The 72,089-nt window shown below is 41.5% G+C and overlaps 1 protein-coding gene across 1 annotated transcript; it reads left to right on the forward strand.

Moving 5' to 3' along the window:
• Nucleotides 1-17,317: 17,317 nt before the first annotated feature.
• Nucleotides 17,318-57,718, forward strand: ELL2 (elongation factor for RNA polymerase II 2). Its single transcript, XM_035099692.2, has 12 exons — nucleotides 17,318-17,494; nucleotides 25,386-25,433; nucleotides 31,957-32,078; nucleotides 33,721-33,884; nucleotides 37,609-37,868; nucleotides 40,659-40,783; nucleotides 40,914-41,007; nucleotides 43,204-43,777; nucleotides 46,810-46,876; nucleotides 50,945-51,116; nucleotides 53,314-53,358; nucleotides 56,279-57,718. The coding sequence occupies exons 1-12, from the start codon at nucleotides 17,363-17,365 to the stop codon at nucleotides 56,393-56,395; spliced, it is 1,920 nt and encodes a 639-aa protein (XP_034955583.2). The 5' UTR covers nucleotides 17,318-17,362; the 3' UTR covers nucleotides 56,396-57,718.
• Nucleotides 57,719-72,089: the final 14,371 nt, after the last annotated feature.

Consider the following 72,089-nt stretch of genomic DNA (forward strand, 5'->3'; position numbering starts at 1 on the left):
GGCAAAAGGGTTTTACCTTAAAACCAACTTGAAACAACATTGGACATGACTGGTCCCATCCCCATCACCAGAGTTGCTCTTTGCTGATCTAATAAAAAGGGTTCCACCCCCCCCCCCACACCACCACACCACACACAATGTTGCTTGTCAACTAGAGGTGTGTAAATAAGCCTTCTCCAAAAACCTGCTTGGAACAACAGAACTTCAAAGGTGGTTATTATTAAAATGCTAATATGGTGGAACAGCAAGCAGTGACACAGAGAGCACTGCCAAGGCGAAAAACAAGGTACTGAAAGTTTTGTTTTCCTCATTCAGGACTGGCTATGTCACTCTTGTGTTAACAGATGAACAAAATAAAAGGGCAACTCAGGACCCTGAGCAGTGCATGTAAGGACCTATTTCGGATTCTATCCCATTTGTCTCTACCCCAGATTACTCCACCTTATAACAAGCAAGAAACTGCGTAAGCAACCAAAGTAAAAACAAAACACAAAACCTGACTTGCATTATTGTTATTGTTATTATAGCGCCCTTCACCTGAAGATCCCAGGGTGGTTCACAACAGAAAAATACAAAATGAGAATACAAAATACATAATAAGACAAAAACAAACCAATAAACTCTCTCCCACAAACACATTTTAAAAGCCACAAAATGTTAATGAGCCAAATTCATGGTTGAAGAGAAACATTTTCTTCTGACGCATAAAGATCCAGAATGAAGGCACCAGGTGAGCCTCCCTGGGAAGAGTCTATCAAAAGATTAAACTTGGGCTACAGGTTGCTAGTGATATAGTGGCATCTTGAGCAATATAGATTTCCAAAGACGCTCTGGTACAAATTGATTATATCACAAAGATTATGTTTGCACAGACACAACGAATGCTCTACTTCGCTCACGACAGAAAGCTGAGGTCGAACAATAGGAAGGGGATAATTACAGGGCCTAAGCATGTATTGCAACGTCTGTTCAATACAGAGTTATGCTGAGGTGTGCCCTTGAGGTAATAGGCACACCCATGCTGCCAATTAATACTCTTACATGCTGCCAGCTTCCATGGTTGGTGAGAGAACTTCTAGGGACAGCATCGCCTAGTTTTGTTTCCTTCAGGTGAGAGAGCACCGGAGACACGTGAGGTATGACTTCATAAAAAAACATACTGTAAAACGTCACCCCACTCTCTGAGCAGTGTAAAATTCCGGGAGTCTTGGCACTTATCCAGGGTTCCTGTTTCCTTTGGAAATCAGGCACTACAGAGACTGCCTTTATAATATATGGTTTATCTACAAATTGCACATATTTACAACCTGAGTCTACTGTGAGGGGATTTCCGGCATTCGCATCTCCTGATGATTCTTTGCTCCGCTCTTAGGAGCAACAGGCTTAGGTCTACAAGCGGAGAAAACACCCATGCTGCCTGTCCCTTTTGTTACAAGAGTTCTGCCGGCCCACCTTCTCTCCCACTTTTCTAACCTATTGAAAAGCATCACTATTTTCCTTCAGGCCACGTCATCCAGCACTTAAACCTTTTATTCCCTTGCCCACTAACATATGCACCGGGAGGAAGAGCCCCTCCCTTCCTTGTCTTGCTGTCTTGCACTCTGATGATTGCCCCATGCTGATGGCTCATCTTAGAGGCTAGGCCAAGTTGGCCTGGGTTGTTAAGGTAAAGGTAAAGGTACCCCTGACAGTTAAGTCCAGTCGCGAACGACTCTGGGGTTGCAGCGCTCCTCTCGCTCTACAGGCCGAGGGAGCCAGCGTTTGTCCACTTCTGCAGACAGTTTTTCTGGGTCATGTGGCCAGCCATGACTAAGCCGCTTTTGGCGAAGCCAGAGCAGCGCATGGAAACGCCATTATCTACTTGCACTGGGTTGTTAGCACAAACTAAATCCATGGCAGGGGAGTGTGTGTGTCAGGGTTTGGCACAGTTCAATCAAACCTTGATTAATTCTAACATTTACCAAATCTTATGGGGAGTCTGCCCCCTAAAAAACTCATAACAATACAAGTGGAACATAAGTGGATGCAAAGAGGCACTCTTACAAAGGAGTAGGTCCAAAGTCCATTTGGGGGGCCTAATCTGGCCCACGGGTCGATTTAATCCAGCCCCCCATGACATTATATGTCCTGGGGGTAAATCCTAAAAAAAGCTCAGCAACTTCAATCCTAAAACAAAAACAAAAAAACTCAACAATGTTCACTTCATCAAATCTGGCCCTCTTTGAAAAACGTTTGGGCACCCCTAGTCTAGTCTACCCCATATTAGATTCAAAGTACTTTATATTCAGCCAGCTAACAGGTTTTCTTCTCTGTTTCTGCCCTAAACTACTACGCTTGAATATAATCTGCTGTGCCTTTGTCTCAGGCCTCACCTCTGCAGGTAAATTGCCCCTTTTAGCAAACATCCATTAAGAAACATTAACATTTTTTTTAATCCAGGAAGTGAACGGCCAATTCACAGTAACCAGCAAAGTCAGTAAACTCTTATTGAAATGTTATCCCCTCTTACTATGCCATGAAGGTAGGCATTTTTAAAAAACGCAGTGAATGTTTCCTTTTAAATACACATTAACTACAAAACATCGTAAATAAAACTCCAGTGGTATCAATAAATTGGAGTAAGATTTAGCAATTGACAAAACAGCTGTTGAATACTTTGCCATTGTCACTGTGTGACTTTGAAACTGAAAAACACAGGTGCGAGGAGAAAGCAATTGGCTGTGTCAGGGTAATAGCTCTCAGACTTTTAACAGGTACTGTAGCTTATTACCTGGAACGTTTCCTGTTGTTGTTCTTTTCAGACAATGAAGAAAGCTAAAAGCAAATTATTAAACCATAGATCTTGAAAAGAGGTCACTTGGCTCATTGCTGTTTAATGCCCCTTTGGCATTCCTGAGCACCGAGCTGTAGACTTTGCCACCTATTTAAAATGAAAAAGAGTTGTTATGGGGGTTTTCCTCTCATTTTTTTATGTATGTATAAAAGTCAGTGGTACAAAGTGGTCACATTGCCTTTCTGATGCATGTACCCTTATATCATATAATGTGTGGACATCAGATGCCTAGTTTAAGCAGCAGTGTGCAACTACTGTCCACCAACACAGGAAGAATGAGGGAAGAATGCATTTTTCTTTAATTCTTCTTGAGCTTCAGGTGCTGAGAAGAGCTATCTTCCTTCTGTGTGGGGACCCTGGTCTAAGTAGCTTCAGGATTTTGAGGGCTTCTCTGTCATGAAACCCCTGAACCTGGTAGAGATAGGACATGAGCCCTGAGAATTCTCTTAAGTTGTATCTGATCTTCTTGGATGCTCTGTGCAAAGTGGAAATGGCAGCACTGTTAGGGTTAGTGGGACTTCTGATATTATTGTGACAAGTCCTGTCCAGCATTTGTCACCATCTGGAGCCGGTCCTCGAGCTAAGTCTAATGTGTTGAGTGTTTTGCTTTACATTTTGTATGCAGCAAGACAACTTATTTCATTTCTCATATACAAGTTTTTAACAGGCTACTTTTTCTGTCAGGAGGTATCAGCTATTTAATGTGGGTGAAAATCAGCACCATCTGTTTAATTCTGAACATGCATGTGCCACCTTGCATCTCTCGTTCAAGAACGTTCGTCCAGTCAACTACAGTAGAGCTGGGGTTGAGGGATCAAAATAAATACATAAGCAGCCTTTAACACATTAATCCAAATGTCTCCACCGAAGTCAGGAGGCACTTCCTCATGTAGCCGTGTGGCTGCCAATCACTTATGTAAATACAGGTTTTTTAATTAAATCCAATGGTATAATAGCAAGAAACAATTAATAGTGTGAATAATGAATGTTTGTTTAATCATTGTTTGTTTAATCATTTCAATCTGTGAATAATGAATGTTTGTTTAATCATTTCAATCATTTCAATCTAGTGTATAATTCAATAATAATAGCATTAAAATGCAAGCTAGATACAAAGTATTCCAGAGTAAACTAGACAGCCAAGGAGACAATCAGGACTAAAGAATGGGGCCAATAATATACTCACACTCATTTTTATTTTATATATAAACTGAATATCTAAAGACGTTTAAGAAACATTATAAAATCGGTATACTACCGTAGAAACACACAAACAAGTTTTTAAAAAAGAAATGGATAAAATATTTCACTCTCCTCAAGAGATCCAAAACACTAGTAGAGCAATGCTTTATCAGAGAAACCATTATTTCCTTATCCCTGGTCAGAGGTGCAAGGTTGAATAAAATATTGGGGGGCACGTAAGCCCCACCATGCATAATCAATCACATGATGCAGTACATGCCAATCAACTGGGGGGCTGGACCCCCTCAAATATTTTATTGGAGGCCTCAAATACCCCTCAGCCTCAACCTGGAGTTGGCTCTTATGGCCCTGGTGAACTTGTGCCACCAGATTAGAAGATGGAGGAAGGAAGAAGGAAGAAGGAGGGGGAGGAGGAGGAGGAGGAGGAGGAGGAGGAAGCAGCTTTCCTCCCTGTTCCTATTTTTTAAAACTTATTTAATCCTTTCTTTTAAAAAAAAACACCCTCCCATTGGTTTCAATAGGAGGAAAATTAACAATGCAAGAGGGAGGAACATTTTTAATTGGGAAAATGGTGCAAAACAGAAAGTCTTCAAAATAACCCTTCTCTAGCATCATGGTCTTATAGCTGCTACTAACTTAAAAACAAACAAAAATCCAAGGAGCATCCTGCATGTCATCTCCTGCATCCCTAAGGAAGTGGCCTGGCGGGCCTTCTTGGAGAGAAAGTATTCTTAATGGTAGTGGTACTCCTGGGAAGTCGCTGCTGAAAGTCATGAAGGCTCTCACGTCCTGCCTAAAAGGGACCCGGGGGCGGGGGAATCCCTTTCCACCCAATCCTTGCACAGATTTTAAGACCAGTGCGGGGCCAGGATGAATAAGTGTGGTGTCTTTATGAAGTGCTTGTTGCTGATAAGTGTTGCAGAACATCATGAAGCGATGGCATCTAGCCCAGAACTCACTGTCCGTTCTTTCCGTGTTTCATAACCAAAATATATATTAGGAATCAATTTGTATGCTTCAAATGCCCATGTGGATGGAACTTGGGCATAGCAATGGGTAAATGGAAAATTGTCAGAACTGTGCAAGGACTCGCAAATTTCTTAAATTAAACTGCAGAGAATCCTGTGACTCTCCTTTTTGAGACGTGCACTTAGACTTGAGTCTTGATTAGTCTTGTGTATTTCTCAATATTAGATATGCAGTTCTGAGTACTGCCAAAGAGGTCATGCCACTAAGTGAATAGGTCTATTAGGCAACAAATATTCATATAACTCTTTCAGGAAGAGCAGAACAGATGTTTCTTCAGAATTCCCTATGCCATAAAAAGTTTCCCACTTGTGATGTCCTTGGCTGCTTGTTGCATAGATTTTTGCATTGTTGTAGATGTTTCATATTGCTGTCCCCTAGAAGAAAATACAAAAAACTACATTTCAAGACTATATATATATATATAACAATATTACTTAACATGATTTGAAACTATTTTCATATGTGAAAGTGTTGCTAAATGTTGTCATTGTTTTTATATACAAAACTCTGTGATTGTTTTTATTGCAGATGTTTTAAATTGTGAAATTGCTTCTGGATATTTTATGGGAAGCGATTCATAAATGAAATAAATATGTAACTATATATTTGAGACTACCACAAGGCTAACATTCTGTGATGAATGGATGGGTGATGGACAGAGGCCGACAAAAAGCAGTGAATCTTCTCAGGTCATTCTCACGTGATTACCCATTTAAAAAGACACTTTAAGCAAGAAAGAACACCCCTCCCCAAATTTTATAGCCATGTGTCCTTGTAATCCCTTAATCTGGTCCTGATTACAATGTGAACTCAAACAATGTTGTCTTCTGATCTAATTCTAGTTCAGATAAAAACAGCAGCTGTAGAATGTGCATGTTCCTCCCATTCATGAAAGTTAACTTTGAAGTCCTGTTATTGCCTCTTATATGATAACGCTGTTAACTATCTCACAGCCCATATTTATATAATAACAAGCCCATTTATTAAGCAAGCAAGACACACCTGTTAAGTAAATGCCCTCCCCCCTTACATTCCTTTGAAGGGGCATTCAGACTAAGTACACTTAGACTGCACTCCTATATGCTTTACCTGATACAGATCGCACTGTTAAAGCTCCTATAACGGAGCAGATCTTTTTGCAACCTAGATTTTTTTTTTTTACAATTTACCCTTGAAACTAGCAAAAAGGCAAACTGAATGTATGCATGTTTAAATCATTTAATATGTACAGTTATTAAACAATTACAAATCCTAGCAAATATACTAGGATTTTACACACACACACACAAATATAAAACAAGAGAAACATTGGAAATTGGTGGACTGTCAAAGTTGCCATTATTATTATTATTATTATTATTATTATTAGAATTTATATACCGCCTTATACCCGGTGGATTTATTATATCATCTGTAAAGAATGGCATGGATAAAAAATTCTGGGACCAGTGGTTAAACTCTCTGATTTCAACCTAGAAGGTTTAGGAATGTGAGCTAAAACTAAGTGGTTTTAACAATCAATCCCTCTTAACAGAGAACTCTTGGAATTGAACTTCTGCATGGGAAACACTGTAGCAGCCTCATACCAACTCTCAGCACCCTTCCAAAACTGCAGCTCCCGGTATTCTTTGTTTAAAATGTTTAGTGTGAATATGGCCTCAAAGAGGCTAGGCTAGCCTGATTCAGTCTGCATACTGTACTTGCTAGAGATTAAGTCCTATTGATCTTAACTGGGTTTACCAGAGTAGACATGTATAAGGTGTACACTTGCAGTGTAAGCAGTTTTTGCTTACTGTAAGGAGGTAGACCTAAAATTGTATTGAAAACTTCACACAAATCTTATCTTCGGCAATTGGCTAGCTAAACATATTCCAACATTCTGAGATACCCATTATGAATTGAATACTGGTTGCTAATAACCAGCAAAACATCTAATTCCCTAAACCCATAAGATCTATAAGAAAAAGCAAAATTACACTGAAAGGAAAGCTAAAAGACCGGATTTAGCTGTGGAAACAGAGACATGCATCTGCAGCATGCTGGTTTTGCTTTAATATCTTGTGTCCTTGCATGGGCAAGGTTCTTATCTTAAGTAAGCTTTCTGGTTGGAGCACTTCTGGCAAACCTTCCAGGTTAACACCACAAAGTTAATTAGAGTCACTCCTCAGTTGCTAAAATTCTGAACAAGGGTTACTTAGCTATTGGATTTGCTTGTAGTCAATTTCTTTGCAAGAATCAGGTGAGATACCTTAGGGATTTCACATTGTCCAAGGCAGGCTATGCAATTCATTGCATAAATACCCTACATCATCGGTTTCAAATTGGTGGTCCGTGGATCCCAAGGCATCTGCATAACCCACCCAGGGGGTCCGTGACACCATTCACATTTTTTTTTAAAAAAAAAAACCTACCATAGAGATACCAAAATTTTCGAAAGTAGGGGGTCCATGGCTTGGCTTTTGAAAAGCAGGGGTTCTGCAGTACTTAGCTAACTGGGAACCACTGTCCTACATGGTGAAAATGTGCAATATTTATGTAGGTGAAAGTCTGCAAGCATAGTGGGGGGGGGAACCCCACACACTTAATAGACATTAAAGGTAAAGGTAAAGGGACCCCTGACCATTATGTCCAGTCGCATTGGGGAGCCTAATACATATAGAACACTCCATACACTTGTAGTGACTACCAAGTTCCAAGAGTTAGTACAGCTGCCTGTAGCTTCAAGGAGAGACTAACAAAGAGTACCAGCTTTGGCACTATTTGGGTTCTCAATAACAAGAAAATGCAACGCTAATGCCAAAGCGAGCAAATGCTAAACTCTGTCCTTCCTGGGAGCCCAGAGCAAGAGATAGCTAGAGGGAGGCTTCTGTAGTATTGAAACTAGTGGCCGTTACAGGTGCATGGAGGCTCTCCCCATTTAATGCATCTTTCAGAGACTTAACATTCATCATATCTGTCAGTGAATCAGCTCTAATATGCAATATTTCATTCACATAACCTTCTCTAGCCTCCTGAAATACAATAGTCTGACTCTGGATTCCTCAGCTGACAAGTCAGCTGTTGCACATAGATAGCATGGTTTTTGAACGATATTCCACTGATATTTGTGTGCCAGTGGTGCAGTCTGCAATGATTTATATGATATTACTAAGTGCTCCACTTGCAGCCTGAAGAAGTACAAACCTTTCTGTGTTTTGCTGTCTGTCTTCCTTGCCATCGTCTCATCCCTCTTCTTTAATCATCAGATCCATTCCTATTATGAGTTTGCACTATTGTCCCATGTGGAAATTTCACCCGGCCCATCTGAAGTCTCCCCATCCTCCATTTTTCCACCAATGTGCAATGCATCAGACTCATCTGGCACACATCTCCTGAGGATGCAAATATAATTGCACAAATTCAGTGGTGTTGTTTAAAAAAAAAACCCTGAGCCAACATTGCCAAGTGGTGAAAGCATGTTTATATTCATAAGAACAAAAAGTGAAAGTGCTGTCCAGGATGCATCCAGACTTTTAATATGTTTGGGGCCTCTTAACCTAATTTCAAAATTGTTTCTCAAACTTCTGTACACTTGGGCTGAGCAAAACTCTTAACATTTGCTAGATGAACTTTGATATATTTGTTTTACATTAGGTGAGACATAGCTGGCTAGTGAGTAAGCCTTAGCTAAGGGTTCCAACGGCTGAAATTTTTTAGAAAGCCTTATTTTGAAATACGTATTTCCACACAAGTCAAGAAAGAAATGACATTAAAATATCACAAATCTCCATATTTGTAAACTTGGCATATACAACAATGATTAGATCCAGCATTAAATCATGAAAAGTGGTATTCCTCAAGCCAAAGGGGGGGACTTTTGGATAAAATACTTCAAGCATTTTGAGTATACAAACATTGTGTAAATAGTAGGGCTGCCATACATCTGAATTTTCCCGGACACGTCCAAGATTTCAATTTCCGAAAGGTGGCACTTCATCCAGGATCTTAGGCAAGTCAATTAAAAAATTGTGGGTTTTTTGGAGTTTCTGTAAAATAAAGCTCAACGACTTTGGGGGTGTCCTGGTTTTTCCTTTTTGAAATATAGCAACCCTACAAATAGTTAATTAATTACAAAATCACATTGGAATCACTTTACGTAGGCATATAGCCCAGGTGAGGGCAGAACTTGGGTACAGAGGCATGACAGAAAGGTGCATAAAGTCTACATATGCACATGTATATAAATGTATACACAATGTATATGTATAGATTGTCTCTGGGGTAGTGAAATGCTATATTCTGGTTTTAGATGGTTTGTGTTTTATCAACACAATGGTTTGCAGTGCACACAGCGAAACTATAAGCAGCATTAAAAAAATTAATGCCACACTTTGCAACTTACATTTTAAATAGGCATTGTACCACTTTCATGGCTTCCCCAAAAGAATCCTGGGAACTGTAGTTTGTTAAGCGTGGTGAGAATTGTTAGGCAACTCCTATTCCCTTCACAGAGCTATAATTCTCGGAGTTTCCTGTGAAGAGGGATTGATGGTTAAAAGGCCAATTTGTGAGGCATGGAAAGGTGGGAGGGATGTAGAGTTTAGTCCCACTGCATTCAAATGGTCTTAGAAAGTGCATTTAAAGACTGTGCCCTAACAGCACAATCCTATAGATGTTTTTAGTATGGCTCACTCCCAAGTAAGTGTGTACAAGATTGCAGCCTAAACTTCACTCCGGTGTAATAAAATATTCACATAAAAGAAGGTCCACATTTTATTTTCAAGTACTCCATTTTGCTGGCTACTGTGTTCATAGTGTTTATGAAAGATAAGAAATGCCCCTTTTTACAAGCGTCAGTTCTATAAATAATGACAAAACTTAGTCTTCCTAGAAAACACGGCAGTTATAGTGTTTTGACAGAACTAATGGGGGCTTAAGTGGTGACTTCCAGCAAAAGAAACAAAAATGCTATTGCTTCAACAACAACAGAGACTTTCAAATACAAAACCAGAACAGCAGGGCTCCTATTTAAGGAACAATATCTAAACACTGGGCACAATTATATATTTTAAAATGGAATAGTAAACTGAACCTGTTGCTACGTGCTAAATTACCTACCTGCAGTCCACCAGACTTAAGCAATTATAGTTTTAAACAAATTCCTTCCCCTCTAATTGGTTTAATGATTTTCTGGTGGGGACACATTGTACCGAAAAAAACAAATTCGCATTTTTGATCCAGAGGGCTGAGGGATGTACAAGGTTTTTTTTTAAGGCTACAATCCTAGCCTGGTTCTCATAGCATGCTAAACCAAGGCTTGGCTGGACAACATACCTGTGGGCCCTTAGAAAGGAGCTTGCAGCTGCTTTGCTGCTCCCAAGCCCTTTTTGCCACCACACCATGATGAGCTAATGTCATGAACTGTCTGGATACAGAAGAGTGGTGGGACTCAGAGCCAGGGGATTGGTGGTGGGACGATGATGAGTGGTCAGCAGGAGAAGACAGGGGGTGGAGAGGTGTTGGAAGATGGAGGGGCAACAGGGTTTAGTGAGCAGGAAGAGTCTGTGGCTGAATGCAGCTCAGACTCTGAGGCAGAAGCAGAGGCTGGAGAGGAGGGGGGTCAAGAGGCTCCTGATGAAGCCAGGGATTCTCTGCCTCCTGCAGTGACAATCTCCCCAAGAAGGCACAGAATAATGAGGAGAGCAGAACAGAGGTGTGCAGACACCTCTGCAGACACAGTTTGAGGTTGTGTGAGGGAAACCCTGGAGAGGAGGAGCCTTAGAGAGAGGTAGGAAGGCGGGGCCCTTCAGTCCTCGCAACTATGTCATTGGGGCAAGACTTCCAAGAAAGAGGCCTGATCTGTGGTTTGTTTCCTTGGATAAAGATTTAACTTCACTGGCCCTGGGTGATTTATTGTTTTTGATTGCTGACCTACGCCTTTCTGAAGCCCTGACAGCTAAGTCAAGCTCCGAGGCAGATTTAAGAGCAGCATGACTGGCTTCCCCGCACTGGGCACTGAGCCTAAGAGGCACTGCAGAGCATTGCAACTACGGCATAGTGAACTGAACAGAAGGCCAGAGGCAGGATGGGGCGCCGAATTTTGGCCTTGAACAGGGCGCCGCTGCAATTTGAAAGACCCAAGTCCACCCCGGCTAAGCTATGGCTGAGCATATCATCCAATCCTGGGCTTGTGGTTAAGCTTTTTCCTCACTAACTACAAGCCAAAGTTTGTTCTAGGTTGCACCTCAAAAAGTGACATTTTGTCAAACAAGGTCAGTTATAACTGTCTAGCAAAGTAAGACAAAGTGAAGATCCAGCTGAAACTTCGGTTGGTTTTTGGTGTGCCTAAGGACGGGAACCTGAGGGACCCAGGTGGCGCTGTGGTTAAACCACTGAGCCTAGGGCTTGCTGATCAGAAGGTCGGCGGTTCGAATCCCTGTGACGGGGTGAGCTCCCGTTGCTTGGTCCCAGCTCCTGCTAACCTAGCAGTTCGAAAGCACATCAAAATGCAAGTAGATAAATAGGAACCGCTACAGCGGGAAGGTAAACGGCGTTTCCATGTGCTGCTCTGCTTTGCCAGAAGCGGCTTTGTCATGCTGGCCACATGACCTGGAAGCTATACAACGGCTCCCTCGGCCAATAATGCGAGATGAGCGCGCAACCCCAGAGTCGGACACGACTGGACCTAATGGTCAGGGGTCCCTTTACCTTAAGGACGGGAACCACTGATCCAAATTTGGCCCGGGAGGCAATTTCCCCAAACCACACCCAACTGCCCTACACCTTACATCATATGTGAACAGGGAGAGACACAGCTGGATTGGCTGCCCATCCATCAGACATCCTAATGATGGCAGGTGATTGATAGGTGAATTGTTACACCCAAGTTGGCCCACCTTACTCCATGTTCATATTCCCACGAAAACCAGTATGTAGTACAGGAAATAGACCAACCTTTTTCCCAACCTTAGGGCATGAGCTTCCCCAGGGTGGTGGCAGTCTACCTTACAATCTAGAGGGTCAACTGAGTGAGATGCAAATGAGTTCCAGCAGTAGCCTAACATGCTGTGAGGGCTGCTCCATGGAAACCCTTTTCACCTTTGGTGTGAACCCTCCACAAGAATGTTGCACAACGAAAATAAACAAAACAACAGCAACACTGCATTGCATTTTGTGTAGCAGGTGTTTCACAAGCTTAAAATACGATTAACCTCTCAAATCTAAGCCTAAAACCTGTGTGTATGGACACTTTGCCAGTGACCTTGGTGAGAGAAGACTCCTATCAAATGGTCTCCATTGTAAAAGTTCTTTGTATTCATTGTCTGACTTTTGAAGGTTCAATTGATCTCTTTTGTAGTGCTTATCACTGCACTTTCTGGCACCAGTGTGACTTTAACAATGCTCCCCTCCAGATGGGAACTCTCCAAATCAGATGCTAAAGTACTTTAGGAAATCCCTTTCTACAGACAAAACATGTTTCCAAAGCAGGATTCGAAGCCTTTTGTCCTGTTCTGAACAAAGTCATCCTGATTTGCAGCCATGGGACAAATGGACCACAGCAACTGCAGCCTGTTTTCAGGGAAAAAAATAAAATAAAATCAAGCGGTCTAGCAAGAAACATACATGCTATTAACAGGGATGCAGTGCAATGGACACTTCTGCCTGTTCATTAAGCTTTTACGCTTTCAAAGTCAGTGCAAGTTTTTTTTAAAAAAATGGTGCTCACTTCAGTACTTAGGAGAATTAAGGAGCAGTTGTCAGGAGGAATAAATCACAATGGCTGTAATCCAGCATGCAACTATGCATGATTCAGTCCCACTGATTGAAGCTGTTCTATCAACCTGAATGGGACTTAAGTGTGCATAATTGGGTGCAAGGCTGCTTTCATCCTATTTCAATTCTAGGAAGTAGTGTTGTTGTTGTTGTTGTTGTTGTTGTTGTTGTTGTTGTTGTTGTTGTTTGTTGCTATGGTGCTAGTATCACTGTGTACACCTAAGACTGCAGCCCTATGCACATTTACTTGAACACAGCGGAACTTCCTTCCTGGAAAATCGGCATGTTGGCCAGGCTGTAAACTGGATCCATTTTTCTTTCAGTTATCTCAGAGGCTGCGGACAGAGACCATACATTTAAAACACATTCCCAGCACCGCTCAAAGAATCCTGGGAACTGTAGTTTAGACGTCACAGAGCCACCATTCCAAGCACCCTTAACCAGTGCCTTTTTTCTATTTTTAAAAAAGAGTACTGTACTCTTGTTTTGGCTCAAGAAAATCACCATTTTATAGTTCAAATTGGCGGAAATAAATACAATAAATGGAAAAAAGTACAAAGAACATGTATTATACCGGGAAAGGAAAGGAAGCCACCACCAAGGGTGGTAACAATGAAACTGACCAATCACCGTGCTAGATTCCAACTCCTACTTCACACATTAAATGATCACTTCTGTCCAAGACTCAGGAAACACCGTGACAGGAAATAAGGCAACCATTGGGGTGGCAACAGAACTGACAATTCACCGTGGAGAAGAAACTTTTTTTAAAAAAAATTAGTTTCTTCTCCATTTAGATTCACAAAATGTTTAGGGGTATGTGTACCCCTGTGTACCCCCAGAAAAAAGCACTGCCCTTAACAAACTAGTTATCAGGATTCTTCTTGATCTCTGAGCAAGACCTCGCTCCTGTCAGCAATCGTGCTGCAGCATTCTTTGTTAAATAGCCGTTTCAGAGGTGCCTCAGACAAGAGGAGAGGGATTAAAAACAGCAGCAGCAGCCTTCTCTGTGTTTCAGATTTCCCAATCCTGATTGGATGCTAATAGCAAACAGCAGTGTTACCTGTAGTTTAGCCTTTGGAAGCCAGAGAACAAGGCTCCAGTGTCCTACATTGCTCCTGGATTATTCCTTCACAAGCAAAATAATCTTACATTAAAACACTAGCATCACAGAAACCATTCAAATGTGTTTATTTTTCCTGTAGTGGAATGTGAATAACCTGGCGCAGGCTTTTGGAAACTGAGTACATGCAGCTCTGGAGGCTACCAACTTCAGCACAAACAATTCTCTGTGATTCTTCCTTTGTTTTAATCATTGTCTGTGCCATATGCCATTGTCGTCACAGAGAGGCAGCCTTTTATCCTGGGAAGAAATTAGTGCAGAATGGTTCATCCAACTGTTTAAGACTTCATATTAAAAAGAAAACAAAAACCCTGGCAAGGAGAAATAGTACCTGACCCTGGAAGAATGGAGACAAACAGGATTATGCAACCATCTGTTGCAACCCGCCACCAAATCACACATCCTCCCTTTCTCAGTATGTGTATCAAATGCTGGAATGTACTGAATTTGTATTAAAACAGTAGCTGATTCCCCAAGCCCAGCTATTGCTAGTACTGTAGTAATCTGCCGTCTTCCTTTAACACCAGAATGTACATATTAGCTAGCATGTTAAAACAAACAAACAAACAAAAACATGCAGAATTTCAAAACGAGGACAACAAAACATGGTGCTGATAATGCCAATGTTGCAGGTTCGATCCGCGAATGGGACAGCTGCATATTCCTGCTTTGCAGAGTGTTGGACTAGATCAGGGGTGGCCAACTCCCAAGAGACTGCGATCTACTCACAGAGTTAAAAACAGGCACTGATCTACCCCATTTTGGGGGGTTCAGGTTGTTGAGCTTTTTTAGGGAGGAAAGCCTGTTTTTAGGGGTTCGGGTCAAAGTTGTTGAGCTTTTTTAGGAGAGTCAAAGTTGTTGAGCTTCTTTGAGGGGAGCCAGTGATCTACCAGTGATCTACCAGTGGATCACAACCAGTGATCTACCAGTGGATCAGTGATCTACCGGTAGATCACGACATACCTGTTGGACGTGCCTGGACTAGATGATTCTCAGGGTCCCTTCCAACTCTACAACTCTAGGATTCTAACATTACACACAGTCCTGATTTCTCAAGATATTTCCAGTTTTGGGATAAGCACACTGATGTCTCCAAAAATACGTTCCACCCGCTTTTATTCTTAGCTATCATCTATGCCCTTATATGGCAAATGTAAGAAGATTGCATGACATAAGAAACATTTGGGATTAAATTTGTAACCCCCATTGGGATTACATTCATAACACCCTTTCTGCCTTTATCCTAGATCTGAAGAGAGTCACAGTAGTGTACGGCTTCAGCTTCAGAAGAGGACCTGAGAGACCAGGGTTTAAATCTCCACTCGGCCATAAACTTTGCTGGGTGACCTTGGGCCAATCATCTCTCAGTCTATAACCTACCTCACAGAATTCTTGAGAGGATAAAAAAATGGGGAGGGGGGAATCATGAATGTACCCTTGAGAAGAGGAGAGCAACATGCATAGACCATGAGTGGTGAAACTCTGCTACTGGACCTGTAGAAGTTTACACTCAATGCATGAATGTCAAGGAGGGCAAGCCAGGGAACTGCACTTTCACAGCCAGACACACTGCCCCTTTCACACAAGGGGGATTAAGCCCTCAGTCACACATCTGATCCACGAGAAAGGGCTTTAGGTGTGATTGCCACTTCCCCAATGCACCAAGTGCAATGCTAGGAAAGCAAGGAGCTAGCCAAGCATGGGCACCTCTCATATATCCCTTGAACTCATGGAAGGGAGGGATGTCTTCCAAGCTCCCTGAGATGAGCATGAAGGGAGCTAAACTGAATAGTTAAAATGTCACTAAATGATTAACTCTAAGCCTCTTTCATTACCTGCTTACGGATACAGTGGAGATTTTTATCTGTATATGGGACAGTATGGAAACAATAAATGATGATACGTAAAATAAGAATTCTGAAGCGTTTTGCACAATTAAAAAATGAACTATATAAATCATTCCATAATATATTTATTATTCCAGATTACTTTGAGAGCTACATTTAGAGGGATGGCATCAAGCATCAAGAGTATGCCCTGCCCGGTGTGTTGGACCAATGACCATCTGAGATAGCCCCAGGGTCGTCATGAAGGCCATGAAGTCTTTAAATGTACTTTAAATATATACAACCAAGTATAAGAGACTCTCTGCTTCAGACATTTGCCCAGCATCTTGTCGAGACTGAGTGGTAATGGGGCAAAGGTAGTACATCCATTCTAGCTGCCCCCACCACACATTTACTTAACTGATATTTAGACTTTCAACGAAGAACAAATCAGGCATAGGAAACTCCTGATTTCACCCACCTATAACTAAATTCTGTGCCACCTAGCGAGTCACTTGGCTAAGCAGTGAGGATGGGAATCCTGTGATCCTCCAAACCAGCCTTCCCTCACCCAGTGCTCTCCAGTTGTTTCAAACTCCAGCACCCATCAATCCCAACCAGCATAGCTTAGATTTAGTACCGTAGCTCAAAACAGCTGTAGGTCACCAGCTTGGAGAAGGCTCTCCTCTAGAGGCTTATTTATTTGATTTTTCCTGAAAGGAGCTCAATGTGGCGAACATGTGGTATTTCCCCCCCCCACTCCCCATTTTATCCTCACAAGGACCCTGTGAGGCAGATCGTTGGACTCCAATTCCGATCAGCCCCAGCCAGCATGCATGGCCAATGGTCTGGGACAATGGAGGTTGAAAGCCTCAACATCTGGAGAACCCCAGGCTCCCTAACCCTGCAATATAAGAGCACAAGCCCCCCCCCCACACACATGCAGCCTCGTGGATCCAGATGTGGGGAGAAATAGCATCCTGGAGGAGAGCAAACACTGTTGTGGGTAAACAGGCGGCAGAGGCGGCACAGAGCACGGCCGCTGACAGCCCTGGGTACATAATGGTCCTACAGGTGACTCAACCCTAAGCGTCAATAATGATATAAACGCGCTTGAACGCCGCCTGCGCTGACGTCAGCGTGCAGCCCCGCCCCCGTCCTCTCCGGCTGACCTCGGGTAAGCCTCTTTCGCGCGGATCCCGGCTGGGGAAGCTTCGGCCAATCAGCTAGGCCGGCGGCGCGAGGCGTCTTCGCGTGGGGAGGGGGGCGTGGCGTGCGTGTCGCGGCCTGGCAGCGGGCCTGTCGCGTGGGGGGAAGAAAGGGGGCGTGGCTAACGTGTGCGTAGAGGGAGGGGAGGAGGAGAGGGAAGGGCGGCCGTTGCGCTGAGTGGGCGGGGTGCCGCGGCGGCGGCGGCGGCGCGGCGGTGGCGTCTGCGCGCTGGCGGGCTTGGCTGGTACGTCAGCGGCAGGATGGCTGTAGCTGTTGACCCAGCAGCAGCAACAGTAGCAGGCTCCGGTGGCGGCTTGGCGGCCCCAGCGGTGGCAGTGGTGGCTGTGGGGCGGGAGGTGGCGGCGGCGTTGGCGGCGGATTGGTAAGATGGCGGCGCTGCAGGAAGGGGGCAGGTATGGCGTGTCCTGCGGCAGAGTCACCCAGGACAACATCACGGTGCTACATGTCAAGCTGACCGAGACCGCCTTCCGAGCGCTGGAGAGCTACCAGGGGAGCAAGGTGAGGGGCGCCCCGGGGTCGCTGGTCGGCCTCACTCGCCCGAGGTGGGACGCCCGGGAAGGGAAGAAGAGGGACACACACCACCCGGCACAAGGGGCGCGGAGGGGCTGCTTCCTCGAGGAATTCCACGCACCCCACTCATCCCAGGGCGTGAAATCTCGCCCCCCACTGTGCTCAGTCTGGGTCCGGCTGAGGATCCCTTAGTCTGCTCTTCTCTCCCCCCCCCTTTCCATGGGACCGTCTCTCCATATGGTTCGTGCCTATTTATAGGCATGTGGGGGGGGTGGAATAAGAATACTAATTCCACATTCTTCCTCCCCACCAACTTAAGATCCCCCTCTCTTTCTTTTTTCTTTTCCTTTCGCGTAAGGGGGAAAAAAAGTTTTGCGGGGCAACAAATGCCCCAGCTGCCCTGTATGTACCTCACGCAGAAGGGAGGAGGAGGAGGAGGTTGGCCGTGGCAGAGGGCGATCCTTTGAAAATGGCATTTACACAAGAAAGTCATTTTTCTCGGTGTCGGTGCCAGCTAGTGCCTCTGGAGCTGGCGGTGACCGGAGCCAGCCGTTCCCAGATGAGGCCGATTCTGCTGAGCTGTCATTTATTTATGGGCTTAGTTCTTCTGCCTGCTGATCTCGCTCGCTCTCCCTCCCCGGGGCAGGGAGAGAGGGATGGGCTGAGCTTTTCCCTAGGCCCAGCTTCTCAGCCTGCCCACCCCGAAAATGTGAAGTGGCCTGGTTGTTGTTTTTTAAGGGACAATGGCAACTATGACAGATTTATTGTACATCTTTATCATGCTGTCAGGAAAACTTTCTCACTGTCTTCCTGTGTCCCCACCACCACCACCAATACCTTGTCCCTCTCCCACCCCCATCCATAACAGCTGCCTTGTGAGAAATCCTGATGGGGACAAATTCCACAGCACATTCCAGTGGTAACACCAGCTGTATAAATTGTTCAGCACATCGGAGATAATGTAGAAATGTTTTAAATCGGTTTATATCTGGATTGTATTCCCCTTTTCATTTATATTCTGGAGATATGTTAGATTCATGCAATGTTGTCTTTGTTTGGGGGATTAACACCCTACACTACCCCCCCCCACCAAAAGCATCATAGGGGAAGGGCATTTTAGACTTGGGGGGGAATGGGTCAGTTAAAAAGAACATGTGATAAATCTCTCTCTGTCAGGCTTCTCTTGCAAAAGTAGGGGACAGGAGAATTGATAGTCTTCTTTAGTTTTTCCTTACTGTAGCTTTCCATTGGAAACTTGAGCCTCCGCTTGTGTTTGTTCAGGGCACATTAAAAGTGGCTATATGTCCCAGCAAGGAGGATTAAGCTCTAATTAGCTGGTGTTTTAACATGGAATTTCAAATTAAATGTTGCTTGTCTCATTTTTTCCTCCCTAAGGCCCATTTGTTACTCTCTCCCCTCTCCCTTACTGTTCTGAGAAATCTTGGAGGATTGTTACTTTGAGTACAATGAATCCCAAGAAAAGGTGCTGATCGAGTCTTCTTTTTTCTTTTCTTAAAAAAAAATATTCTATGTCTTTTGTAGTGCCAGCAGGCTTTCTTCCAAAAGATTTCCTTTGAAACAGTTCTAGGAGCAATTCTTAAAAGATAAGCCAGGAACATACTAAAACCAGACAAAATTTAAATAACAGGTTCTTGACAGACAACAGTCTCTCTTCTCAGTCTCCGTGCTGCTTTCCTTATGTAGTTCTTCATGTAAAAAGATGACTCAGACATGGTTTTCCCAGAATTGACCTCCAAATTGTGCCTTTTCTTATGACTAATGGATGTTTTTCATAATAAGTAGGTGAATCTAAAATAGAGTAAGCGAGTAAGCTTCCTTCACTGAGTTTGCCCCTTCTATTCTAGTGTGTCTGGGCCATCATTCTCTCTGCCCCTTAGCCATTGAACAGAGTATTATAGCCAACACTGGGTTTTGTACTGCATAATTATGCAGTACATCAGCTGTTTCCCTTGTTAAACCTGAGTGGAAATCATTACTTCTGCCAAATGATCCTTCAAAATCAACTTCAAATTGCAGCTTTCCACTGCATATGTTTCTTGAAGAACTGCAAACTGTTATTGCTATGTCAAGCCTGCTTTAAGGCTCATATTTTGGAATGGGACAGTTTTAAACACTTGATTTCTGCTTTAAATGTAGAGAGTTGCTTGTGTTCCCCTCCCCCATCTTTTAATAATTAAGAAAAGTTAGAACTTTGGAGTGAGCAGCGTGTGGTTGGAGGTATAATTATTTTTCATACTCTGTGTTTTAAATAAATAAACTCTAACTTTTGAACCAAACTGCTTATAAAGAAAGTTTTAGAGTAAATATCTTCAGAGGATTTTTTGTTGTTCAGACTTAACCTCTTAAAGTGAGATTGAGTTATAGCAGTTCTTTAATATAAAAAATTGAGTTGCATAGTATACAAATTTTATGTTCAGTTTTAAATATCATTCTCCTGTCTTGAAACTAACTTCGGTCAATATTTAGAACATAAATATTAAATAATTTTGCCTATTTTGTAGAGTTTAAAGAAACCAAAGGCTTTCTTGAGGCTGAAATTGCTAGCTTTTAAATTTCCATAATGCTTTAGGTTTCCATAATGTAAGACATATTACTTTGTGGCACAGAATAAACTTTCTGAAGTAGTAATTGTAAAATACATAATTTTCGAATCAACTTAATTTCCTATAAAATGTAAAATATATATAAAACTGTAGATTTGAGTTTAATTTTAAGCATTCTTCTGGAGTCTCTTATGAATAGGGCCTCATGTACGTAATACGGTACCTAATTTAACCTGAACGTAGTGACACTCTTGCATGTTACAACACATGACTATTTAAAATTTGTGCTGAGTTCAGCTAGTCTACATTTTGTAGGTAAATGCATCATCGAGAAAGATAATTGCCCAAGCGGTGTAAAATCAAATGTGATTAACTTAAAAACAGGAGCTTAGCTGCAACATTTTTTAGTGATTTAGAATGTGAAATGTCACAGAGAAGGCAGTTGCAATCCTGCTTTCAGTTACATGAGAATAAATATCATTTAATTTCCTGGAGTTTACTTTACGTACAGAATTATCATGTGTATACAGATGTTATTTACCTATAATTGAGATAAATAAAATTTGAAGTAACAAACCTAGTTGCTGTTTCCTTGTCTGGTAAAATATTACTGTGCAAATACCGGTATGTCCAAAGTGAGTTCTGCAATATGCAACATACCGGGAATTTGTAACGGAAGGGAACAGAACTTGCCCACCATTTGATCAGCTGCCTGCAGAGTCATAAAGTAGCTATTAAAGTGACAGTTTGATGAACAAAAGTCAGTTTTGGCTTTTAGCTGCCTGCATTGGTAATCTTCACCAGCTTTCCCTATGCCCATTTTCCTAATTAATTAAACAGCAAAACATCTCTTAACTTGAACAGTTCTTCCAGCTGTCCAAAACACAGGGAAATTTGTAGTTAATTTCTTTTTATTCTTGCTATATCACAGTAGTTAGATATTATTGCCATTAAATTCATCCAAAAAGCACAGGGCAGTTTTACAATATGAAAACAAAACAATACTTGCCATAATAACAAAAACAATAGCGAGCGCACACACATACAGTTTAAAAGGCCATAGGTTGTTTAATTAGCTAAAGGCCTGCCTGGGAGAAGAAAAATGTTTTTGCCTGCATGAATAGCCTCCTGAAAAATAAAATAAATTCAAATATTGAAAGAAGCCATAGGCACTGTGTAAGGTATTTAAGAAATATTATCTTCAAACGCTTATAGTCATAAACTTGATGTGGGTGCAAAGCATTTGCTTGTAATGTAGGTATCATTTATAGGTACTGTCAAAACGTTTAGCTAAGCTGAAACATCATATATGCAATAAAATCTCATTATGGTGCAAACACATCTTGTGCCTTTTTAATCAGATCATTCCAGCAGCCTGTCTTTTTATTTTATTTCTTTAGTTTGAATAGGAAATTCAGAATAGTTCATGAAGCGGGTTCTTCAGAGGACCAGATTGGCTCCTGCTGCTGATCGGTGATCAGACTATAACTGCTTACAAGCTGGCACTGCCACTATTCTAAACGTGATCACTCTCTTGAAGGATGGCCTCACAACTAATACTTGCAGGAATCTGATTTGTGTCAAGGCCAGCTTTTTATGTGCCCATAAATAACCAGTAGGAACTTCGGGGTCAGGGCAGGTGTTAATAATTCTTCTAATCTACTAAAAGTCTGATCACTGTGCTACCGTAGTCCCTTTTTCTCTTCACATAACATTTTTAGAATTGTAATACTTTAATAATGTTGATGTCAAGCTTTCGTACTTGTTTCTGATTATTTATTTATTATAAATGCTCCTAGGGTGCCCTTCATTTACAGAGTTACCTGGATGGCATACAAAGGTTAATTAAAAAAATAAAAACAATATAATACTATGGAAGATAAAACAACAACATAAAAACAATGGAGACAGTTTTAAAAGCAAGCAACAGGCTGGGTACTGATCAACTTTAAAACTTTGGACTTTAAATTGCCCAGGCAAATAAATGAGTTTTAACCTGGTGCCCAAATGATTGTACCATTGTGTCATGTGGATCCTTTGGGTTCAGGCAACTTGCTTATTAGTATATAAACTACATGCAAAAGTCCTAAAGTGACCCTTTTAATACAAGTTGGGGGGGTGTTGCACTTTGTAATATATATCGTTCTTCTAGGTTGATTATGGAGCACCTAAAAATATACTGAGAGCTTTACAAAAGGTAATACAGACAGACCTCTGCCCAAAGCAGCTTAAAATCTAAAAATAAATAGGCAACAGAGTACAGGAAAATGGAGGGAATTGAGAACAATAGTATGGAGATTAAGGGGACACTTGGTTTAAAAGGTGCTTGGTTTTACTATCTCTTTTCTATGAAGAGCTGTATTTCATTTAATGCCTACCTATGTAACACAGTGAGAATACAATAGTTTAAAGGCAACAGAATTAAGCAATCAAGCTGTGGCTGATTTTTATTGTATAGTTTTTCAATATTTAATATGTTTCTAATATGTGGGTAGTTTGACACTTCACGCAGGACAAGGTTTTCAAAATGTTTCCCCATTTCAACTCCTAGGCTGATGTCTTCATTTTTCTTAATCAAAAAGTTATTTGAGTTCCTAATCAACTCAAGTGATGTAACACACCCCTTGAAGCATCAAATATAATTACAGTTTATATTGTGAATCTGAATGGAATAGAGTCTGAAAACTCTAAACAAGCATATTTGAGTTGTCATTTCATATTTAACAAATATTTGAATATGCGTCATGAATTTAAGAATTCATGTATAAAATAAAAGTATATTTTGTACTGTTGTGCTTTCCTCAAAACATGCTCCACTGAACACAGCCTTATTTCTGAGTAAGCTATAGTATTGCTTGTGTTGAAATTAAACATGCGTAGAAGATTAAGAAAATGAAGGTGGAAGCAGGTACCTGCTTCACACAAGGCTAAGACAGGCATCAGCTGCAGATATTGGTCTTGTTTGACTGTAACATTAAACTCCACATTAGTGTTATGCAAAAGAATCTTGTTTCATCAAGTCTCTTGTACAGCAGGGAGAGGGGAGCCAAAGCTTTCATTTTGATTTTTAGATAAATACATTTTAGTGTTTGGTTGAATCTGGACAAACTCTGGTTAGCCAAGCTATGGTTTATGGAAATAAGCCAACTTCAAGCCATGGTTTATTAAGTTGACTTGTTTCAATAAAATGTAGTTAAAAGATGAACCACAGTTTGTGGCTCAAATATAATTATAAAATGCAGTTAATTGAAAACTTCCCTGAAAGCTTCCAGTCTCCTTATGGCCACAGCATATATAATAGGGCAGTGCACACGCCTGAGGATTTTGAATCTCACAAAAACCATAGTTTATGCATCCACACTAGAGCAATGAATAGTGAGGTGCTTGTTGAGGAATGCAAATATGTGCAGATATGTGTTTCTGAAGATGAGTGCATGCACACAAAAGCTCATACCAATAACAAACTTAGTTGGTCTCTAAGGTGCTACTGGAAGGATTTTTTAAAATTTTGTTTCATGTACAGAAGACTTGCCCTTTTTAAAATGACTATTCCATGGCATAACTAACAGAATTGCAGAACTAGAACCTAAACTGTTTTGTCATATGTAACCTAATTTCATTTGTTGGCAGTGTTTGTTGAGGTGTCTTGAACTTGTCCACTGAGGTGCTTTTAGATTAAAGCTGAGGGGCTCTTTTCAGTTTGAAGGCCACATTTCCTCCTAGTCAACCTCAAATATTTCTACACAAACCCCCCAGGCACATCCTTCCATCCAATCAACCAGAATGTATTATCACCAACCAGACAAAAGGGCGGAAATGAGGCAGGGCTTGAAGCAGAGCTGGCAAAGGGTGTGGCCCAGGAAAAGAGGGTGTAGCTTGGGGAGAGTTGCAAAGACCAGATAAAAAGGGCTATAGGGCCACATTCAATCCTGGGCCTGAGCTTCCCCACTGGTGTTGCAAAAACAATTGCCTAAGCTGCTAAATTGGTTTGATGCAACATTGTCAAAATCAAATCTAGTTAGGTTTTGGTGGTTGTTACAAAACATCAAATAGAAAGATCCAGCTATATGAACCATTTTGAGCAATTTGGGATTGGGCTGTAGAAATTCTTTTCTTCAGTTCCTCTGCCTTTTTATGGCCTAAAGCCGAGTATTGCAACAGTAAAGCTGTAATTCATCTTATATGAGGCACCATCAAATTAGATCTTTAACAATTAGTAAAGTATCACTGTTTTTGTCGTTTTCTGCAAAGCATGTTCAGTATCCTTACAATAAAGCCATTCATTCGATTTTATTGTATTTGGATAAGTTCCAAAGGTTCCATTCGCTGTCGTAGGTTTTTCTTGTACCAAAACAAATTGGGAATAGCAGACAGCTTTTTGTTTATATATATTAAATAAGCCTGCTGAAAGGTAACAAACCATTCACTATTAAATGCTTAAAATGTTTTTCATAGTCTTTTTTCTGAATTAATGGAAAGGGATATGTGTCCCACAGTTGTGTCTTGTTTTAGTTTTTTGTGAAGAACTTTACCTGATTCATTCTGTTTACATTTTTGTGGGATCTAATGCTTTCCCAGCTAAGTTAGCTGAATCAAATTACATTTGTGTTAGACCAGCTGAGATAAAGATAATGGGTGATGTTCAGTGTGGCTATTTTGCTAAGGAGAGAGAAGGTGAGAAGGTGCTTTTCACTTCTTTCTGCTGCAGACCCCTGAAAGCCTATTCAGAGCAGTGGAGATGTTAGAGGCCAGAAGAAATGATTGAGAACTGCTTTCCCTTCACTTTACATTAGTTCCACTTGTTGCTGCAAGTGGAACAGCAACATTATGTTTCATTCAGAGTGCATACTATGGATGTAATGATCAGCCATGGTTTAGTACTACCTGAATGAGCTTGCTCCCTCTTCTTCTTTCCATGAAGCTAGAAGGTGGACCCATGTTTTGAACTTGTCATTATTTCAAACTGACCATAGGTTGGGATAAACCATAATCCTGGGTTTGAGTGTAGTGGAAGTCAGGGTTCAAGAAAACTAAAAGTCAATACTGCAGAAGTCCTCTTGACAGCATGAGAGGCAGGGATGGGCATAATGCAGAAACCCAAGCCTTGCTGCAACTCATTCCTGTAACACTAAGCCATGGTTTGACATTGCATCTGACCCTAACTAATGCCATTTCAGAGATCAGACTTAATGTGTATTAACCATTGTTTTTTTTGTATAATAATTACAAGCATGAACAAAATACTTCAGATGATTGTTGAAGTAGCTTTGCTTTTCTTCTTCTTTGAGAGCTCATTGTTCCTTGTTTTTCTTTAGAATCTGGTTCCTTCTCGACCTTCCATCCAATTTCAAGGACTCCAAGGGGTGAGTATTTACTTAAAAAAAAAAACTACTGGTATTATCATGTTAACAAAAGCTTCTCTCTTCTGGCCTGTAGTACCTCCATAAACTGTCTTTCCGGGATATGTGAGACTAGCACTCTCAGAACAGAGTGTTTGGAAGAAACGGGGGGAGAGACATTAATATATGGAAAACTGAAATATGTGAAAGTGCATTTTTCATAGTTACCTAATATTTTTGCTATAATGTTTTTCATTCAACTTTTTTGGAAATGTGGAAGGATAGACTTGGGAGGGAAGATGTATAGAGGCTTTTCCTTAGTATGTCAGATAGGTTTTGAAGTCTAAGGCAAACAAATGGGGCAGGGAGGATTGGAACTTGGGAACCTTAAGTATGTCTGCTTGGTCTTTCTGGATATAAGGTGGGGTACACATACATGCAATAAATAAAGGTGTTTCCTGAATACACTGGTCTTATGGTCAGTGTACTTACTATTCCAAACCACCAACATTGCTCTAAATGCCAGTGTGCTTTGGACTCTCCTAGTCAAATGATGGAAGGGGGGGGACTAGATTAAATATGAAGGCAAGACATGGGGAAGATTTAATAGGTGTGTTTGCTAGAATTCATGACACTCCAGTTTCAATATAGGTAAATATTAGGCTGAGAAGTGACAGCTCAGTTGTTGGTTATTCAGAGCAGGGTAGCTCCCATCAACACTGCCAGCGGTAAGGAATGATGGGAGTTTTAGTCTAACAACATCTGGAGGGCACTATGATGGCTACCCATGGATATGTCAGGTGGCTTTCTCTGATCTCTGGGACTGGTTGTTAACAACTACTACAACAATATAGACCATCATTTTAAACAGAGGGCATTCTTATACAGTGGTGCCTCGCTAGACGAAATTAATTCGTTCCAGGACTCAATTCGTCCTACGAAAATTTTGTATAACGAGGCACCGTTTCCCATAGGAATGCATTAAAAGTAAATTAATGCGTTCCTATGGGCTCCGGGGGAACTGGTGGCGGCGGCGGCGCTTGCTCTCTTGGCTCGGGGAAGGCAGGCAGGCGCTTCCCCGAGCCAAGAGAGCAAGCGCCGCTGCTGCCAGCGACAGAGCCGGATCGGACGAAGCTTCAGAAGCTTCGTCGGATCCAGCTCTGTCGGGAGGTGTGGGGGAAAGGCGAAGGAACGATCCTGCGCCTTTCCCCCACCGCCGCCAAGCCAGTGCCAGAGCCGAAGTGTGGCGCTGCCGCCGGGGGCTTTTCGCAGTTTGCCTCCCCCTTGGCTCGGGGAGGGCAAATGGCAAAAAGCCCCCCGCAGCGCCTGCCTCCCCCGACACTGAACTTCGGAGACGCCCGAAGTTGCGCTCTGTGCCGGGGGTGCGGGGCAAGAGGCGGGGGGGGGACACCTCCCGTCGCCGCCTCCCGCCTGCCTCCCCCGACACTCGGCTTTCTCAGGGAACGCAAGCGGGCGGGCTAGGTGTCCCCCGCTTGCCTTCGCTGAGAAAGCCGGGTGCCTTCTCAGGGAACGCAAGCGGGGGACACCTAGCCCGCCCGCTTGCTTTCCCTGAGAAAGTCGCAGCGCAAAGCCGGCATGGGGTGCAGTTTCGGAGGCTTCGGAGGCATTCATCTTACAGGGCACAATTTCCGTTCTCATCCTGGGGCAAAGTTCTTAACCCGAGGTACTACTACTGGGATAGTGGAGTTTGTAACCCGAAGTGTTTGTAACCCGAGGTGTTTGTAACCCGAGGTACCACTGTACTATGACTGTGGCTGCTTCATGTGATTACCTCTTATAATAGGTATGAACACTTGGAAAAATAAGGCAGTACAAAATTCTTTGCTGGCAATAGCTAGAAACACTGTATGAAACTCTGTAGATTTTGTGAATATGCATCTTAAATTTTAGCATGGAAAGTAACCACTGCTCTGCTTCTCCATAAGCCACTAGACGGTTGGCAAGTATTTTCTTTCTTTGGTTGGTCTTATCTTAAATTTTGGATTGAGTCTGAAGTTGAAGGCATGTACTTTTCTGTCCGTCTCTCTGCTTGCACATCATAGTTACTGTTTAACCACATTGGTTGGTTAGCTGAACTAAGCAGGCCGCAGTACCTAAATGTCTTCCCCAGAATTGACTTACTGATGATCTATTTACAAAGATGATGCCATCTGCTGTTTTACAGCCTTCAGAGTTTCATTAGGTTTAAAGCCAGATTTTGAGGACTGGATTGCCCTGTATATACCCAAATATTGAGAGTCTAAGAACAACTAAAGAAGTTAAGCATTTAATAGTAATTAGATACAGTTCCAATGTTGGTTCTGTTTCGACTGGCATAGATTCCTCTCAGTGGTAGATAAGATACATCTGAAGAATTTCACATACTATTTGTGAGTCATACCAAATATTATCTTTTGCAATACCACTTCTAAAATTGTTAGTAATGTATAAAGAAACTCCCCAAATTAAAAACCTTTTTGAAAATGACACCTTCTGCTGTAATTAAAGAAATGGTGTGTGAATCTCCCTGTAACGTGGTGACTAATAACTACTTCATTTTTGCTGGTATGGGAACCCCTAGCTATCCAGTTTATTGTGCCTGGCAGAAATATAAGGAATGTTGTATTTCTCTTGCCAAAGGATATACTTCTAAAAATTTCTGTACTGACCTGAAGCAGACAGTAGCAGATTCACGGCATGTTGCTCCCCCCCCCCTTTTAAATGAATATCCATCTGTCTAGTGCAGCATTGTCTCAGTTGACAAGAAGTGACTTTCCAGGGTCTCAAACAAGGTGGGATCTTCTTACAGTTCTCCTTGGAAATGGAGATTGAACATCCAGTCCTATATTTATCTACTTAGAAGTAAGTTTCCTTGAGTACAGAGGGTCTTACTCCAATAAATGTAAATAGGATTACACAGTTATACAAAGGAATACAGTTATACTCTCTTTCTCCTATGGCATTTTGCATTTTTCAAGAGAACATGCACACACACATATTCCTATGTATATGTTATTCAGAGGGTTGCCGTGGGGCTGAATGAATGGTAAGCTTTCCTCCCTTATCATTGGATCCAAGCCATTGATATTAAAAGAGGCAATACATCAATTCAATCCTTTAAGCCCATTAACATCTACCATATTTTGCAAAGTGGTTCTTTTACTGTGCATTTGAACACCCCTTAAGGTGTCATAACCAAATTGTGCATGATGATTCCCAAGATCAAGGAGCATGTTTTTGTCTCTACTTGGATACAGTTGGGTGCCATTTTGAATCAAAATGATGGACTGCACAATTGAAAACTCTACTGCCTTTAACCATTGATAAAACTGCACTGCACTGATAGTAGGAGTGTAGAATTACAGTGCAACACTGGGTACAAAACTGCTAGTTCCAAATAAAAAATGCTTCCAGGTGGTGTCTAGGTCTGGTCTTCAGCAAGTTGCCTAGAGGAGTGGGGCAGACAGGCACATAGAGTTCTTCTCTATATGCTCAGTCCTTGTTGCCTTGGAGTGCAGAGAATTACAGGAACTAGAAACATTTCCTTATATATGTTATGCCCAAATTGTATGGGAGTTTGTAAGCAAGCACATGTAGTTGCTGCTTATTTGTCCTTGTTTCTGGAAGACTTCAGTGAATATGCAGAGAACTTGAACCTTTAGGAAAATACCTTAGGAAGCAAAAAGAAAAGAGGTCCATGGAAAGAATTTTCCAAATATGCAAATTCTACACAATCATTTAAGTTACCTTAATGCTAAATTATATCACTTACAATGTGTTATTTTACACACACAATTTTTCCATTTGGTTGTAGTCATATCAGATGTCACTGTAGTCATATCAAATGGCACCTCTGATCTCCAGGAACACCTTTTGGGGAGGCAGAAGGAGCTTAATTGGGAAGGGGGCTGAAATGCCTTCATGTACTCATGGACTGTTGTGCCCTCCCCATCTTTATTAATTATTACATTTACATCCCATTTTCCTTGGAGGAAAAAGAAGGGAAGGGTGGCATACATGGTTTCTCTCATCTTACAGTGACTGGTGCAAGGTCACCCAGTGAGCATCATGACTGGGTTGCAGCCAACACTTAGTCTAAGCAGTGCACCACATTGGCTATCTTCCATGATACTTTTATAAATATTACAGGAAGCAAAATCAGATTTAACCCAAAAGATCAATGTATTGCAGAACCTGTTTAAATGTTAACCAGTAGGTGCAACTATTTATTTATACATCTGTTTGTAAAGACATTTTTATACCACTTTTTGGTCCCATTAAGAACCCCCTATTATCTTAGAAAGAGCAGTCTACAATAGTAATATTGAATGGAATTTAATCTAAAACACACACAGACGTTTTGGGAAGAGAACACACATGCAAGAAAAATATTTCAGTTGGCAATACTGCATAAAGGTTCCAAAACAAGGAGCCACAAGCACAGAGAACTATGCAACCACTGTTGTAGTTATATTCTCATAGAGTAGATCAGGGGTCAGCAAACTTTTTCAGCAGGGGGCCGGTCCACTGTCCCATAGACCTTGTGGGGGGCTGGACTATATTTTGAAAAATATATATGAATGAATTCCTATGCCCCACAAATAACCCAGAGATGCATTTTAAATAAAAGGACACATTCTACTCATGTAAAAATATGCTGATTCCCAGACCGTCCGTGGGACGGATTTAGAAGGTGTTTGGGCCGCATCCGGCCCCCAGGCCTTAGTTTGGGGAACCCTGGAGTAGATTGAAGCTGATATTCAGAAGGCTCCCAAACCCTGCCTTCCCCTCCGATAAATGCCCCAGCATATCTGCATCGTGAGGGGATTCTGAGTGAAGTCTTTTTGCCTGACACCCCAAAGAAGGGGTCTTACTCCATACCCAATTTCTGTTTCCCTAAAGAAGAGGAGCAGCCAGGGTGAACCTTCTGTGTGTCTCCCTTCCTTCTCCTGCTTCTGTTTTAGAACACATGGTTGTGCACACTCTTCTTGCTAAGCTGTGCTTAAGTGTACAAGAAAACTGTTGGGTGTGATACCCCAGGTATGGAAGAAACCCCATATAGATCACTCTTGTTAGACATAGACATCATCTTTGAAATAGATCCCATTTGCTTAATTTATTTAGACATTTTCTAGTGTTGCTTACCTATTCAAAAATACTTGCTCCATAAGATATGCCTTTGTATAGTAGACCACATGACAGAGTGTCTCCCCCCCTTTTGTATACATTATCTGTGCTTGCACAGTACAGTACTTTATAATCTCTACTAGAATACGGTATCAGTTGCAGTCAGTGGAACAGCATAGCTGCATTATGCTGGCCCCATTATGCTTTTGTACAAAAGCTGTTGATAGAAGTTGCTGGGTCCTCAGAGTGATTTTAGTAGCAGGGTTACTTGTGAACCCACTGGAATGTTTGCTGTAGTGGGCAGGTATCAATGTTTCTATCAGCCTCGTTTTAATTTCTTGGCTCTCTTGCCATTTACCTTTTGACAATAGCAACAACTACAGAGCAAGAAAGAAGATGCGATTAAAGTCCTCACCCCATTGAACTTCTGTTGGAAATACCTATCTAATTAGGCTTATAATTCCATGAAATACTGGCCTATAAATCTATGAAATGTACTGCGTTAATGAAAAATATTTTAAAAAGAAAGTAATACTGTTGACATTTATGCTAGTCAAGATTTGGAACATAGTTACCATATTTTATCTTAGCTATATCTTCAGTTTTTATTAAGAAGAAAATCCTAGCAACTTTAGCTTGGCATCTGAGTGGACATATGTCAAGTCCAAAATGGCCCTCTGGACCCAAATGAAATACTCTGGGTTTGTAGATAATGCTGAGTGGCCAAGCTGCTTGGAATCCCTACTGTTGTGTCCTATAGCCAATAAATTTGGAAGACGTCTGTTGTGCCTGCATTTATTCATTTATTTATATTTATTAAATTTGTATACCACCCTTCATCTGAAGATATCAGGCAGTTCACAGCATAAACCTACAGAATCAAAATACATAATAAAAACAAGAACAAAACAATTACAAACACCCCCCCTTGTGTGTGTACATGGGATCATTGGGACTTTAAATGTAAATGAATTATGTAAAGGTGCATTTAGGGCTACTATACCTTGCAAGAAATGTCGGGTTTGTTGTATGGCTTATTATGGATTAATAAACCAGTAAAAGGAAAATAAATTGTGAACTCTATAATATTTCTATGTGCAGAAATATTTTTCCTTGTGCTTTTGTGATTAGATTGTGGTTCTTTCTTAGACTCAGTGTGTGGGATATAGTGTTATTCATACTCGGAATAAATCTATTGAAATCAGTGAACTTTAGTCCATTGATTTCGGAAGATCTACTCTATGACTTGGTTGGATATCACTCAGTGGGTGTCCCTTTGGCAAGTTGTCATCTTTCAGTTGCATCTGTTACAATATGCGGCTGACACTGCAGGTTTGCTGTATTATTCATTATTAATGATCAAATATGGTACTTTTCCGTGAAGTAAGCATACCTGAGTCTTTTTTTATTGCTTTTTCAGCTTGTCAAGATTCCCAAAACTGATCTCCCAAATGAAGTGCATACCTTTAATTTCTATTTGTCAAATGTTGGCAAAGATAATCCTCAGGGAAGCTTTGACTGCGTCCAGCAAACTGTTTCAAGGTACGTAATGTTTATGAAAGGGAAACGAAATTGTTTGTTTTTTAATTGCTGCTATGATTTGAAGAGTAATTGCAATGAACTATTGATGAAAAATCCCTCTCCTAATTTAAACATTACTTTAAAATGTGCTACAATCTGCTGCAGAATGCAGTTACCTGTCTGTGGGAAATAATCTTGTTGAAACTTAGTGTTTGACAAAAAATGCCACTTCTTCCCCTTCTGCTATTTGATATGAAGGGGCTTTCACTCTTTATCCTATAAATGTGCCAAAGTATCCTGTCCAATTTACATTATAGAGTTCTTTTCTACCAGGCATAGACGCGTGATACTTAGAGATTATCCACAGTGCTCACACGTTTAATAAAGAGCAGACAGGAAGAGCTGTTTACTTTTGTTACTCAGCCTGCTAAATATGGCAGATGCACCCAGGATACTACCGATGAATCATGACTTTGCTATAGAATGGAATGAAAGGAATGTTAATATGTATTCTTGGCACAAATGCTTTGTGTGTATTATAAAATTCAGTACAAATTTCTAAGGCTGCAGCCTCTTATAAACTACGTACTTATTGTGGCAATTCTTGATCTTGAAGCATCTGTAAATATTACTGTGAGTTGGTGGGTTATGGAGAAGTGTACACATCTATGTATACTGATTTCTGAGAAAATGTTTAGGATCATTTTTGTAAATTTTAAGTGTCAAATCTAGTTCTTCAGTCTGGCTCAAATGCCTCTTCATAATGGGCAGCTAACTAAAAACATTGGCCCAGTCCTGCTAAACCAGGGGTCACCAAACTAAGGGCCGGGGGCCGGATGCGGCCCAATCGCCTTCTCAATCCGGTCTGCGGAATCAGCATGTTTTTACATGTGTAGAATGTGTCCTTTTATTTAAAATGCATCTCTGGGTTATTTGTAGGGCATAGGAATTCGTTCATATTTCCCCCCCCCCCCCAAAAAAATATATAGTCCGGCCCCCACAAGGTCTGAGGGACAGTGGACCGGCCCCCTGCTGAAAAAGTTTGCTGACCCCCTGTGCTAAACCATAGGTTAGCTATGTGCAGAATCAGGGATGAGCTGCTATGAGTCTTGGGCTCTGGCCGAAGAGGAAGAAGAGTTCGTCAACCCTGACTTTCAGTCACCAGGGAGGAATGAGCATTGTGTGAGACCAAGACTCATGGTGAATCTATCCTCTTTATACCCAGAGCACTTAACTATAGTTTAGCATTATGTACAAACTAGACCACTAAGAATTGTCTAGGATCAACAACAGGAGAAGACTTTTGTTTTCTAGCCCTGATTCAATTTTTGATCTGATCCATCAAGGCTGCACTTAATTTTTTCACCACATTCATTGCTTTTGCTTTAAGAAATCTATTCAATTCGCTTCCCTGCTGCAGTATATGTGTATAAACCACTATGCTGTTTTATCTTGTTGCCTGAGTTCTCTGTTACAAAAACATCTATTACAGATTTATATACAAAACTGGCAAACATGAATATGTTACAGTCCATAACTTGACTTTAAATGACCAGAAGGAAATAAAATAGTATCTTTTCATACTTAGTTTTGCTATACTGTATCTTTGCATCTACACCCAAATGTTTTAAATAAGGATTCTTTCCCCCTCATTATTGCTTAGTACCGGATCTTCCCAGCTCAATTGCTTGGGGTTTATACAGGACAAAATTACAGTATGTGCAACAAATGATTCTTACCAAATGACTAGAGAACGTATGACCCAAGCAGAAGAGGAGTCTCGCAATCGAAGTACAAAGGTCATAAAACCTGGTGGACCATATGTAGGTATGACTGTCTTCTTTTTTCTCTCCCTCTGTAACAGCCTGATGCTAACTGTTGTCACGGTTGAAGTATAATCTGTTGGTTTCAGTGTACCTTACTGCTATGTAAACATATATAGGACTGCAACGTTCATATGTTGCCTTTTTTGAAAGCATCCATGTGGCACCAGAGTATTGTACATTGTTTGAGAGGAAATGCTGGTTGACATTTATGCTATGGGAATGACTATCCGTTAGTGATGTATCTCTTGATCCTGATGGCATCATGTCAGGTTCATCTGAATTCTGCTGCTGAATACCATAGTTACCGTTTGAACAATATTTTTAATGCATTTCAGGAATCTGCAGTAGATATAAGTTGCTGTTTTAATATCTTTCTGATTTTAAGGAGTAGATAGTATCTTTAAATCATAGTACAGTACTGGAGTTAGAAGGGATCTCAGAGGTTATTTAGTTCAGTGTCCAAATTTATGTTGGAAGCAGTATTTTAACAGGATTTTAGATGACACTAGCAGCTAGAGTGTACAGTGATGGAAGAGAGAGATGAAGAAGAGAGATTGAGACACCAATGTTGCCAATTTATATTCTGTCAGATGTGTTAAATAAGTTAAACAATAATATGCAGAGATACTTTGATCCAGACATTTCTGTGTGCATTTTTTATTAAAAAGTATGTCCAGTGCCTGCAGAAGTTCTGCCAGCTGATGTTTTTGACAGCTGCATCTGACATATCAAGTGCGTAGGTATTAAGGCTAGAATATTTATGCTGGTGTCTGCTAGTTCTTATACCAGTGGTAGCTACAGGATTACTAATGACGGTAATTGTGATAATAGGTGGATTGGCATTCAGTTGTTGTGGTATGGCTTCCTTCACAATCCTATTTATGTTTATTCAGGAGTAAGACTTACTGAATTCAGTGGGGCTTGTTCTCAAGCAAGGGAGTATAGGATCTGTAGCCTGAGTGAAGGAAAATGGAGGGACTCCATATGTAATCTGTACCATTTGATACTCTTTGGCTGTTGGGTAATGTGCCAAGGAAGGCTTGGCTTCCTGAAAAACCATAGAGATAAGGTAGGATAGAGAAGGACTCTTCCTTCTCTATCCTACCTTATCTCTATGGCTCTTCAGGAGTTTGAAGGAACACAGTGGTGAGGATTAAGCTGCATAGGATAATAGGAATCAACTGCAGTTAATTCATTCGGATTAGTCCTTTTTAAAAAAATTCCCATTTATGTGGCTATTTTAATGCTCTGTAGCAGAAATTCAAGTTGCTGCATGTTGTATATGAGCTTCAGGTTATCTTTTACTTTATTGACTTTAGAAACTTGGGTTGTACATGCTCAGAATGGCATTCTTTGTAATGCGCTGTCCACTTGGCAAATCATTAAACATCTTTTGGAAGAAAAGCTAAATTTTATAAAATTAGAAATAATATTTTTGTAACTGTCTTAATTTCTAGTCACATTAGTCTTCTTTTATTTTTCTCTTTGGCAATCTGTATATTCTCACTTCACAGATGGGCAAAGGATGCCAAAACTCCAGACTTGTTCATGCAAACATATTTTTGCCAAGTGAAACCTAGAGGAATAGTAATTTTCTAGCAGTTCTCAAGCAAGCTGTGTCATGATGTAAACAGATCATTTAATCTGTATTCACTATTAGCAGTAAACATTTAACTTCCAAAGAGTGCTTTGGTTCTGGTGAATTTGTTGTTTGCAGTAGATTAGAATTAGAGAAGCATTTGGGTCTTTTTTGCAATAGTAAAATGCTAGTCAAGTTGCCAATATATTTCATAATAACTGGTAAGCTATTACGTTAACTGGGAGGAAGCTATTTCTAAAACAAGAAAATAACAACCTGATTTATGAGAGAACACTTACTGAAGTGTTATCACAGGATGGCTGAAATAAGATAATAGTTTCTTTAAATAACATAGGTTTTATCTGTGTTTGGTTAAAGTGTGTTAGATTTGTTTATAAAAACTAACAAAGGTTTTAATATAGCAGTAATAAAATCATCTAGTTTTCTGTCTTTTACCTTTAATTGGCCTCCAAAGCAGTGAGTTTCCTAGTATAATCCAGCTCTACAAAACATTGTCATCCACTTTCTCAGCAAGTCATCTCCTAACTCACAACACCAAAGAAATCTTAAATAGCCATGTTCCCAAGCATTAGTAGCTGTTCATCCCTTGTTCAAATCTGGGATCTGTGTGTATGTGGAAGGAGTTCAGATGGTTTTCATTAGAACTCCTCCTTCCACACAGTTACCAAGATTTATACAAGGGATGAAGCACTGCAGAACTTTTTTAAAAAGAGAGATCTCTTGCCAAATAATTTTGAATGCTTGTGGTGATGCAAAGCTCTTTTCCTGGAAAGATACAGCAAAGCTCCAGAACCAAAACATGCTAGTTGTGGGTTCTTCAGAGAAACTTCATAGCAACTATTTTGACTGGCTGTGGAAATCATTATGGTAGACATATTGGATTCTGTAATATTAACGAGAAACATATTTGCTTATCATCTTTAGTGCTCTGAGTGAGCAATATCATCGCAGTCATATTGTAGTAATATCAATATAGTTCACCACTTTGGGGGCCTTTGGACTAAAAACAGTATATAAATAAATCATATCCCACAATAAACTTGTTCAAAGCAACCTGGTGAGTTTAGCCATGCATGGCTTTGAACTCTTATTTCCTAGGAATAGCTTATTAGCATCTCCTTCTAGTATAAATGAAGCAGTAGAAAGTCTTTAAGTAGTATCTATCAGCTATCAAAGGATCAATTATTTTATTTATAGCTGCCAAGAAACTGCTAGTAAGAAACTGCTAGGTTATCCCTGTGACCCGTTCATTTTGCACACAATCATTCCCCCAATGTGCATGTTCTGTAAAATTTTGCCCTGTCCCAACCCTGACTCCCCTACCCCCATGTGTTATGTGAAATAACATTCTAACCAAAGGCACGGTCCTGTAAAAGGCCCATATTCAGTTGATTCTATGCTGCGGCCTATTCGCCCCCCCATCCCCCACCCAGGCAGACCCCTAAATCCACTCAGCCTAGTCTGCAAAGCCGAGGCGAGATACTGTGGAGAGGGCAGGTTTCATCCCTGTGTCTCCCCCCACCCTGTTCTGACCCATTACCTATCCCTGCCCCCTATTCGGGGACCCCAGGCAGGCCCCTACCTCCACCTGGCAATGTTGGGCCTTGTTGCTGCAAAAGGCCTGTTTTCAGTTGGTTGCTGTGGAATTTTGTGGTGTCATCTGGTGGCGCGGCTTTGCAGGCAGCAGTGGGCGATCTGCCCTTCTATTGAATGCTGCTAGAGTCTTCAGAGCTTCTGCTGATGACGTCTAATTTGGGCGCCACTTTTTGTGTTTAATCATTATTTTAGGTATGAAAGGCTTGCTTTTGGGGGGGATTATGCCAGATCCCTTACTGATGGGCATGGAACGTTGTGGCCAAATTTGTTAAATTACAGTTCAGCGGTTACGGAGAAAGGCTGTTACATCTGTGTGCACAATGCCTACATTTTTATGTATATAGATAGGTACAAAGAAGGAACACATCTCTAAAATCTAATTTTATTTTATTTTAAATCTCTAGTATGTCATAAAAACTTGAGTCAATGAACCTTTTTACTCCAGCAGTCAGTTTGGAAGTAAATGTTGGGTAACTCGTTTGTGTCTAAGGTGGAGAGAAATGAAAACAGTTGTTTATCTTGCATATAGGTAAAAGAGTACAAATTCGGAAAGCGCCACAAAGTATTCCAGATGCAGTGCCTGAGAGGAAAAGGTCCACTCCCATCAACCCAGCAAGTACAATACGCAAGATGCATACAAACAACAGTATTTCTCAGCGGCCATATAGGGACAGAGTGATTCACTTATTGGCACTGAAAACCTATAAAAAACCGGAGCTTCTTGCTCGCTTACTCAAAGATGGTGTTAGTCAAAAAGACAGGAATTCCCTTGCAATTATTCTTCAGCAGGTGAGATTATTTGTTTTACTCTCCTATCCTTTCTCATATTTCTGTTTTCAGTGGTTATGGTACGTATATTGCCATGCTTAAACTAGTGTTCTTATGCCAAATTAGTTTTTGTTTTTGTTTGTTTTTCTTTTGCATATCTTGAATATGCCTCCAGTTTTGCCAACATCCATCTATATAAAAAAACTGCAAGTTTGGGTCTAAACCTAAAGACTCTTGTGTAAAAGCTCTTGAGATAAAGCTTGTGCATCAGCTTGCTCAAATGGGAGGACTACTTTGAATCTGGGGTCACATTTTCCATGACCAAGCACATTTATGCTTGGCCAGAAAGAGCACTGGAATGTGAAAAAGTGAAGGAAGGCATCAGGAATAAACGATATATTGCAAGAACTCAGCCAAAAGAAGATGGATTCCAAAAAAATATTCACAAGGTTTTATTGATGTGATGCGGAGTTTAAATGGGAATCAATCCCAATGTTGAAGGCAAATAAAGATAAATTCCAGTAAAAATCAGGACAAGGCCCTGTTTCAACTATTCTTCGTCAGCAAAGATTCACAGGGCAAAGTGTACCAAGTATGTTTGCCAAGTATGTTACAAGCCAATGGATTTAAACAACCCAGTTAAAAAGAGCATTCCCCCCTCAAAATTCTCATTTTAAGAATTGAGAAAACAAACTCCTCAAGAAATTTTTCTCCTGGTATTTTAAAGAGGGAGAATGCTTTAAACTTGAATCAATGAGAACTTCTATAACCCCCCCAGCTAAATTAATTTAATTAGCTGAAAGAGAAATCTTACATAGGAAGTGATTATAATGGGGTCTTTAAATTGACAAGAATAAGGAAATAGAAAATAAGACTAATAAGCTACTTCCAAAAGAATTTAGAAAAAGAGTGGGTAGAATAGAACTCTTTTGCTAAATGCAAGCCTTCAAAGTGGGATCAATGAAGTAATTCCACGTGTGTAAAAATGTAGACTCTTCTTTCTGCAGGAACTACAAGGTAGCTGAGAAGTATATTTCAGAAGTCTTAACTCCTACTAATGCAGCTCTCACTGCCAGAGAGGCAACCTGGTTTTTAAGCTAAACAGCAGTTTGCTTCTTCAGAAACTGCTGCGCCAGAAACAATAAGCAAAGTTCCAGCTTCATGTGCAATTCGCTCCTGCATATGCAGATCTTTTCTTTGGAATGTAGCCATAGTTTAGGTATCTGGGATAGACAGCTATACTTGATTGGTGTTTAAAAGTGATTGCATAAAATAGTTGAATAATTTCATAGTCGGTTATCTTTTAAGCACTTATATATATATCACTCTAGACACTGGCGGGTGGGGGTGGCCCACCACTCTGAGTGTCATCCCTGAGCGTGGGTGACATTCGGTGCTCCGCCCGCCTGCCCACAACTCAGACTCCCACGCCTAACACGAGCTGTCGGGGGAAGGGGAGAGCTCCTGCACCGCTTTGCCGGTTCCTTCCTCTCCCCTTCCCGCTCGCCTGCCTGCTTGCCTCCTCCAGCCAGGAGTATGGGGCAGCAGCTTCCCCCTTCCCCTGATGGCTGGTGGTAGGCGTGGGAGTCACAGGCAGGCAGTGCGCCGTTGCTCCGTGCTCCTGGCTGGAGGAGGCAGGCAGACAGGGGAGAGGACGGGAGGGAGGCAGGCGAGCGGGAAGGGGAGATGAAGGAAGTGGGATTGGTGGGTGCGCGCACGCGGCTATCCTGCGCCTGGGAGGCCACCCTCCATACCCCTGGGCAGCGTGGGCATATGCTCCGCCACTGACTCTAGAAAGTGAAAAGATTCCATGGTTTACACAAGTTTTATGAATCTGAAATGCTCTGATGGATGGTGTAGTGATTTAGGGAAGAAAGCAGATATCTTAGGCCAGTTGAGAGATCAGTTAGGGTTAGCTAAAAATTCTGCTTTTCGTTATCTAGGAAGAATAAGGAGGGAAATAAATACTGTATATGTCTTAAAAAACAAGTGGGATAAACATAAGAAAGAACACCAGCTATTTTTTGCAATAGTTTCAGTAACCAAAGCAATTTAGGAGGATAATTAGGTAATGTCCAGGTGTAGAGAAATGCAGGATTAGACTAATATGTTGAATTGTACAGGTTAATACCTATGAAGGGAATATGCAATGTCAGCCACCTCTTTTTCAGATTACGGTAAATACATTCACACATATTTCAAAACTGTGTGACCTAGGTATGTGATAATTTGAACCAAATTTGTGCTTAGGATGGAGTCTGGATGTATTCAGTCATATCAGATCATATGTCTGTGTGTAATCATGTGTATGTATATGTTATATGTTTTGTATTTAAAACATTTCTATGAGTCTGTGTGCAAACACATACACTAAATAAGCAAAACTATTTTTAACATGGTATTTATATTCTCTCTAAACTCTTGGGATAAATCTATATGTAGCTGTTGTGGCTTTTACATCAGTCTTGCATGGTCTTACCCAAATTTTATCTGTAGCTTATTTCTTTAATAATATTTCTATACCACTTGCAAAGTGATTTACAAGAGTAAATAATACTGAGAAGCCCAATCACAGGAATAAAACTAGGAAGGGTGTAGTGCTACCAGTCAGGGAAAGTCTGATTAAGTGGGATTTTAGGAAACAATGGACAAACCCAACAGTCTGTGCCTCCCAAACATTGGAATTGGGGGAAGGCATTCTATAGAGTAGGCACCACTGTGGAGGAGACCTGCCTTCATGGTTTGTTGTGTTGAACACCAGGTTCTGTCAACTTGCTGATACTGTTTGTATTTTTATCTCTTTATCTGTAGGTAGCCAATTTGAATCCAAAGGACAACTCTTATACACTGAAAGAATATGTTTATAAGGAAGTTCAGAAAGACTGGCCTGGGTACAATGAAATAGATAAACAGTCACTGGAATTAATACTCTCCCGGTAAGTTCAATCCCTTCTTTGTAATATGTTGATTTGAAAACAAAAGCTATTTGCTTCCTACAAATAATAACTGCTAGAGCATCGTTAACTTGATATTCCTTGTAACCTGGAATGTGGGTGATCTTTACAGGAAACTAAATTCATCTCAGAATGTCACCAGCACCGGTCACTTGGAATCTCCTCTGGGTTCTCAAAAAGATGCTGCATCTGCTTCTCCTTCCCAGGTATTTTATTTGTCACTCTTTATACCCTGATTCATCCAATAAGGCAACACATGACAAATGCTGATGTATGTTTGGAAGATTCAGTTGACTAGTGGGGAAAAGCCATGTCAGTGGTAGAGCACACTCACTTGGCATGCAAAAAGGTCCTAGCTTCAATCCTGGCATCTTCTTGTCTGAAGTTTGAAAGAGCTGCTACCAGTTTTGGAGCGTATGCCCGCGCTGCCTGGGGCGGGCAGGGCACAGAGTTCAGGATTGGAAAAGGGCAGGAAGCTCCTGCCCACTCTCCTACAGCTCTCTGCCTCTGGGTCAGACGTGACTTGGCAGTGGAGCTACTGCAGCCAGGCTCGAGGCAAGTCACAGCCAAGGCGGGTGGGTGGCAGCCGCTCTCCAGAAATGACCCAGTGGCAGAGCTGTTGCTGCCAGGCTCAAGGTGTGCTGAGGAGGGTGGGCAGCAGCTCTTCCTCCCACTTGCCTGCTCTCCTTCCCCCGGTTCAGGCCTGACCCAGGGGGTGGAACTGCAACAGGCACAAGTGTTGCAGCCAAGGCATAGCTTCTTCTGGCAAGGAGCCAGGGTCTGAGGAAGGAGCCCGTTTCAAAATTGCACCCAGGTCCATGGCAGCCACGGCACCCACCACACTACGCCCCTGGCTGCTACTAGCCACTATAGACAACACTGAACTAGAAGGTTGAGTGTTCCAGTTTGATATAAGGCAGCTTCTTTTTCTCTGAAGTAATTATTTAGATATCTATATTATGGTAACACCTGTTTTGGAGAGGGAATTACAACAGTATTCCAAAATTGAAAATACTGCACTTATAGAGTGGCTTAAAATTCCTAATAAGTGTTCCAAGAGAAAAAGAATCAGGAGCAGTTCTAATCTGCCTTAAGGAGGAAGAATGACTTTTTGTGCTTGCTTTTGGGTCTTCTGGTTTCTGTCTCTTCTGTGCACTCTCTCTGACTCACATCTAATTTAAATCTGTTGTGTATATTGGTGCTGAGCCCTTCTGGTAAGATTTCCTGCACTGTACTGAAACAGTCCATGTCCTTATAGATATGAGTCATTGGACACAACCCACTTGACTACTTGAGCACACATACACCTGGCATTAGTTGTCTTTCCAGTTTGGCAGCCCTGTGCCACCAAAGCGCATTTTAAGCTTTTCAGTTTCAAAATGTGGCTTGTTGTTTCCCCGGGAAAGTGCTGATTTAGCAAAGTAGCATCTAGCTTGGGTGTGTACATGCATGCTCTTGGGCATGTATTCAGTCTGTGTTGTTGTTTTTAAAAAAAAACTCCACTATTGGGTGAGAGTGACTTTAGACAATATTGGAATTATTCTTTCCTCCCATGTGAAAAAGTCTGATCCTATCCTGCAGCAAGGTGAAGCTGACCACTTCAGATAGTATAGGTGAAAGGGATTGATAAATGCAGAAATTAATGTTTGAAGAGTGTAGCAAAACTTTTTTAAAGTGTTGGTTCTATCATGGTGGGGAGTCACGATTTGATGCTTTGCTTGAGGCAGCAAAATATTTTGGGTACTGGTAATGGCTGCATGTGGACACGAGAAATTAGGACAAGAAAAGTGTGTTTCGTGGTTACAGAAAATTAATTTAGCACCAATTGACATGTTAAGTACAAACATTGTTCCTTTAATACTGAATCAGGGGTCCCCAAACTAAGGCCTGGGGGCTGGATACGGCCCAATCACCTTCTAAATCCGGCCCGGGAATCAGCATGTTTTTACATGAGTAGAATGTGTTCTTTTATTTAAAACGCATTTCTGGGTTATTTGTGGGGCCTGCCTGGTGTTTTTACATGAGTAGAATGTGTCCTTTTATTTAAAATGCATCTCTGGGTTATTTGTGGGGCATAGGAATTCATTCATTTTTTTTTTCAAAATATAGTCCGGCTCCCCACAAGGTCTGAGAGACAGTGGACCGGCCCCCTGCTGAACAAGTTTGCTGACCCCTGATCTAAATTATCACAGTGTGAATTATTTGGTTTTCTTAAGGAATGAATCCATGTCCAATGGAGAATTCCCATGGCACCATAAATAAAATCCATTGCGGGAGCTCCCTTCTGCTCACACAACTCTTCTAAAGCTTGAAATAATGTTTCCTTTATAACTATTTCTAATTGTCATTTCTTAATAACTGCAAAAATAACAGTTCTGTTTGTGCGCCTCAATTTATTGCAGAAACGGCTTTTGGATTCTGATTTTATTGATCCTTTAATGAGCAAAAAACCAAGGATATCTCATCTTACCAATAGAGTTCAACCAACACTAAATGGTCACTTGACTGCTTCTGGTGAAAAGAATGCTGAAGCTTCTCAGCCTCCCCCTCCCCCTGCAGTTGCTGCAACACCAGCTGCTCTGCCACTTCCTCCAACTTGCCTTCCTGTTTCAAATCCTCCTCGGACTGTGAATTCTAACTCCAATTCCCCGAGCACTCCTGAAGGCCGGGGGACTCAAGACCTGCCTGTTGACACTTTGAGTCAGAATGGCAGCATTTATGGGGACCAGCATCAGAAATACACTTCTAGGACTCCGCTGGAAATCCCAGCACCTGCTGAAGATCTGTCAGTGTGCCCAAAGTCTATGGATGAGAAACATTCAGCGTTGCACAAAAAATCCAAGAAGAAGTCAAAGAAGCATAAGGAGAAGGACCAAATCAAAGACCACAACACTGGGAATGCTGCAGAGAAGGAGAGAGACCGTGAAAAGAAGGAAATTGTCAAACTGAAGAACTCCAGCCTGAAATTGATTGAAGGTATTGCCATTGCTTTTCACTTTGGACGACCAAGGCACCTATGCCCTATAATTACAATAGCACTGAAGCATGGGAGTTATTTGCCCATAGTAATACCTGCATACAGTAATACCTGCATGCAGGTAGACACAAGGGATAGTTGAATGAAGTGGTTACCTCCCATGCCAAGCCCTCCCTTGTCTCCAGGATGCAGACATTACTGTTATTAGTGCAGAATGGAGCCAGCCCACAAGCAGTTAAACCAATGCAGATGTAATACAGTGGTGCCTCGCTAGACAAATTTAATTCGTTCCACGGGTCTTTTCTTATAACGAAAAATTCGTCTAGTGAATCCCATAGGAATGCATTGAATTTTATTTTTTTTGCCCATAGGAACACATTAATTGAATTTCAATGCATTCCTATGGGAAACCGTGATTCGCTAGACGAATTTTTCATAAAACGCATTCGTCTAGCGAGGCAACCTCCGCTAGAAAAAACCTTTCGTTAAGCGGAAATTTCGTTAAGCAGGGCATTCGTTAAGCGAGGCACCACTGTACATGGAAATTCCCTGTCTCGTTCCTTTTGCCTGAATTTGAAATCTGTTGCCAATGACCAATACATATTCAGAGCCACATGAATGAAAGCCTTATACGGTGTATATATCTTGCCTCCGAACAATTTCTCTAATCAGCTGAAGTATATATTCGTAAGCCTGTTCTTGTAAGGTTGTTTTTCTCTTTATAAACGTGCATACACAGTTTCAGTGTTGGAGAGAAGTAACAGCTGCAAAAAGCTGTGGGAATGTACTCTGACCATCATTTATTCTAACCTGCCCCACAGATTTCCTTCGTATTGATTTATTTGAGATTTAATATAGTGGGTGGGACAGGAATAATATTTAAATCATTGACAGTAATGAACCCAGTATGCAGCAGTTTACAAATTTTGGCTGGCCTTTATTACCAGCCGCAAACTTACAGTCACCAGGACACTGTCTCACCTCGGAGTTGAGCTTTGAGAAGGTCTAGTGGGGTGTTATTGAAATCACATTACTTAGAGGTAAGCCCCAGCATGCTTGCAACTGAAAAGTAGGGTATTAAAGTACATAGGCATTCCATTAGTAAATAGCTAGAAAGAATACCATTCTTTTAATTTCTCAACTGTTAGATTTGACATTGTCTCAAGACACAGTACAGTGGTACCTTGGATTACAAACACTTCAGGTTACAAACGCTTCAGGTTACAGACTCCGCTAACCCAGAAATAGTACCTTGGGTTAAGAACTTTGCTTCAGGATGAGAACAGAAATTGTGCTCCGGTGGCACGGTGGCAGCAGGAGGCCCCATTAGCTAAAGTGGTGCTTCAGGTCAAGAACAGTTTCAGATTAAGAACGGACCTCCAGAACGAATGAAGTTCTTAACCAGAGGTCCCACCCTATTTAGATACAGAATTCCGGGCTTCCCCTAATAGTTGTAGTGACAGCCGCTCAGGGAACTTGAGTTGTTATCCCGAAAATTGACCACCTATCTCAGGGGTCCCCAAACTAAGGCCCAGGGGCCAGATGCGGCCCAATTGCCTTCTCAATCCGGCCCCAGGTTGGTCTGGGAATCAGCATGTTTTTACATGAGTAGAATGTGTCCTTTTATTTAAAATACATCTCTGGGTTATTTGTGGGGCATAGGAATTCGTTCATATTATTTTTCAAAATATAGTCCGGCCCCCCACCAGGTCTGAGGGACAGTGGACCGGCCCCCTGCTGAAAAAGTTTGCTGACCCCTGACCTATCTGTTGCCTTCCCTATTTTAGAAAGGATACAAAGATGCTGTGGTTAGAAAAACCCAGACAAGGAGGAAATGTAGCTGCTATTTTTTAAAAAAAGTTATTGAATATCAGCAAGGGGACTGTGATTTGTAACTTTTTCTAAAGGACCTATGACACACTTTGTAGAGCCAAATTTAGTTGTGAACTATTTTAAAACTATTTTGTGAAGTTAATAAAAAGTTGACTACATCCTTGAACAAATTCCTGTTTAAATATTATTTCTGACTAGATACAATATATTTCCAATTCACTGAGGCTCATGACATGGTTGTCCTAGTCAGGGCCTGGGACAATTTGAATTGTCTTTGTTTAGTTGCTTGGTCACACAGATTCTTGGTCTTCTTTATAAGACTAAGTCCAGCTTAAGAGGGGGTGAAACACACATTTTTTAATTATATTTTTAGGAATACAAAATAAGCTTTTCCTTTTCTAATGTGATAACTTGGATTATATATTGATATGAAATACATTAACCTACCACTATATTTGATTGTGTGTGTTTGGCAGCATTGTATGAATTCTATATGTGTATGTATGTGTGTGTATGTATGTGTGTATATATATATATATATATATATATATATATATATATATATATATATATATATATATATATGGCCTCACATGTAAGTGCAAGTTCCTTCTGTTCATACAAGAAATTCTTTACATCCAAGCAATTATTTTTAACCCTGCCATTCTGATGAGAGATAGATTCAACCCAGTAATTGCTTGTCAGCTTATTTTATAGTAAATTATTTGATTATCTTTGCATATTCATAACTTTGTTTGAAGGGGAAGTATTAGCAGAAAGAAAAGCACTTTGGCATTCCACTCCATTGTTATTTATTGTGCCCTAGTGAAAGCTGGATGTTGATGTAAAACTCCCATCTCCTTTTGTCCACCGACATCTGCCACAGAAATTCTTGAATTGCTGTGCAGATGCCACAACTTGTCTTGAAATAATAGAAGGCTGACCTTGGGTTAAGACTGAACTGCTTTTATTGTACGCAAACCAAAGTTCCTTTTGCATTTTAAGTTCCTGCCATTGGCCGATTCAGAATTTGTCATGCAACTACTATTATAAATATTCAACAGAGTGGTTTGCTCTTAATTGTCTCTTAAAGCTAATCCCTAGAAAGGAACACTCTGTGTAGGCACTTGAAAGTCAAATCCAGTTTGGTTTGGGAACAATCTCTTATCAAAGTGTGTAAACTTGTATTTCTTTATAGGTGTTGAAGAGACTTGCACTTCCACCGCAGATCCTTTGTCAACAAGTGAACTACCGGACTACTTTGTGTAAGTAGGATAATACTGGAGAAAGGGGATAGAGCGGCAGGAAACAATTTATGCAGTCCTCCCTCAAAGTGAAAAAGCACTTGGTAACTAAGAAAGTTACTAAGTAAAGAGGGGGAAGCTGCCTGGAAATGTTGCTCTGTGTAAGATTTCAAGTAGACTTATGTTATTGCAGCTCTGCCTTGACTTTCCCTCCGATTCCCGCGCTGAAGAGAAAAGTCTCTTACAGTGGTGCCTCGCTAGACGAAATTAATTCGTTCCACGGGTCTTTTCTTATAGCGAAAAATTCGTCTAGCGAATCCCATAGGAATGCATATGACCACATATGATTCGGATCTTGCAAAGTAGTATAAGCCAGCTTCTATGCAGTTTGCTCCCTTCTATGTATGTATCTTGGCTTTAGCATCAGCTGTCATAGTGATAGAGCAAAGGTTCAACTTAATTCATTCTCGGCATTTGTATGCTGCTTTTCCTACACTCAGAGAAGCGTGCAAAGTAAGTGTACTGGGAGTGGGGAGGCGGTGGCACGGTTGGGGCTGTGCGGACACACTGGTGGAGCTAATTCGCATTCCCGAAGGGGTGCGCACAGAACCTCAACCTCACCGCCATTTCACCCCTCGTAAGCAACAGTGATGCTGCTTCCCAGAGGCTGTTGCTGTGGCTCCACCCCACTCTGTGAGTCATGTCTGCTCCTTCACAACTTTGTAGTTTGCATCGTAGTATCACTTCATATCTTTCTGTTGAAAAGCACTTCATATTTTCAGTGATTTCTGACACTGTTTCTGAACTTATTTGTTTTGGGGTTTTTTTTGTTTTTTGTTTTTGTTTTTTGGTATGTTCTGCATCCATTTTGCTCCCTTGGCAGCGGCTGATTATAAACACCATTTTTTCTCCTTTCCCCTTTTGCCATTTAATTTGGCCGTGGCAATCCATGTGATTTTGTTGACAATGGCATACTAGTATGTCTTGCAATTTTGTAGCACAGATGCAAACAAAATCGCATGGGTCACCCTTGATACATGGCATCGAAAGCAAAAGGGAGTGAAAAAGAATAATGGCACACAAAAGCCATTACAGTCAAGGAAACAAATGGGCATCAAAACAACATCAAAACAACATGAATGTTTTGAAAAAGCCATTGCGATGCAGACTGGGTTATGACTGTTTGCAATAAAAATAGCAAAACTCTTCATGTAAAAAATACTATTGTTGTGACTTTTTTTTGCTCCTCTTCCCCAGAATATGTCTGTGCTTCAAAATCATTGTTGTTTTTCTAAAAGTTGACATAGATAATGTGGAGTGTGTGTGCTCCTTAGATGAGATAGTGGTGGGGGATGTAAAAAACAAAAATATTGTCCAATCAGCTAAGCTCATTTATTTTTTTAAAGCATTCCCACCCAGCTGTTCATCTGAAAAGGCTCCCAGAGTGCCTCACAAAGACCAGTGATAAGACAGTCTCTGCCCTCAGGCTTAAAAAGAGACACAAAAGAAAAAGAGATTAGGATGAAGGAAAGGGGGGGGGGAGAGAATTCAGGCATTAGTTCTCAGTTAAGAACTTTTTCTAATGACCAGCTGAGACAGAAATGGTTCAAGGAGAGGAGGAGCCAAAAGTTGCTCCTCTTCTGCTTCAGTCTTGCTCTTTCCTGCAACCTGATGGAATAGCTGCTGTCAGTTGATAGTGGAGGAAGCTGAAACATCTGGTGGAGCTGGCTTCTCAGCAGTGCCAATGGTGTGGAACTGCAGCCTGCTTGGGGTGTAAAGGTTTCTACAACTAGAAGTTTGCACTGTTCGGACATAACATCTCCTCTTGGTAGATGTCCAGTTTGCAGCAGTCACAAATTTAGCTATTAAGTAATAATTAACTGGGACGCGGGTGGTGCTGTGGATTAAACCACAGAGCCTAGGGCTTGCCGATCAGAAGGTCGGTGGTTCGAATCCCCGCAACGGGGTGAGCTCCTGTTGCTCAGTCCCAGCTCCTGCCAACCTAGCAGTTCGAAAGCATGCCAAAGTGCAAGTAGATAAATAGGAACCGCTCCAGCAGGAAGGTAAACGGTGTTTCCGTGCACTGCTCTGGTTCGCCAGAAAGCAGCTTAAGTCATGCTGTCCACATGACCCGGAAGCTGTACGCCGGCTCCCTTGGCCAATAAAGCGAAATGAGCGCCGCAACCCCAGAGTCGTCCGCGACTGGACCTAATGGTCAGGGGTCCCTTTACCTAACTAGTTAGTGCTATTGTAGAAATCATGCTGAAAAGTAACTATTTTCAAACACCTGTTTGATGATTTTCAGTATGTCCTGTTTGTAATTGTTTCTTGAGACAAAGAAAATGAAATGAACATTTTTATGAGTTACTTGAAATGCTTTTCCAACACCCGTCTGTGTTGGAAAGAGATTTACTTCTCATTCTCTAGCAAGATGTTTTAAAAAGCCATCCGTACTGGGGATTTAAATACATGCAGTAAACCTAATAACCCTTGGTGTAAAAAGAAAGAAAGAGCAGTGTGTGCTTTTGAATGTTGTGAATCAAAATGCTGACACAACCTTGCCCAGTAGTGCTACTGTACAACAGGGCGGTGAGAGTGCAATGACTCCAAGTCATGTTCACATGACCCTTGTCCCTGGAATCACGCTGCCTGCACATGTCTATCGCATATCAGCTGTATCTGGCACAGAGCCCTGTTTTGTTCTACTTGGGCAGCACACACTCCTTTTGTGCAGAAAAATCTGAGACGATGGTGTCTTGCATTCCTGTAAAAACTCATTTGATGGTGTGGCTAGCAATTTCTCTCCCAAAGGCACTGTTTGTTAGCAGTCATGCAGAAAACAGATAAAGGCTACTAAGGCCAGTGGAATAATGTTTTTTTAATGTACAGTGCTGCCTAAGTACATGGTGTTTTACAAAAAGAGAGAAAACAGGTCTTTAAGCACCTGCAGTCTAAGAATAGGCACAAGGGAAATAGAGGAAGTGGAGAGTGTTGGAGGCAGCAGTAAATGGAAGTAGAATGTACCATTATTTCTCATAAATGTAGTTTGGTTTAGTTACAATCAGCTATTGGGACTGGGGGTTTTCCCAGAGGCTTGAGAACATGGCGAAAGCAGGTTTTGAGGAAGTGCTTGGAGAGTAAACAGCATGGAGGTGTTCAGGGAGACAGTTTTGGGTAGAAGAGGCAGCAAAGAGGGAAGTTATTTCAGGTAGGAGAAGACCTTCAGATAGTTGAGGAGGGTGGAGCTGGATGAGTAATAGCTACAGTTAGGGTTGTGTCAAGATACAAGAACTGAATATGGAAAGGCGAAGGCTGTGGAGGGTTGTGAAGGTACGGATAAGAATCTTGTGCATGATCTAGGAGCAAACAGGAAGCCAGTTTAGGGAATTAAAGGGCTGTTGCATGGTCAGAGCAATGAAAAGTGAATAATGATAAAGTGAAGGATAAAACGTAGGACAATGCAAGAACAGAAAGGAGACAATCTATAATATTGTTCCTTCTAATTGCCCTAACCCAGCAGAGAGGGATGCTTGGAGATATGTAGCAATAGGCAGCAATTAGGTTGATGGCATAAAATGTATTTCCACTGAAACATCTTCAGTGAGGTGGAAGCTGTTTATCTTTTCTCCAACACAATCGTATGATACAATACTGTAACTATTTCTTAAGTCTTAGCCACCAGGGCTTTTTGTTAACTTCTTTAGTCCACCAAAGTCATGAGATTTTGCCTGATATTTAAAAGGTCCTTCAGTTGTATTAATTGTAGGAAATATAAACTATAATCAAATTCACAGAAGAATTTTAAAAATCCGCAGTCTTTGATTTTAATATCTTGGTTCCTATGTAAAAATGCATGTTGTTGTGAACATTTTTTAAAAAAGAAAATAACCGGTAACCTGGAGATTGCAGAAACTACCTTAAATTCTGACTAGTTAAAAGGTGGTTAGATCACCATGACAGTGAAGGGGGAATTAAGTAATTTATACCTCTTAATAAGTTTTAAAGGGGAAGTGAATTATGATAAACTTTTTAAAAAATTACAATACCATGAATTTTAAATCTTGTTTATTTTATTTTATTTTAAAAAAGGAAATACATAGGTATTATCTCTTATGAACAACGACAAAGTTACAAGGATGACTTCAACGCAGAATATGATGAATATAGAACCTTGCATGCAAGGATGGAGAGTGTTACTAGAAAGTTTATGAAACTAGATGCAAAGCGTAAACTGCTTTCTCCAGGATCAAAAGAATATCAGGTAAAACCTGCTTTCCACCTTCCTCTGATGTTAATGTAGCTTTAACCTTCATCCAAGTATGCCTGATGATTTGGATTAGAATTGTTGGGTGCACATTACATCTGTTCCCCATGGTATGGCCATAATTTTAAGTTCTAAAAGAACCTGACTGTACCTTGAATGTGCCAGATCCCTCCATGGAGGCCTTAAAGCAGGGGTAGGCAACCTAAGGCCTGTGGGCCGGATGCGGCCCAATCGCCATCTCAATCCGGCCCGCGGATGGTCCGGGAATCAGCATGTTTTTACATAAGTAGAATGTGTCCTTTTATTTAAAATGTATCTCTGGGTTATTTGTGGGGGTTGCCTGGTGTTTTTACATGAGTAGAAGGTGTGCTTTTATTTAAAATGCATCTCTGGGTTATTTGTGGGGCATAGGAATTCGTTTAATTTCCCCCAAAAAAATCTAGTCCGGCCCACCACATGGTCTGAGAGACGGTGGGAAAAGGTTGCTGACCCCTGCCTTATAGAGAAGAACTCCTGGGAAATGTTCCACAATTGTGATCATTCCTGTCCTGCAGACTTGGCAGAGGCTGGTTCTATTTTGTAAACCTCATCACATCTTTTTATCTTGGGAAGTGATGGATCTTTACTTTCCTTGGCAAGGCTTAAACAAGTATTGTATTATTTTAGGAGAATTATTTATATATCAATCATGAACTGATCTGCAGTGTTTACTCCCATTCTCTGGTTCAAACCAATATAGTGATAAGGGATATAGGTTCATCAGTCTTGTGCCTTCAGATTACTTTAAAATAAATGAGAAGTACTTGCTGCTGAGTCTTACAACCCAATGATTAGTGATGGCAAAGGGTTGTGCAAGAGCAGGATGACGCTCATGTTGTGATAGGATCAACAAGATATTTGTATAAACTTGGTTCTTTTGTCCTAGCCTCTAACCCCTGGAGTGTTGCTTAGCACAAACAGAACAGGAGGAGAGAAGACTTCCTAAAGTGTCTAGTCAAAAAGCTCTCTGATGCTGAAAGGCAATGCCCACATTCAGATTAGCATATCTTGGTTTAATAAACTGAGATGGACATTTGCTCACACTGCAAATGGGAGAGCAAAGGGACTGTGTGCATACAGTGTAAACCAACCAACCAGAAAGCCTCTAACTAGCCATAGCTTCCTGTTTCTTTTTTGTCAATTAATTTTATTGGTTTTCCAAATTTTAGCCTGATTATGCAAATTATACAAATTATTTCCAAATTAATTCCCGTACACCATTCTTGATGCGTCTTTATCATCTACTATTATTGGGCTTCATACTCCTATTTACCTCTGGTTACATTCCATTTTACAAAATTATCACTTATTCAACAACTGCACTCTTAATGATTTCTATTCATTGTATTATATTATTTAACTTTTCATATAACATCAAGTGAGGAGCAATTTTTCTTTTCAGTCCAGATGTGATCTGATAAATCCAGTTGTTGACATTCATTGGTCTTGTGTGTCTGCCATTGATGTTTTAAACTGCATTCTTTGCTGGCTGGTCACAATACAGTGGTACCTCAGTTTAAGAACAGTCCTGTTTACGAACGATTCAGTTTACAAACTCCCGGTTTGCGAACTTTACCTCGGTCTAAGAACAGAATCCGAACAGTGGAAGGGCACCAGCAGCGGGAGGCCTCATTAGGGAAAGTCTGCCTCGGTTTAAGAACGGTTTTGGTTTAAGAATGGACTTCCACAACGGATTAAGTTCGTAAACTGAGGTACCACTGTATTGTTGTTCCGTTGTGATTGGGGTGGATACCAGCTCCAGAACAAGCCAAGACATTAAGCAACAGTTTGAAGTTGGTTTAAAGTCTTATTCATATTTCAGCCTAGTAAGCTGAGATATGATTGTCTGAACTGGCTCAGTAACTCTTTGTTACTGACTGTTCTTCTCCATTAGTGAGCGATTATTTTTCTCTGCAGAGAAGGCAGAAATGAGGGGCTCTACAAATTGGGTTTTCAAACTACAATACCAGATTCACACCATCCCAATTCTTGAGGGGAGAGTGGGAGTTTTTGGTAAAATGAATGTGTGATCCAGGGATGTGTAAGATGGATGTTCTTACTGTACAGGTGTGGTACACTGTCTTCAGTTAATCTTAAGGTAATTGTTAATTGCTAGCTGTACTTAGTAACCATAAATTTATCCTTAAACTTGTAGATCCTTCATGACGAAGTTTTACAAGAATATCGGAAGATCAAACAGGTTTGTATAACTTATACTTAATTATTGTGTATGGTGTATGTATAAAACTATGCCATTCCAGCTGAATAGGATTAATCAGAGCTCAAAGTTAACATCAAAAAGACCTAATTCCTGTACTCATATTGGCTTCACTGTATATAATTCTAGCACTTCTAATTTTACAGTGAAATGGATTAAAACACATATTTAGGTGACGTGTATTTAAATACTGAAACCATGTTGGATCATTGCCTCTTGGATTCTCATTGCATTGCGCTTGCTTTTCAGTCTGGACAAATGCTTCTATTTGTCTGTTTTTAATATGTTTGGGGCAAATGTTTTGTTTTGGCTTCTATGATCATTGTGAATTGAGAATCTTCATATGAGTGAAGTACATTTTTGTCCTGCCTTCTATAGCATTTCACTTTCCAACTGAATCCTCTAGCCATAGTGACAAGCCAAGATTTGGTATTGATCCCAGATATTCAGAATTATAAATAGTGCTCTTAAAACAATGAGAATTTTAGAAATGTGACTTAGAAGTGAGGCTCTAATTGACCATATGCCTCTTATGTGCTCTCCCTCATTTGCTGCTTAAAACTGAAGGAGTAATTGCTAATGTGGTACTGAGCAGCTGTATGCCTTATGTGGCTGCATCACTTTCTGAGCCTGGGCACATAACTTAGGAAGCAGAGCAGAGCAGAGCTGGGAAGGGAAGTGACAGTCACTCGGGCCTTAGAAGAACTATCTGTTGAGGATTGGGGAGGAGTCTTCTGCCAGAGAGGCATGAACTGAGAAGGACATCAGCTGGTCCCATTGGCGGAGGTGGAGAGAGGCAGATGAGGGTGGAATAAACCCCCCAACAAGTGTTTTTCACCTGAGCAATCCAGATACATTAATGCAGGCATCCCCAAACTGCATACACCAGATGTTTTGGTCTACAACTCCCATGATCCTTAGCTAACAGGACCAGTGGTCAGGGAAGATGGGAATTGTAGTCCAAAACATCTGGAGGGCTGAAGTTTGGGGATGCCTGCATTAATGTCTGAATCCCACTGAAGTGCAAGAGGCTTCATCTTATTGCATGTAACTTTGTTCATTGGGCTCCCCCTGGACAGTAGGATTTAGAAGTACAGTGGTACCTCAGTTTAAGTACACAATTGGTTCCGGGGAGCCATTCACTCCCCGAAAAGTACTTATACGGAGTGGCACTTCCATGTGTGCGTGCTGCGCAGATTGCTTCTGCACACGCACGCGCTGCGGAACCCGGAAGTAAACACTTCCTGGTCCGTGGAGTACTCAGACCAAAAGTACTCAAACTGCAGCGGACGTACACCGAGGTATGACTGTACCTAGCATTCCCTGCATTGTACCTCCTGCTTCCAGAATTTTGCAGAGTTCCTAAAAATTCTGGGTCAATTCAGGTGTTTTAAACCCATGTTAAAACAGAGTGACTGCAAGGACCCAGCAATGTGGAGGAAGTAGTACATGATCTGGTTCAGCCATGGGTCCAAAAGCAATAGCTGTGCCCAATTCTCTTTTGTGCAGTAACCATTTTTTTCAGTTACCACAGTGATCAAATTAGTTCTGGGAACCCATGGCTGTATTTGTGGACACATCAGGCACTTTGTATGCACTGTGTCTCCAGAAGCACATCCTGGGTCCACATAAAGCACTTCACAAACATCTCAGCTGGTCCCGTTTTGAAACGAAATGGCACTTGTCCTTTCAACTGCAGTACAATATGCAGCCAACCTTCACTGTAACCAAAAGGCCACGTTAGTATTGAAACATTGCTTGTTTCTATGTAGCATTAGTTAGATGTGCCTTTTGAATACTGTGTATGTCAAGAGTTCTGACTTTCTCAAGATTGCAGTAGCCTCAAATTATGCATAAAAACCAAAAGAGGCTTGGTTGGTCTCCATGAAAAATTCTGAAAGCTGCAGTTTAGCAATCCTTTTATTAGGACCAACCAAAATGTCACAAAATAAAGAGTGAGCTTCGCATTCTCCTGAACTGTCCATCAGGGTGGGTGTTAGACAAAGTAGGGAATGAGGACAAGAGAGAACTAAAGCAACAAAACAAAATGGCTTGATGTTGTAGAATGGAATTGTGCAGTTGGAAGGGACCCTGAGGGTCATACAACCCCCTGTAATGCAGGAATACGCAGCTGTCCCATACGGGACAGTGTTATCAGCACCACACTTTAACCAACTGAGCTAAGGGAACTCTGTGTTGGGCTGTAAGGTCTCAAGATGGAGATTGAAGACTTCATTTGAATAGTCTCTGCTAGGTGCAGTAAGTTTCAGATTACACCATGGATTCTCTGAGAAGGAAGTACCTTTATTTTTTTTAAAACATGGTAGTTGCCAGATCTGTCACCAGCCTTAAGCAAAACACATGAGTTCCTTGATAGAGAACAGAATACAGTGAATTACACTGTGTAACTGCGTGATTTTTGTTATCTGATTAATTATGGAAAATGCCTGGGCTGTATAACATACAAAGGGCAAAAAAATGCTAACTTAAAAAAAACCTACCTGAAATCAAAAGTTTCCTCTATGGAATTTGATTGTCTGAATCTTCTCAGTCTGTTTTCTATCCCACTTTTGTGACTGAAACATCCCTGACTGATCCTAAACAGGGGAAGCATGTCCCTGATTATTGTGCAGGACCTCTTGGCATCAGTGCCAACGGCCATGGTATCCTCGTGAACTGTGTATCTGAGATGGCTTTAAGAGCCCAACTTTGTGATGGTTCCAATTCTTTCTGAATTGGTAGGTTTCAGGAGATGCTTGCAGGGGGGCGGGCAGATTAGGTTTTGTTTTATCTGTGGTTTTATAGGCTTGCATTTCATTACTTTTTAACAATGTTTTGCGGATTATATACAGTCAGTGTCAGATTGTACATTGTTAGAATTTTACTTTTGTTTCTGTTGCAGTCTAGTCCTAACTACCATGAAGAAAAGTACAGATGTGAATATCTCCACAACAAGCTGGCTCACATTAAGAGACTTATAGGGGAATTTGACCAACGGCACGCAGAGTCATGGCACTAGGGCTCTGGACCAGAAGATGTGAATAAACTAAAGATTATTTATTTAAAATTCCATAAGACTTGCTCTAAGGTTTAAAAACAAAGTGAAATCTCTAATGCGGGAGTTTCAGCATTAGCAGGCTGAGTTGCTGTTTTTCTTGATGGTGAGGATGTTGCTTCCCTGCATAGTTGAAGCTGCTTTTTCCCTGGTCCCTTTTTATCCTTAACATTTACTCATTTATCCATGGAAATCATTTTACCATTGGGTACTGGGGATCCAGTCTCTGTAGTTCTGAGGTTCTGCTAATATATATTAGCAGAAGCAGATGCTTATGGATGAATTACAAGCCTGTTTTTTCCTGACTTTTTCTTGTTAATGCAAAAACGATTTGCCTTAAATGGTAGAAAGTTTAAAAATTTGCACAATAAAGTAAACGTTGTTTCTGGAGGGTTCAGAGGTGTGAATGAATATGTGCACATGCACACACCTATCAACAAGGGTAACTTATTTCTGTGATTTGAACCCCCACTGCAATGATTGCCTTACATTGTTTGCTTATGTATCTGAATTGTACTTAATCCATTTCTCCATAAACACTGCTTCCCAGTACATTAAAATGGGAAGCACTACTGTGTCTGAAATACGTGTGTGTGTGTGTGTGTGTGTGTGTGTCTGCGTGTGTGCATGAGAGAGAGAGAGGAGGGGGTTGTGTGCATACACAGTTGGGGGGTAAATCTGCTATATAGGCCAAATGTTCAGGTTGACAACTGATAAGTGTTAATGCAGGGTTTTTTCCAATAAAACTGCTGCATCTGTTCTGGAAGACAAATATTTCCATTTCAACGATTTGTCAGCTTTCTTATCCAGGAAAAATTGATACTTTACAAAAAAATATATTCTATAGTTTTGGGGCAAAATTATAAAATTAACATGTAGGTGACCTATTTATATACTGCTATAAAAGTATTTTTGAAGAGAATATGCAATGAAGCTATTGCCTACATGAAATGTATATTTAAAGATTTTTCTTCCTGTGTGTCAGGAATATAACAAAGATGTATTTAACTATAAAATACTGTGATCATCAAACAGCACAAACTTTCATTTCATGCAGTTAATTGGTTTAATTTAAGTTAAACCGTCACTTTATCATGTGGGAACATAAGTTATTTGGTCACAAAATTGACTTATACTTGTCTTTTCTTTTGTCTTAATATATTTCTTTCAAAAGTGCTGCCAATTGAAAAGGGAAGCATTATGTTTACAAGTCTGATTTTATTTTATTTTTTGGAATGTTTGCCAAAATTTTGGTAGTATCTTTAATAAACTTGTCTCCAGCATCAACTCAGTTGTTGTGTGTTGCTGTACAGCAGAACAACAGAACATGGTATATTTTCCTACAAATACCTTAAGCATTATACACATATGACTCTGAAATGCTGGGCTCAGATTTTAAAAACCAAAAAAATCAGGAACATTTTTCACAGGAAACCATTTAGCATGTGAGAAACCCTCTCTACAGCCCATTATTTTAGTCACAAAGCATAAATTTTCACAGCTTTTTAGTGTAGTCATTTAAACATATTATGACTTCTTACAGTCAAACCTCTTCCTCAGTACTTTTTTGGTGTATAGGCTTTCAAGGCTTAGTGAACTGATGCAGAAATTTCTGAATTGCATTGGGCAACATTTTTTTTTATGTTAATGTTTTTTGCATAGAGAACCCAATAGTAATATCAAACTTGGCATTTTTCTCTACTACATATTAGTGTTAACTTTTTTTTTCTTTTTGACCAATTGTCATTTGTAGTTTTGTTACTCACGAGACTTGCTGGAGTGGAAAATCTCATTCTGCTGCAAGCGCATTGACATCAGCCCTGAGTGGCAGAGAAGCTTTGGTTTGTAACCTAACTCAGCCATGTCCTTGGGCAAATCACTTCCTCCATCTCATTTCCTCCCTGTAAAACCAGAATGATGGTTACTTAGCTCAAAGTGGTGATACAGCTAATCGGCAGAGAGATTGTAAAGCACTAATGCTGCATTTGTAAGACATCATAATGCAAAATAAATCCACCCGTGAAGTTGCATGCACTTCATGATTTTACAAGTTTGTTCACAAGTAGCTGAAGAGTGATTATTTCTCTAAGGTTCCATCATTACATGCCTTGAAAGCTGACAACTACTTTAAATGAACTTGAGAATTGCTGTAGCAGTATAGCTAAGTGATTTATGAACAAAATGTTCTAAGTTCAAATTTCAGTGCACCCATGAACCCACTAAATGGCCTTAGACAAGATACACCATTGAATGTAATTTTTACATCTCATTGCCATTGAACCCCCACCTTACATTTTCCCTCTCTACACACTCCTTGCCTCTACACACTCTCAAAGCCTGTTGGACATAATGCATAATGACCAGAGAATAGACAAAATTCAGTTGATATATGCGTATTTTCAAAGGCTGGTTGGAGACTACATATATTGTCTGGGAAATGTGCACAATTCCTTCTTTGTGGGCAGATTATGTGCACATTCTCCGTGAGGCCTGGGAAATGTCCAGTTCTACACACTAACCTCTCAATCCACATTCTCCTTAACATAATATTTCTGCAAACAAAATTCATTTCCCGCAGCTGGGCAAAGTGAACTTTAGACTTCAAATGCATATGATTTTGTTGTCATTTAAGTGCTGTTTTTGCTTCAGAAGATTAACATGGCAACTGTTATGTTAAGGGTCACATATATTGACAGTGCCAAATTAATAATAGTGTTACAAAGCTGTGGCCAGCAATCAAAATGACAATGCACTGAGTCAATGAGATAACATCAATAGTGTAATTCTGTTGTTAAAATTTTAAATACATACTTCTCTGAAACAGCACAGAATGTCCTTAGGACATCCCAGTAGATCAGGGGTGCAGGTAATAATCACATTCACCAAGGTCACATCCACATTGTGGACATTGAAAGCACACGGCTTCAATGGGCTCTGATTTGTTAAGGGTGCTAGGAATTGTAGTTCTGTGTAGGGTGAACTATAGTTCCCAGGATACCTTGGGGGAAGCCATGTGCTATCAAGGTATGATATGACATAAAACAGGGATAGCATGAACTGTATTATCTAGTAGGTGATGGCTGTTTCTTTTACTAAATAAGTTACAGTAAAAAAAGGCATATCCAAAGTTTTATTTAGCATGCAAGTATGTCTGTCCACGATTAAAATTTCCTTCCTGACAATCTATAGTGAACTTGTCAGTTTCTTTAACTAGATAGTTTGTGCAGTTTCTCTCACGGTAAACTAACACCACTAATCAAACATGATTAAAAATATGAGTTATAGGGCAGTAACGATATTTTCATGCGTCTTGCCTATGTAGCTGCTTTACTCTTAACTAAAATGCCCTTGTAATAATAATAATAATAATAATAATAATAATACCAGGCGGCTTTTTATTTTGTAATGGAAACATTACAAACATTTTTCAGTCAGATCTGTTGATGCTGAAAATGGGGACTTCAGAGACTATGGGTTCTGTGGAAGGGTTTAATATACCGGTAATAAACCAAGGTAAGAACAAAAGGCAGGATTTGTATCATGGATCTATGTCCAGTTGAATTAAATCGAGAGGCAGTTCAAAACAAAAAACCTTTGGACATGACCTCCGAAGATCTCTGCACAGAATATGCTGCAAATAGACACAGTATGTACTAGCCGGCTTAAGATTGCTTCCTGCAGCATTTAAGGCCTCCCATCAGTCATGCTGAGAAGATGATTATCCAGAATGTGGCACCTTTTAACTTAATATGTGTTGAGCTAGCATCTCGGCCAAATGTCAATGTGGCAAGGCTTTGTACATCTGGAGATCCTTCCTTTAGATGAGGCCTGAATGAATTTTAACAAGTCTTCATGGCTTAAACCAGTGGTTCCCAACAGGTGGTCCGGGGACCCCCAGGGGTCCGCGAGCTATGCCAGAGGGGTCCGCAAGATGCTATTAGAATAAAAATATATATTAAATACATTTCGTATGATAACAGATTTTTTGTTTTGGCCGTTTACTGCATGAGCAGAGTCTAGCGCTAAACTAGAATTAGATACAGGCAGTAGTTCTGCTGTATGCCGTTAGGTGGCGCTTTACAAACACTACTGTTTTGCAAAGAGGCAGCGCGCGCATTCTACTAACGCTCACCTCCCCAAGATGCTTTGCGCGCGTCGGCTTCATTTGTGCGCTACTGCGCAGGCACCCTGTCTTCTCCATTCCCCTCCCTCCTCCCTGGCACGCGCTGCCTCTTTGCAAAACAGTAGTGTTTGTAAACAAAGCGTTGTTTTTCGCGGAAGCTACAGTTCGCGTAGTTAAAAATGGACCATTGGTTAAAAAGTGGTTCGTTAAAACGACAAAGGCCTACAGATGAAGAGGAAGAACTGTAAAAACCGTATAAATATAAAATATAAAAAGACTCTTAATTTGGCTCTCACTTTTTAATTTTAGGATTAGGAATTAATGGGGGTCCTTGTCACAATAGGGGCTCGATGAGGGGGTCCTCGAGAAAATTTTGTTGGGAACCCCTGGCTTAAACAATCATTGTTCTCATCCTTTCCCCACCCTCTTGGCTAAGCAGACCAGCCTGCCGGATCAGGCCAATGGCCCCCCTAGTCCAACATCCTGTTCCCAACCAGATGTCTGTGGGAAACCCACAAAGGCATTAAACATACATTAAAAGCACAGGGCATCCCCAGCAAAGAATCCTGGGGATCCTAGTTTACCCCTCCCAGAGCTACAATTCCCAGCAATCTTAGCAAACTACACTTCCCAATATTCAGTGGGGTGGGGAGCAATGTGCTTTCAACGGACCTTAACATCTTAGTCTTGCACTGTAAATGTGAAAGACTACTGGAACATCAGCAAGAAGGGCTGCAATTGCCTAGGTAAAAACTAAAAAACTTGAATACAACCTGCACATTTCCTTTATGTTTAAATGTGTTGCTTTCAAAATGAAACAAAAAACATTTCCTCCAGCAGCAACTGGAAGTGTATAATGAAATAGCTTGCTTGTGTCAGGGCCAGATAAAACAACTGGCCCACCATGAGCATGCATGTTTCCAAATACTAGCTTTCCCCCTAATAACCTTGCGCAAATGTAAGTCTTAATGTTTGTTTTTCTGCAATTTATCCAGGCTGTGGTGGTTTCACAAGAGTGCCTGTAGTGTTCTTGTCTACAGTGAACTTGGCATCATTTGTTTCTTAGGCTTTTAATAACCATGGTATAAGCACTGAGAAATGAAGGTTGGAACACTTCCATCTCCTTTAGCTGAGATTTTTGCATTGCAGGGGATTGGACTAGATCAGCGTTTCTCAACTGCTGTTCCGCGGCACACTAGTGTGCCGCGAGACGCTGGCTGGTGTGCCGTGACGTGCGGCGACGAGAAGGGCGATTTACATTGTCACGTGAAACGATGCCTTATGAGGAACGTCTTAGGGAGCTGGGTATGTTTAGCCTGGAGAAGAGAAGGTTAAGGGGTGATATGATAGCCATGTTCAAATATATAAAAGGATGTCATATAGAGGAGGGAGAAAGGTTGTTTTCTGCTGCTCCAGAGAAGCGGACACGGAGCAACGGATTCAAACTACAAGAAAGAAGATTCCACCTAAACATTAGGAAGAACTTCCTGACAGTAAGAGCTGTTCGGCAGTGGAATTTGCTACCAAGGAGTGTGGTGGAGTCTCCTTCTTTGGAGGTCTTTAAGCAGAGGCTTGACAGCCATCTGTCAGGAATGCTTTGATGGTGTTTCCTGCTTGGCAGGGGGTTGGACTGGATGGCCCTTGTGGTCTCTTCCAACTCTATGATTCTATGATTCTATGTGCCTGGCGGCCGCCAATACACAACACTAACCCGCCAGAAAGCAATATTTCTCCTCCTCTTTCCCAAAGCTCAGTGCAAACGACTGGAGGGTGGTTTGAGAGTCTAGGGAGACCCCCTAGGGAGGCGCGCTCCAGATCCGCCGCCGGCACCCCTTAAGCCGCATCGAGGTTGCTCCGCCTCCCCTGCCTCCTTCGCCCGTCCTTCGCCATGGCTGCGCAGCGGACGCTGGGCTTCGCGGTCCGGAATTACTCGCAAGCAGCAGCCAAGGTAACCTTTCGCCTTTGAGCCGCCCCGCAGCTCCCCTGGAAGTGTGCGCGCCCTTGTAATCCGGGGGCAGGCAGAGCCTTGCCTGGACTGTACCACTTCGGGCCGCGGGAGAGGAGAATTGGGGGTCTGAAGGCTTCTCCCCTCCCATGGGGCGGCAGGAGGGAGATTAATTTCCTCCTTCCTATAGTCAATATAGGGCGGCACAGAGTTAAATTTTTTAACTTTTTTAATGGTGGTGTACCTCGTGATTTTTTTCATGGAACAAGTGTGCCGTGGCCCAAAAAAGGTTGAGAAACACTGGACTAGATGACCCTTGGGGTCCTGTCCAACTTTACGATTCTATGATTCTACTTCATCCCTGAACAGGACCACAGGGGTTTCACATGTAGTGAGCCAGCAGAGACCTCAGACTCCTAAAAAAAGAATTGGTTTTTTTTCAGTCAGACATTTCTGAAAAAAGTTAGCACACCAAATGAGGAGGCAGCTCTAAGACTTCAGCACCATTGCTAAGAACATTTAATCACTGTTGCTAAACAATCAAAGTAAAAAAGACTGACCACTCCCACCAGGGTCTTGGGATGCCCCTGTTAGGATCTCTTACACTCGAGTAGGACCCTGGCAGAGACACATACCCAACTGGCATGTTCCCTCCCTCCTGGCTGATCGTTCGGGAGCTTCAAAAGCTGTCCCCGTCACTTCCCATTCTGTGGAGCCAAAACATATACTGTACCATCATGTGATAGTCAACAATCCCATGACAGCAGACACGGGGAATGAATCTCCAACAGCCCCCCTCATCCCAGCAAGAGGGGTGGCTGCTACCCTGTTTCTCATATTTTAAGACATACCCATAAAATAAGACATAGCAGGATTTTTAAGCATTCAAGGAATATAAGCCATACCCCGAAAATAAGACATAGTGATAGGCGCAGCAGCAATGCTGGCCGCGGCAGGAGGAGGAGGAAAAAAATAAGACATCCCTTGAAAATAAGCCATAGTGTGTTTTTTTGAGGAAAAAATAAATATAAGACATGTCTTATAATATGAGAAACACGGTACTAGCCTGAAGCTAGACAGAGGTGGATCCTGGGAAATGGTTAAGCACTTTCCTCTACGTTCAAATTATTTAATTCACTCCCCAAGTGCACTGCCTTTACAAAATAAAAGGCAACTGGCTGACTTGGATATGTGTTACTCAGAAGTAACTCACTTGAAATAAATGAAGCTTCCTTCCTGCTTTTTTTTTAAAAAAAGATGCTATTGCAACACCCCTGGTGTTGATTGGTTTGTCATCACTGGGCTGTTATTTATGAATATAACCAGAAACAAAATAGAAAATGCACAAGGACTCAGCAAACATGCTAGGGCTGCAGCAAGCTAAAATTCCTAGGCTATGCATTAACTCGAAGATCCTTTTTTATTTTTCATAAAAGTTTTGTGTATGTGTTTTGCTGAGAGCTGTGACTTGTACTCATGTTTGTAGATTTGCCTCTTGATTTTACTCCCAGGAGCTCCAGGCTGTGTACATTGTCTTCCTCTTCGCCGTTTACAACAGCCCTGCGAGGTAAGCTAGGTAGACTGGGATTTGGCAGTTCAGACACCCAAGCAGTGAAACTTACAAGAGAGAGAGAGAGAGAGAGAGAGAGAGAGAGAGAGAGAGAGAGAGAGAGAGAGAGAGAGAGAGAGAGAGAGAGAGAGAGAGAGATTTTTCCTTATCAGAGTCGGCCCTTTTCTTTTTCTTCTTTTCCTTAAAGGACTACGAAATGTTTCCAGTAAAGCAAGGGGGCCAGTGTGAATTACATTATATATTTGCATTTTGCTTTTCCACAAAGAAGCTCAAGGTTGTGTAAATTACCCACCCCCTTCTTCCGCTTTCATCTTTGCAATAGGATCCAGCCTATTCCTGTAACTAAGGTGCTTTTAAAAAAACAAAAACCTGTTGCCGACCAGAAGGTCGGCGGTTCAAATCCCCGCCGACGGGGTGAGCTCCCGTTGCTCGGTCCCTGCTCCTGCCAGCCTAGCAGTTCGAAAGCACATCAAAGTGCAAGTAGATAAATAGATACCACTCCGGCGGTATCTATTTATGGCTGTAACATGCCCTGAAACCTTAAGGTGAAGGGTGGGCAAGAAATCAAATAATAAATAATAAATCACAATAGCCCTGTGAGGTAGGTTAGGCTAAGTTAATATATGTAAATTAGGAGCAGTTCTTGCCAATGGATTGAGGGGCAGGGAGGTGCTATGCCTAGTAAATCTTGTGTTGACATACCTCTCCAAAGCTTACTGGCACTGCCAGAGTCTCTTCTCCTCCAGCCCCACCCACTCCCCACAAAAAAACCCCAACACATTTCTAGAGCATTTCAATAAGTATTTGAGCAACGAACATTGCAAAATTAGTTACTATTCCAGTTAGACTTGGGCAATGCTGAGCTACAAGCAAATACCGCGAATGGAAAGGCTTTAAACTGTCAGTTGCAAAAGCAGGTGGTTTGTTATGCCTACTGATACTTAAATGTTTCCTTCCTCTGTAAAAGGATCCCCTTTCCTTTGACTGCTATCCGACATTGCGCCAACTAGAGCATGGCTAATATTGTGGGTGGGCGCAATTGAAGTGAATGGGGGCTGTGTGAGCACATCCAGCAGCCCTGGGAATAAGTTATTTGGTAGTGCTAATGGAGGGAACAGTTTTACCTGGATCAGGCCCATTGTTCAGCCTTACACAGAATTGTAGAATGCAGGAATCTCACCTAAAGCATCTCATTGTTTTGGGAAGAGGTTTTTTTAGGGCTTTCGAACTGTATTGTTATAAGAATCTTAAGGTCTTTTATATACTGTATATAATAAATATTCATAAATGTATAAACCGCATGTCTGAAACCCCACAGAAAATGTCCTGAAACCACTTGTCTCTTCCAAATTGACCTCAAATATTTCTCTGCAAGGTCGAAGGAAATGGGAAAGCCTCCCCATTGTCTCTTTGCTCACAAATCCTGTCTCAAGGGCACATTTAAGATATGAATAGGGTGGGCCCTGTGACCTGGATTCAGGAACTGAGTAGTTATCATAACAAAAGAGTGGCCAGGATGCCCAGGTAATCCAATCAGGTAACCAGGCAGACAGCATAAAAACAAAATTTAAATAATCCTTCCAGTAGCACCTTAGAGACCAACTAAGTTGGTCTCTAAGGTGCTACTAGAAGGATTTTTTTATTTTGTTTCGACTACGGCAGACCAACACGGCTACCTACCTATAGCATAAAAACAACTCACTCAGATTTCTGTTGTAGTCTGCCCCTTCTCTGATGTACGTATGGTGTACTTGGGGGGGTGTTCTTGGGCTACACCCCTTCTGTGATGTATGTATGATGTATGGAGGGGTGGTCTTGAGCTACAGAGTGGGCAGTTCAAAAGTCTATATAAGGGCTTGCACACCTTTGTCCTGGGTCCTCCTCCTCTCTCCTGCGTGTGGGGGGAGCACCCTGTTGCAACAGCTTTAATAAAGATCAGGCTTACTAGATTCTCAATATTCTCTGGTTGGCCTCTGTTATTTTCTCCTACCGATGGAGAACCTACAAAGGACTCTATAAGGGCTCTTGTACCCCGTAAGGGAAAGAGAGCAGTTTTTGTTTACAACAGTATGTACTCAAGTCTTCCATTTGCTTTTAGCCATGCAACTCAGAAGTTCTTTATTTATGCCTGACTGGGTCGAGCCTGTCCATTAAAATTTTTAAATATATCTGTTCTCTTTTCCTAAAGCATGACATTCAGTGTCCTATATCAGAGGAGCGGGGAACATAAATGCATTATGCTTGAGGTGCAACACTTCCAGAATTACATGCACACCACACATGCAATGTGTAGATTCCTGCCCTACTTTTCAAATAACCATTTGCCACTTTTTACATTAAGGCTGAGCGCTGACTACTGTCCCCCCTGTGATCAGAGGCGTTCTCTGCTACAGAAAACTTATTTTCATGGAAAGTTCTCTCTGAAACCAAGGTTTTATTCCATTACTCAGTGTTTTCCTGGAACGGCTGCCAAAACCTTTCACAAAGGTGCGACAGTATAAAATAGGTCAGCGGCTCTTCCAAGAGGTAGAGTGTGGTTTGTTGACTAGAGGTCAAAAGCAAACTTAGACAGCTTTCTGAACTTCACCTATTTGCATTTCAAAGCTCCAGTGATTGCCCGTAATAGATTTGAGAGGCAGAAACTCTTAATGTAAAAATGACCTTTTGTGTGGGTGGGTTAGGCAGAAAGAAAGGTAAACACAGCAATCCCACTTTATAAATCTTGTGTCTTCATGATGGCAAGTGGCTTCCTGCAATCATCACCATTATTTATAAGGCATCTAAATTTACTAAGCAATACGCAGATTAAAAAAAGAACAAGGTATTATTGCAAATGTGCAATCTCTAAAATAGGGGTGGCAAGATCAAAATATATTGGTAGATCTCTGGGTTACTGGCAGTAAATTAGCTAAGGTCATTTGATTCCCAGTTACCCAACAACTGCAACAACTAAAAAGCATTTCCCCTGCCCCAAATTAGGTTAGAGTGCATTTCATCTGAAACAATACGTCACCTTACTTCTAGTAAAAGGTAAAGGTAAAGGGGCCCCTGACCATCAGGTCCAGTCGTGTCCGACTCTGGGGTTGCGGCACTCATCTCGCTCTATAGGCCGAGGGAGCCGGCGTTTGTCCGCACACAGCTTCCAGGTCATGTGGCCAGCATGACAAAGCTGCTTCTGGCGAACCAGAGCAGCGCACGGAAACGCAGTTTACCTTCCCGCCGGAGCGGTCCCTATTTATCTACTTGCACTTTGATGTGCTTTCGAACTGCTAGGTGGGCAGGAGCAGGGACCGAGCAACAGGAGCTCACCCTGTTGCAGGGATTCAAACCGCCAACCTTCTGATCAGCAAGCCCTAGACTCTGTGGTTTAACCCACAGCGCCACCTGGGTCTGAAACAACAACCTTACTTCTAGTACTGATCACAAATCTGTGAGCTGAGCATATGCTCAGAAGCACTCTGTTGTACCTTCTTAGTGTATGCCTGCCCTTGCTAAGCCACTATTTGGACTTGGCTCAGGCTGGTGGACCTTGGGATTCTGGTAAGTAACAAATTAAATCCTAGTAAAGTAACAAATTAAATCCTGCAAGTCTGGGGCATGCCCATCTGTAACCTAAAAGAGATAACACAAAGGGAAAAGGAGTGGAGGAGGGAAAAGGAAAACAAGCAAACTCTGGCACCACATAGTGGTTAGTATGGCCATCTTGAATGAAGACAGTGCAGGGAAAGGAGGACCCCAAAGGCAGCTAGATTCTTCGCTGAGCTAATGGAGTGGGTCCTGCTGTCTCAGCTGTGCTTCTGCTACAGCCAGAAACTAATACTGGGAACTTGTACATCACAAGTGAGAGTCAGTAACTGTATATTACAATAAAGGACATGTTCCAAACGTTGAGTAAGGGTACAATGCAAGGCTAGTGAGGCACATATGACAGGGGACAACCCCAGAGGCCAGACAGAGGGGCCCGAAGCCCCTCATTTAGTTCCTGGGCCTAAGGTTCCCCACCCTTGAATTACGGTAATCCAGTCCTGGAAGTAATTGAAGCATGGATGACTGAAGCCAAATTTGCCTTCTCCAGGTAATAGTGGTCACATCTGGCATATCAGCTGAAGCTGATAAAAGCCCCTCCAAGCAACTGTAGCCACCTGAGCACCCAGGAAAAAGCTGGCAGCTTCTGTTTCTGCAGCAGTTGCGCTGTTGGCTCTGCTACTGGGTGTGTATGTCATGCTGACCATAACACCCAAGCCTGTGATGGCCAGGGGATTGGCAGGCCAACCAGTTGTGGGTTATTCTGCTGGTTTCTGGCTTCTTATCAACACCAACCAACTGGCAAAGTACAGATCTACTGGTTCTGGTTCCTGGTTCCGAGCTTCTCTTTGAATCAGTCCTAATAATCCTTTGGTAAATTGTAGCAGGTAGTTTGCACAACCTTATTCCAATACTTGGCATTCCTCCCCCTTTTTCTTTTATAATTGCAAGCTTGTTTTGGTTTGCTGCATGTCCAGTGAAGATGAGATACACTGGGGACAGGGGATATTCAACAAGCTTGCCGTCCAGTATTTTAGACTTTTAATTAAGAAATAACTACGGTAACTTGTAGTGAACCTGTGGGTCCTATATGTAGCAAAAAAAAAAAGCACCATCCACATAGAAGGGGGAGTTATTAGCAGGCTAGGAGGCTCCCTAGATTTGAAGAAATGCAAAAAAAGAAAAATATTTAGGAGGTGCAATCTAAGGGGTGTAAATGAAAAACAATCTGTTGAGGGCTAAGCACATGCCGTGGGCATGTTATACTGACTGTTGGGGGCAGGAAGACAGAAAACTAGAGGAAGGAGAAATGGAATGGAGTTTCCTGAAAGAGGGCATGGCTGGCTGTTAGGTGTACTCTGCACCGCAAGATTTTGTTGCGGGTGCCACCTGTCATTTCTCCTGCTTGTGAGCCGTTTTCCTGTGCCTCTGAACAAATATAGGAATAAAGAACAGAATGGTAGCTTCCCCCAAGGAGAAGTGGAGCAGGACAGGCTCACAAGGCCTTTCAATTACCACAATTAGTCAGGGGCCTTGATCTTAGGTCTTATTATCCAGCCCTGTTTCTCTTCAAGTAGGAGGAAGCGTGGCTGCTTGCTAACTCATCACCATCTTTGCTTCCTGCACTCACTTTGAAGCCCAGTTGCCAAGCAAGCTTGGCGGTGATGCAACTGATAGGAAGCACCGGAAGATGCAGGTGTGTATCTCAAGAGACATTTAAATATCATTATTAGCAGGTGGGCATTTATAAGAAGTTGAGAGGAACGTCTCATAAAGTGATTCTGAGCACACACACACACCCCAAAAAAGGCATCTCTTATATAGCTTACACATTAATATGGTTTATGGAGTGTCTTCAGTGTAGAGGCTGTTCTACAAAGTAAAATAAGCAACAGGAGAGATAGGTGCTTGCAACCAAGCCACTTACAGCATGCTGCTGTTAGAATCATAGAATTGTAGAGTTGGAAGGGACCACGGGGGTAATCTAGTCCAGGCATCCCCAAACTTTGGCCCTCCAGATGTTTCAGACTACAATTCCCTGACCACTGGTCCTGTTAGCTAGGGATCATGGGAGTTGTAGGCCAAAACACCTGGAGGGCCACAGTTTGGGGATGCCTGATCTAGTCCAACCCCCTGCAAGGCAGGAATCTCAGCTAAAGCATCCATGGCAGATGGCCATCCAACCTCTGCTTAAAAGCTCCTGAGGGAGACTGTTCCACTGAGAACAGCCCATACTGTCAAAGTTTTTTTCTGACATTTCATCAGAATCCCCCTTCGTGAAACTTGAAGCCATTGGTTCAAGTCCTAACCTCCAGAGCAGGAGAAAGCAAGCTTGAGATATTGGAAGATGGTTATCATATCTCCTTTCAGTTGCCTTTTTCCAGGCTAAACATTGATGGCCCAACATTGATGGCCTTGTCTTCCATGTACCAAAGATATGCTTGCAGATGACACTGCGTGTCTCCCTGTCACATCTAAATGCTACTTGTAGCACAGGTCACAGGTGAGGTTCTTGTGAGCAACGCTCCACAGAAAAGATACCCATTTGTAAGTTGAGTGTGCATTCGGGGCTGTTATGTGCGGTTGTAAATGTGTAGAGGAAACCTGAAATTCTTTGAAATCCATGAGAACAGCACTCATAGGCCATATGACTAAATGGACTGTGGGTGGTTCCTTCCTCAGTAAGCACTCCTTCATGTCTGACTGTGCTGCCCGTCACCTCCTAGGGAGGAGCCACTCGAGGTAGAGCCGCCAGCTCATTAAAAACAAAGAATCACAACCGATGCAAAGGAAGCTGATGACAAACCCTTGAGCAAAAGGGCTTATTAAAAACCCAGCCTCATCTAGCTATTTAGCAGTATAGTAGTAGGTCAGGAAATTTCACTGAATGGGTGGGTGAAGGTATATAGCCTGTTTGTAATTAGCAAGCCAGATTGCATTCAGCCGAAACTCTGAATCTTCCTGGGCCAGGCAATTATAATTCCTTTTTATAGTGTCAACTTCCTATGAACCAAGGTGTATCGATGGAACAAAATGTGGGATGGATCTGAAGGAGAGAGGAAGGTTTAAGTTCTACTTCAAGCAGTGAAACATTATCAGCTTTCATTCTCTCTCCAGCTCTGCCTCCAGCCCAGGCTACTGTGATTAAGAGTGGCTACCAAATTTCACAGGAAGGAAGATTTGAAGGGATTTTTTTTTAAAAAAATAAGTCAATCAAGGAAACTAACTTAGTTTTTCCATGAATTGGTCTCAGGACCGACAGAAAAGGAATAAGCAGGTTGTGAACGAAATTCTATTGTCCCCCGCCTCTCACCGTCATTGGAACATTTAAATATGAATTTGAAGGACCTGGTGAAGAAACTCCATCCTCCAAAGGAGTTAATGAGAAACTGCCCCCCCCCAAAAAAGTAACTTGGAATGAAATTCTCCTCAGCCTGTGGATCTGCGTCAGGGGTTCCCCATGGTTTCCCAAGCGCCTCTGTCCTCTTGAAATGGCTCGGCCCCTGAGGGCATCCTCTTGCGTCAGCATGAATAATTCCTTTGACAAAAATGCCAACTTTCGAAAGCAGCTATAGCAAGCACAGGGAAAAGCAAAAGTTCAGCCGATGAAAACGCAACATAACTCTGTTTATTATTAAAATAAAAAAATTCCTTCAGTAGCACCTTAAAGACCAACTAAGTTTTTATTTTGGTATGAGCTTTCGTGTGCATGCACACTTCATCAGATACACATGCATGCACACGAAAGCCCATACCAAAATAAAAACTTAGTTGGTCTTTAAGGTGCTACTGAAGGAATTTTTTTATTTTGTTTCGACTCAGACCAACACGGCTACCTACCTGTAACTAACTCTGTTTATTATTATCGTTCAAATGGGGAGGTGTTGCTCCTTAAAAATCCAGGAGTAGAAGGAGGTTTATCTTTCAGTGCTTGGTATTATATGCTGCTCTAAAGAGTAATCAATCCCTGGCAACTGGAAGAGAGGATAACCTGGAATGGCTATGTCAAACCTATGATACCGTATATGGCCAGTGTTTTTAAATATAAACAGGTTGGGAGGGTGCCCAGTGTGGGGGGGGGAACAGGGAGGAATTCAACATTGCGCTTAGTTAATTATTCCATCAGTGTAAGCATTTCAGCTTGCTAGATGGAATTATCTGCTCTTTCCTTTCCCCGTGTGGAGTTCTGGGGGTTTCCTCAACCACTCAACCCAATTTTGCAGGGTGTGTAGGGGGTGCACGGGTGGGGGGCAGAGAGTGGGGAGAGCCTCATTGCATAAGTGAGACCTTGTTAGGTGAATCAGACCCATAATTTTGTGCCAAAGAAATCAAGATTCTCCTTTCAGAATTAATAATTCATTACCGTATGTGCTTTTGTATTCTGCTGAATATCGTAACTTTTATTAAATGTGTTTTAAAGGTCCAGCTCCGAGGGACTTCTGGTGGTTCCCTCAATGTGAGAAGTTACAGGGGATCAGGCAGAAGGCCTTCCCAG

The sequence above is a fragment of the Zootoca vivipara genome, chromosome 11 (genome assembly GCF_963506605.1).
Source record: "Zootoca vivipara chromosome 11, rZooViv1.1, whole genome shotgun sequence".
Taxonomy (NCBI): Eukaryota; Metazoa; Chordata; class Lepidosauria; order Squamata; family Lacertidae; genus Zootoca; species Zootoca vivipara.

What these genes read in the sequence shown, in the direction of transcription:
- ELL2 (XM_035099692.2), top strand. Translation starts at nt 17,363, where the DNA reads ATGGCGGCGCTGCAGGAAGGGGGCAGGTATGGCGTGTCCTGCGGCAGA. An exon ending in AGAGCTACCAGGGGAGCAAG is followed by an intron (nt 17,495 to 25,385) that starts GTGAGGGGCGCC and finishes GTTTTTCTTTAG; the next exon opens with AATCTGGTTCCTTCTCGACC. An exon ending in AATTTCAAGGACTCCAAGGG is followed by an intron (nt 25,434 to 31,956) that starts GTGAGTATTTAC and finishes TTGCTTTTTCAG; the next exon opens with CTTGTCAAGATTCCCAAAAC.